At 40.5% G+C, this 67049-nt stretch overlaps 2 protein-coding genes across 2 annotated transcripts; one reads left to right on the plus strand and one right to left on the minus strand.

Annotated features, from left to right (window-relative positions):
• Positions 1-710: 710 nt before the first annotated feature.
• LOC138756614 (sodium-coupled monocarboxylate transporter 1-like) lies at positions 711-55837 on the minus strand. The gene is made up of 17 exons (XM_069923026.1): positions 55728-55837; positions 55216-55355; positions 52449-52514; positions 46480-46531; positions 39876-39943; positions 36325-36479; positions 33729-33869; positions 33250-33379; positions 31315-31403; positions 29751-29872; positions 16085-16155; positions 15878-15964; positions 11330-11535; positions 8917-9020; positions 7191-7291; positions 5468-5536; positions 711-792 (listed from the first exon to the last, which is right to left on the minus strand). Coding segments are annotated over exons 1-17 (1638 nt in total). The 5' UTR covers positions 55729-55837; the 3' UTR covers positions 711-756.
• On the plus strand, positions 27200-27969 carry LOC138756613 (large ribosomal subunit protein uL6). The gene has a single exon (XM_069923025.1). It carries the CDS (start codon positions 27220-27222, stop codon positions 27796-27798), a length of 579 nt encoding a protein of 192 aa, XP_069779126.1. The 5' UTR covers positions 27200-27219; the 3' UTR covers positions 27799-27969.
• Positions 55838-67049: the final 11212 nt, after the last annotated feature.

Raw genomic sequence — 67049 nt, forward strand, 5'->3', positions numbered from 1 at the left:
AACTTAAAGCGAGGAGCCTAAAGAGACTGGCACAAAACTGGCTGAAGGGGTACCAAACATTGGAACCTGGATCCGAGGGGGTGCCAAAGGCGCTGAAGGGTTCCTGGCCGTGTTGGAGGTTCAGATCTGGAGCTCAGGTTCCAAATGGTTTGGACTGGACTCTGTTTGGCTGCGGTGGCTGTAGAAGTGCTGGAGACGAATCTATGGCCACTTGGTGACTTGGCGGGGGGGGGGGGGGGGGCACGACTCTCTTTTGCCTCTCTTTATGGAACTTTCTTTTGCTTCTCTTTCTCTGACTGTAAGAGGCGCTTCAAGAAATTTCTGCCGATTCAGCCGGCAAGAGCAATTTCATGTATGACAATGTTTTATTACAATGATAGTAAATTGAATCTTAAATTAATGTTCTTTTATGCTTATAATAATGACAATGCAATAGATAATAATGGCAATTGGCAACATCTCATGAGATAACAAATACAGAAATTATACCAGAAATAGTTAGTTTTGGACTTGAAGGCATGTAGAATACGGTTGCAGGTTTTTTGATAAAGTTATTAACCATTACAGAGTAAGTTTGACAACATTTTAAATCTGACACTCATTTTTGACAAATTCAGTGAATTATTTATTTCCTTTCCAAATCACTGTGTACATTTCTAGCATTACCTTAAAAATTAAACTTCATAATTTGCACCTTGTTGTGTTTGCAGTAAGTTCTTTAGCCATCAGTCAACATTCAAGACTTTGTTTCAATATTTATTCAGATATCAGAGGGCAGAAAGGCTTTTGTTTCTGTGAACAAATTGCAATAAATGAACATTACTAAATGTGTAATTTCTTAACAAGCCATTAATATGATTTTAATGTGAGAAATGAAAGATTACAATGGAAAAAAATTATAGTACTGAATTGATTGCACTAAATGCTGGACCACTAAGCAAACTACTAACACACTAAATGTAGTCCCTCCAGAGAGAACTAGAGGTTGGGTGCTGGTTCCATCTCTTTCAGCAAGGCCTTGTGCATTGACAAGAGGATTACATAATGTCAACAGTATAATTTCACACAAAATATTTGAAAAAAGACTAGGATAACCACATCATAGGACTGTCAAAGTTGTAAAGTCGGTTTAACGATTCGGAGTCTTTGAAGCATAAAATAAAATATTTAAAACATTTAAAAATAGAAATAAGAAAATGCACAAGTTGGAGAGATGAAAAATATTCAACTATTCAAAAAGTACATTTTTAAAAATTCTTTTGCTACATTTTGATAATCGAGTTTACCACCTTTTATGGGTAGAAATGGAACTGAATTTTACTAAGAATACTTCCATGTTTGCAGTTCTAGGGTCCATTTTATCCTCACTTTATATAAACGAACTGATAATCTGATAATTAAATACAGTTTGAGAATACGGGCACAATCTGGAAGGTTTTTTGGATTTCAGTGTTTTTCTATTGCTAGCCCTATTATATTTAATTACCTCATTCAACCTCCTTTGCAAGACACCACCTTAAATGACTGATACAGATTGGATATTAAATTTTTCAAAGAGCTTTTATTCATAATAATTTTGCTTCTTTTGAACAATTGATATTATAAAATTGTAATAATTTGCTTGATTTAAGAATAGCCTCATTAGTTAAAATCAAGAATGGCTGGGAGCAGGATTTGAATCTTTCATTCTCTAATGAGCTCTGGGTCTCCACTTGTAATTTGATTAATATTACCTCCCTTTGTGCACAGCACTGTTGCAATTTAAAGTGGTGCACAGAGTACACGTCTAAAGTTAAACTGTCTCGGTTTTATTCAGATACAAATCCTCTATGTGACAAATGTAAAGTTGGTGATGCCTCTTTTGGTCTTGCCCTAGTTTAGAAAAATGCTGGAAAAAGGGGAAAGTTCAAATTTATCATCAGTTACACACATGACATCACATAAAACCTTGAGACTCTTTTTCCTGTGAGCCAGGTAGAATTTCTACTTACTGTAATAGTACCTGTAAACTGTACTCAGGAAGAGAGAAATGCACACAAAAGATAGAAAGGTAAACAAACTGCAAATACAGGAAAAAAAAATCAACGAAATATAATGTGCAAAGTAAGAGTTGTTACAGGTTATATTATATACTATATACAATGTTTTTAAAAGAGATAGATTGTGGGGGGGTTTGTGTAGGTCACTTCACAAACAGATACTTACACTTCAAATCTCATTTAAAATGTAAGAGCTTTGCTAAAGCCAGACATTCAGCACCAGTGGCTTTGCAAAAGACAATGGAACTGCTTTGGAAGGAACTTCAGAAATAGGTACAAATGGAACAAAGTCCGGGCTCAGATGCTGATAAAGATCTTTCAAGGATTAGATTTGGAGCCCTGGGAGGGGTTCTGGTTCTTACAAGCAGAGAGAGGAAAAAACAGACAGATGATTTCTCTTTTGGTAGAGAGAGAAAGAGAGAGAGAGAGAGAGAGAGAGAGAGAGAGAAAGAGAGAGAGAGAAAGAGTGAGAGAAAGAGAGAAGTCAGTTCTGCAGTAGCTTTTGAGGCTGTAACATGGCGAGCTGACAGGCTTGTTGAAAATCCCATTTTGAAGGCGGATTATAAATTCTAAGTTCATCCTATTGAAAACCCTTGTAGTTCTTACAAGAGGAGAGGTTGGCTAGGGTGTTTTTCCTGAAATAAGGGAAACAAGAGGAACTATTAAGGTGACCTGGAAGAAGAGGTTATCATTTGGAAAACCCATGATGGGGAAAGTTTCTTCGGCAAGACACTGAAGTTGCTGATCAGAGGAAATCAGTATGTGTGTGTCCAACGAGCAACAAATATCTATCTGAAACCAACAGGACCCTTCCTGACCTGTAACCATTTACCTTTAAGCACCAGAGCCTGGTGAAAATTCATAAATGTTAAATTCTGTGCATAGTAGCAGAATTGCCTGATACCAGTGAACTTGGAGAAGTGAGATGTGAATGATTGGACTATTAAAGCAAAGAACCTTTCTGAACATATACACATTACATACACGTGCACATAGAATTAGAAGGGGGTTAAGTTAATAGTAATAAGTTAAAGTTTGATCCTGTTTTTATGTTTAAAGAAAATTAAAACCAACTTTTGTTTAAATAGCCAGTTGTCTATTGCTGCTGGGTTTTGGGTCCTCTGGGCTCATAACAAAGTCCTTAAAGGAGTCTCTGACTTTGTTGCTGAGGAGTCCGATGGTGGAGGAGTAGTAGTTTCTGAACCTGGAGGTACAAGTCTTATGGCACCGATACCTCCTTCCTGATGGTAGCAGTGAGAACAGAGTACATCCTGGGTGATATGGATCCTTGATGATTATCGCTGCTCTTTGACAGCAGCGTTCTATGTAGAAAGATTTAACTTACATTAAAAATTCTAAATTAACATATATAAAGTTCTCTTTGAGTATTGTGTTCAGTTCTGGTCTCCAAATTATAGGAAGGATATAGATAAGGTGGAGAGGGTGCAGAGAAGATTTACAAGGATGTTGCCTGGCTTAAAATACCTAGAGTACAGAGAAAGATTGAAGAGGTTAGGACTTTATTCCTTGGAACATTGATGGTTGAGAGGGGATTTGATAGAGTTATTTAAAATTATGAAGGGAATAGATAGACTAGATGCAAGTAGACTCTTCCCCCTGAGAGCAGGTGAGGTTGAAACAAGAGGACACAAGTTGAGGGTAAGGGGACAAAATTTTAGGAGAAACATTAGAGGATGTTTCTTCACTCAGAGAGTGGAATAATCTTCTAGAGGAAATAGTTGAGGCAGAATCAATTCTTTCATTTAAGAGGAGGCTGAATATATACATGGATAAGAGGGGTTTAGAGGGTTATGGCTGAAGAATAGGCAGGGGAAGCTAGAGGAGTTGTTTGAGTAAACTGGTGTGGACTTGTAGGACCGAGATGGGCTGTTTCCATGCCATAAACTGTTATATGGTTACAAAAAATACTACTGTTACAAACACATACCATCAGACCCGAAATCAAAGCAATTGGTAAGATCAGAAATTATTAAAATCAGCATCAAAACCAGTGGAATGTAAAGTGCTCAATAGAAAGTTGTGATGGTATTTTTCAATGAACTAAACTTCACAGGAGCATAAACAGGTTCCTGCTCGGTCTGTCACAGTGGGAAGTGCAGGAGAAATGAAATAGGAAATGAACGCTCCGTTCTCGCTGCTACAATCAGGAAAGAGGTATCGGTGCCACAAGAATCGTATCACCAAGTTCAGGAACAACTGCTCCCCCTCCACCATCAGACTCCTCAACCACAAACTCAATCAGGGACTCATTTCAGAACTCTTACTTTACATATCATTTATTGGCGAATTTATCTATTTCTGTTTTGCACTCTGTTTACATTTCTTTCTTTTTTACAATTTTCTCTCTTTAAATTTAAATTAATTTTTAATTTTTTTTGAAATGTCAACATACAGCACATAACAGGCCCTTCTGGCCCATGAGCCCGTGGCATCCAATTATACCCAATTATCCTACAACCCCCATTTTTGAATGGTGGGAGGAAACCTGGGCACCCAGAGGAAACCTATGCAGACACAGGGAGAATTAACACATTCCTTACAGTCAGCTCCGGATTCGAACCCCTGTCACTGGTATGGTTACAGCGTTGGGCTAACCGCTAGGCTACTTTTTTAATGAGTACAGTTTTTTTTGCACGACTGATAAATTTTTCCTGGCCCGTTGTGATAGTACAGATTCTATCACCAATGTGTATATGTACATATGTACAGATGGTAGTGTAGGATGACTGTGATTGGCTGAGAGCATAGCCACACCTACTGGCAGGTCTTAAAGGATTGCTCCTAGCCAGACCAGGTCATTCTGGACTGGTCAACCTACTTGTGATATGCTCCAGTCTTTTAGTTAATAAAAGCCTTGGTTTGGATCAACAAGTCTTTGGTTCTTTCGACGCGCATTACACCCGTGGGAAAAAGAAACTCAGGGTTCCATGTAATGTTATGTGTGTACTCTATCAATAAATCTGAATTTTGGAAGCCACAGTGAGTTTAGGTTTCATTCGTAGACAGAAAAAACCTAGGAATCCAATAATTAAACATTGTTTTTTTCATGATGTATCTGAAACTGCATCACTTTGCACCACTTTGGGGATTTGCCTAGAAAATTTGATCCCCATATTTATATCTCTAAATATTAACAAATATTATATTGAGATGGGCCTATGGTGAAGAATTAGGGTTAATTCTTGACCTGCTTTTGAGTTGACCGAGTTAATAAATTTATTGATACAAAGTAACAAATCCCCTCATCAGAGTTTGCTCATCGAGAATCCCTTTTCCACTGGCATCTTGTCCCAGAAATTAACAGGGAATTAACACTCAGAGTATACAGGCACTTATTTATTGTCTGATCACTGTAGAAACAGAATTACAACTATTGGAATTCAGTACAAAATGTTCCATCACTTTACCTGTGAACCAGAAGAATGATGATCAGGACTGAAGATTTTTTCAGGAGTGGTTTCCAACAGTTCTGTGGACTGTGAAAAGAGAATTCAACAAGTGTCATTTAACCTTACTTTTATCTCTTCAACAATTTTGATCTGGGATACAGAACAATGACCTATTATGAAACAAAATTTGGATTGCTGAAGAACTAATTTTAGAATTCTCAAATAGAGTGAACAAAAAGAAAAATTACAAAAGAAAAGGAAAAAAATGAATGAGATCTGAAAGCAGACAGGAAATGAACAAAGTATTCCAAATAAAATGGTAAAACTAAAGTGATACATTGAACTATCTGAGGAATAACTTGGCTGAGAGCAAAATCAGGAATTAAATATTCATAATTTTAGAAGGAAACAAGTTAATATTGCAATATTCATTGAACATTCAGTTAATGGATTGGAAATTAGAATTACAATAAGGTTTTTGCGGAACAAATAGTGAATTGAAATGAATGTAGAATGGATGTTCAATTATTTGATGTAGAATTGGAGAAGATGAATGGTATCTAGAAGATTACTGGAGCAAAAAGAGGAATTAATTTAAGTAACAGAAATCTTTTGAGATTATCAGCATATTCAAAATGAAGAACATGAGCAGTGGTGTCTCAGGTGGACTACTGTTTTTCCATTGTGACAATAAGAACATTTGTAGATCACCATTATGGAAGCCTAGAAACTGGATTAGAAAATAACGTGGCTATTTTTAATGTGTAAAGCATGGATGAAAAAGCTCTTTTTTCCGCTGGTTTTGAAGTCCTGGTGCACTTTCTTGTGGGTGAGAGGTTAGAATTTTCTGCTGAGATTGGTTCTGATGCTGGAGTTAACTCTCCATCAAGTTTTGTTCAGTGTGCTTTTCTGACACAGTGACAGAAAGTGGGTCAGCTTGTTGTAGCTTATGACATTTGTCAGTCACGAACACCCTACAGACACCTGGTGACTCTATTCCTCTGACTGAAAGGGACGCCTGGTCTGATCGAAGGTTGAGATCCAAGCAAACTAAGCGGTCCCCACTTTTACTTCTGTTGGTTTTCACGTACTACATTCAGTTGACAGGCAGCACTAACAAAGATATCACTTCTATGCGATAGACAGTATGATCAGTAGTAGTAGTAATGTGGCTCAATCATGTCATAGGTCCAAATGACAGACAAAACATATTTTGTCTGCTTTTCTGTACTCCCCATTTTTCCATTCTTCTCTTTACACCAGCCTTTTTAATGTAGGTACTTTGCCTGATTTTTATTCGTAGGACTCAGGCCCGAAACATCTGTAATATATCTTTACTTCCCAAGGACCCTGTGAGACCCATTGAGTTTCTCTCGCATTTCTGTGTTTTTACTACAATCACAGTATCTGCAGACTTCTGTGTTTTACTCTAAGATTCTATTGAACGAAGATCACAACTTAAAGCTGCAAAAATCTAGACTCCCTCTAAGAACATGACCAAATGAGGTCAGTTAATGTACATTGTTGGATTTACTCTGTTTCTAAAATGGTAGCTTTAGGCTTAAAACTCGGGATTTCTAATTGACAGACCACTGTTGACCAAAATCTGTCAGGATGTGTTTCCATTTAGAGATCTGCACAAAGTTTCACAGTGTAATTGTATTAATACATTTATCTAGCCAAGGTAATCAATTCAAGTCTCATGATCCATGAGAGTTTCACTGAATTATAGCTATCTTACCGCCTCAGGCAACGGAGCAGCTGGTTTCTTTTTGAATAGGATTCTGTGAATAATATGAATTATTGGGGCAATGAGAGTTGGATCCACATCCTTTGTGCCTCCTGTTTTGGAAAGAACAGGGTTATTATGACAGCAATACAATGGCCAGATTATGTCAAGATTGAATTCTTTAACTTTTGGATAAAATGCTATTTTGAAATTGTTCATTGTTAAACACTGAGATTTTATAGACCTCTGCACAAAAACTTGGTCCAAACCAAGTGTCAGAACTTTGGATCTGGAGCTCGGGCTACTAATAGATTAAACAGAAGTCTGTGTGGCTGCAGAAGTGCTGGAGATGAATCCACGGACATGTGGAAGTTAGCCCACGTCTCTAAAATGAAATCAGACTGCAAAAGAACACACAGCAAAAAGATCTCTTCAAAGCATGCAGGTTTTATTATAAATGTTCAATTCGTATATGGGAAGTGATGATATGGGAGATGTCTCAAGCAGACATCTCCCTGAAGTCTCAGCTCTCATTTCAAAAATACAGATGGTTGCTTCTATATTTATACAATTTCAAATGAGTAAGGGGCAGAACGACCTTCACTCTTAACTTTACAATATTCTATATATGAGAAAATGGTTTCCCAGCCCTGGCACCTGGCTTTTTAGTGTTTACTTTTCATAAGACCAAAATAGAATAATGTTATGTTAACTTTATCTTTGCTTTTCATTGTATCTGTCCTTGCAGAGTCTGCACAATTGGTGCCTCGTCTCAAAGCCGCTTGCAAGGTCATATTTGCAGCTGTCGGTTTTCAGCCATCTGATGTCACACTAAAGATTTGTCAGCCATCTTGTGTCAAAAGCAAAAGCTTTTGCATCGAGATACAAGTCAAAAACATTGAAGTACAAGTGAGGTATAAATCATTCTTCTACAGACACTCAGTGACTTTGAAGGGATTCTCTTTCGCTCTTACTGTAAGGGGCACCGGACGACACTAATAGCAATTCTTTGTCTGCCTTACAGCAGGCAGAAGGCAATTTCTATGTCGTTACATGATGATAAAAGAATCTTGAATTATACAATAAATCCACATTTAACTGGTAACAGACCAATGTCAATGTACCCCCCTGTTTCGGAGTCAAACTGCAATGTAACTGGTGTAGTGAAGATCCATAGGATTCTTCATTGCTCTAAATGAGAGCTTGATCCACATTTTTGTACCTCTTGTGTTAGGAATAACTCCTGGAAAATTCTTCCAGTCTCCTGGAAGAGGAACCGTCAAAACCCCAAACAGTTTAACAAAAGATTTAATGTGGTGCACCAGTAGCAAAGTGTTGTTATGAGATAGACAAGTGGAGTAAATAATGAAATTTAATGTAAACACTGAACAAGGCCAATTCTAATGTACAGGACTAACTCTGGAGCTTCAATGAGAGAGCTGAAGGCTTCTTGATTGTGTTGAAGGGTCAGATCTGGAGCTTGAGTTACCAATAATTTGGACTGAAGTCTGTGTAGCTGTAGGAGGCTGCAAGGAAGAAGCGAATCCATGGGCAACTCATTGACTCTGGGGGGACTCTCTCTTGCTTCTCTATCTCCAACTGTAAGGGTCACCAGACAAGTTCTGCTGATAACAAATCTTTGTCTGGCTTACCGCAGACTAAAATCAATTTCTTGTAATATTATACCTGCTTTATTACGTGACAATAAAGGAATCTTGAATCATTTTACTTTACGTACCAGTAACTGCACTAATCACCAAGGCTGTTATAACTGTAAGCAGACAGCCAACTGGAGTGTAGTATCCATAGGACAAAAAGCAGACATTTTCTACCATGCTCTCTCTAAAACAGATCAAAAACATTTACGGTCATATATTTTGCAATGTATATTGATTTTATTACATTATTATGAGTTTATAATGCATTAGATTAGTGGTAACCAAGTGCTGGAGGTGAAGTTGGAGTCAGTTAAAACAAACATACTAATTTGTCCTTCCACAGGACTTGCCAACCTGATTTTGGTTTCCTTCGCAAGAAAGTGGTGTTAAAGTAAATAGTGACAAATTTAGTGACTTTGGCTGATTGACTGGAATGCTCCAGAACCATTAAAAATAGATCCCCAAGGATGGTGTGACTTTCCACTGTTTGTCTCTCAGAACTAACACCTCCCACCTCCGGACTTCCTCAAGGACATAATAATCAATGATCAGCCACTCTACAGAGAAGAGGTGGAAAATTTCGTGAAATGGTGCGAGAGTAACAAGCTGAGTCACAACGTGAAAAAGACGAAGGATATGATTATGGACTTCAGAAGGACCAGAAATGACCGCCCTCCACTACACATCAACAACTCCGTAGAAGAGAGAGTGGAGAGCACCAAGTTCCTTGGAGTTCACTTAGCTAGTGGCCCATCATAGAAACAGAAAACTTACAGCACAATACAGTCCTACAAATTTGTGCTGAACATGCACCTACCTTAGAAATTACTAACTTTCCCATAGACCTCTATTTTCCTAAGCTTCATGTACCTATACAGAAGACTCTTAAAAGGACCCTAACGTATCCACCTCCACCATCATTGTCAAAAAAAATTGACCCTGACATCTCCTCTGTACCTACTTCCCAGCACTTTAAACCAGTGTCCTCTTGTGGAAACCATTTCAGCCCCAGGAAAAAGCCTCTGACTATTTACACAATCAATCCCTCTCATCATCTTAAACACCTCTCATCCTCCTCTGCTCCAAAGAGAAAAAGCCAAATTCATTCAACCTGTTTTCATAAGGCCTGCTCCCTAAACCAGGAAACATCCTTGTAAATCTCCTCTGCACCCTTTCTAATGGCTTCCACATCCTTCCAGTAGTGAAGTGTCCAGAATTGTGCACAGTGCTCCAAGTGGGGTCTGACCAGGGTCCTAGAGCTGCAACATTCTCTCTCAGCTCTTAAATTCAATTCCATGATTAATGAAGGCCAATACACCATATGCCTTCTGAACCACAGAATCAACCCGCACAGCTGCTTTAAGTGCCCTATGGACTCAGTCCCCAAGATCCATCTGATCCTCCACACTGCCAATAGTCTTACCATTCATAATACATTCTACCATCATATTTGACCTACCAAAATGAACTACTTCACACTTATCTGGGTTGAACTGCATCTGCCACTTCTCAGTCCAGTTTTTCATCCTATCAATGTTCCTCTGTAACCTCTGACATTCCACACTATCCACAACACCCTCAACCTTTGTATCATCAGGAAACTTACTATCCTCATCCAGGACATTTATTTTTTTTAAGTCACAAAGAGTAAGGACCCCAGAACAGGTCTGTGAGGCACTGATCTCCATGCAGATTATGACCCATCAACAACCACTCTTTGCCTTCTATAGACAAGCCAGTTCCAGATCCACAAGGCAATATTCCCCTTAGGTCCCATGTCTCCTTAATTTCTCAATAAGCCTCAATTGCATGGGGTACTTATCAAATGCCTTGCTGAAATCCACATTCACTCAACATCTCCTCACGTGTCAGGAAGACGCAACAGTGACTGCACTTCCTAAGAAGACTGAAGCGGGCAGGGCTGGCGGCCGCCATTACGTCACCCTTCTACAGGAACTCTTTCGAGAGCGTTCTGGCCGGCTGCACCACAGTGTGAAGAAATGATCAGAGGTCAATCCACAGGACCATAAGAGTGGCAGGGAAGATCACTGGAGTCTCTGTCTCCCACACTGACATGATCTCCTGGGATCGTTGTCTGAAGAGGATATGCAAAATCATGGAGGACCCCTTCCACCCTGCACACAGCATCTTTCAGCTGCTCCTGTCGGGGAAGAGATGCAGGAGGATCGGAGCCAGGACCACCAGGCCGAGAAAGAGCATCTTGAGACCATGTCTTTTGGTTTCAAACGTTCCATATTAGGTGAAGTTTCTGCAGTCTATCATGTTAAGCACCTAAGAATTTTATATATCCCTGGAAAAATATAAAGGAAGGCAATAAAGATGAAGTGGTGTTGCAAGGCACTAGTCCTGAGGAATGTAACATTCATTAATTTGGTTTTGCATTTATTATTTTATGTAGAATGTGTTTCACTTTATCATGCATTCACAACAGGAAAAATTTTTTAAAAACTGATTCTGCGTTGACTGACTTACATTTTATCTGGTGTTGGGGACCTCACAATGGTTGTAATTAAAGATGTTCCATTGATGCGGCTTGAGGTTGTGACATTTGATGAAAGGCAGCCCACAGTTGATGTCTTGAGCCTCCTTGTGAATTTATCCACAGCTGGATACACTTGTGAACAGACTAACATAAAGACTGAAAAGCTAAAACCAGCAAGTATACCCACAAATGCTCCCTAGGAAAATCAAAAGAATGAAGACTATTTCAGGGCATTTTATACCGAAGTATGGATTCACCAGTTACCTTATTAAGTCAAAAGTGGTGGAGAAACTTGGCAGATCACGCAGCATCTATAGCAGTGGTTCCCAATCTTTTTCTTCCAACTCACATACCACTTTAAGTATTCCCTATGCCATAGGTGCTTTGTGATTAGTAAGGGATTGCTTAAAGTGGGATGTGGGTAGAAAGAAATAAATTTGAAAACCACTGTGTTAATCGTGCCTAATTGACTTGTTATGTGCATGGTTTCATAACTCCAAAGGAAATGGACCAATGACAATTTTTCTCTAGCAAAATATTTTGGTAACAATTGGGTCTAGAGCAGTGGTTCTCAACCTTCCCTTTCCACTCACAAACCATCTTAAGCAATCCCTTAATAATCACAGAGCACCAATGACATAGAGAATACTTAAAGTGGTATGCAAGTTGGAAGAAAAAGGTTGGGAACCACTGATCTATAGGAAGCAAAGGGACATAGCCAACGTATCGGGTCTGAGCCATTCTAGCAAAAAAGAGGCAGGCGGCTGAATAAAAAGGTGAGGGAGGAGGGGCAGTGGGAGGAACACAAGCCAACAGGTGGGTGAGAGAGTAGAAGAGGAAAAAAAAGCTGGTGTGATGGGGAGGGGAGTCAGGAAGGTACAACAGCGACTGCACTTCCTGAGAAGACTGAAGCAGGCAAGGCTACCGTTCACTATCCTGTCAAACATCTAAGGAGGTCTAGTGAGTGCATCCTGGCTGGCTGCATGGCAGTGTGGATGGTCGCTGCAGAGAAATGGAATGGAGGTCACAGGCCATAAGAACAGCAGAGAGGGATCACTCCCTCTCTCCCCCACCACCCTCCGCTATCAATGTGATCTACCAGGATCACCATTTAAAGAGGGCTCGCAAAATAATCGAAGACCCTTACCACCCTGCACACAGAATTTTCCAGCTACTCCCATCAGAAAATAGATACAGGAACCTGCACCTCCAGGCTGAGAAACAGATTCTTCCCCCAGGCAATGAGACTGCTGAACGACTGAATGAACTATTCATACAAACCCTCCAAGACTCTACTATTTACTTAACAATATCCATTTATTTTTATATATGGATATACAAACTGCATATGTGTTATTTGTCTGTATGTGTGCTATGACTGGATGTTTTTGAACCAAGGATTGGAGAACACTATTTCATCAGGTTAGACTTCTACAATCGGATAATAGTAAATTTGAACTTGACTCACCATCTCAGTCCTAAATGGCTTACATTTATTCTCAATATGTCACCGAGGTAAACCATTGTTATGCTATGACTGGCTGCTGTCAGCTGGACACTCCTCCCGAGACCAATCCTACCCATAGCCCTTTGCATGCTCCCCATCCCACTCTGCCTTGATCAGTTAATGAGGTTGACGTCTGTTCCAGTTAATAAAATCCTATGTTTTACTACTTCAGTTTGTGATTATTGATGGTGCATCAATGACTCCTTCCCCTTTGTTTCTTCCCCTCCGCCATTTGACTTCTGAACGGACAATGAACCACAGAAACTTCCTCACTTTCTCTTCTTTTGCATTTTTAAACAATGTAATTTATTTGCACCTGTAATTCTGCCACAAAACCACAAATTTCATGACATGTTCACGACAATAAATTCCAATTCTGATTCCAGATCTGAAAATTTTCAGTCAGGAGCCAACATTCTCCTGCACCCAATCCATCAAAGCCTTGTAACAATTCCATAAATTTCAATGAGATCCCCTCATATTCTTCTAAACTCTAGAGATTAATTTTTTTAATTTAATTTTTAAAAAAATTCAATTAAACATACAGCACAGTAACAGGCTATTTCAGCCCACAGCCCATGCTGCCCGATTTACACCCAAATGACCTACAACCCCTGGTATGTTTTGAACAGTGGGAGGAAATCGAAGCCCACAGGGAGAATGTACAAATTCCTTACAGACAGCATGGGATTCGAACCCTGGTCCCAACCGCTGGCACTGTAGCAGTGTTCCACTAATTGCAATGGCAATCGTACCAATCTTCTCAATCTTTTCTCCAATGGCAAACATGTATTCCCTGAATCTTTGCCCATCAAGGGCAAGAATAGCTCCATTTTTCAGTTAAGAGGACCATAATTGCACAGGTCCAATCTCAGAAAAGCCTCTATAATTACAATGTCAGCATTACCCTGGAATGAAGGCCATTTCCCTTCCCTATGGCTTTCTGCTCACCTCAGGTTTTACATGCCTTACGCTGGGGTAATGGGGAGGGGGTTTTCCTGAGCAGTAGTGGCTCCATGTTTACCTACAGTGACTGATGTTAGAACATCTAGGACCTCCCTTTGAACGTCAACATTATCCAATTTCTCACGCTTAATAAATACGGCTGGTTTGTTCAGCAATATTGACAAGAACATTTTTCCATGTTATGTTCCATCTGCCACCTACTTGCCCACCAATTCACTTATCACCATATTCTTGGAGCCTCCCTTCTCCTCACAATCACTCAAGTCTTAGGTACTTTGTTTCAAGAAAAGGGAGTTTGGAACAATAACACTGGGCCACAAAAATTTTGCATACTGAACACTTTTGGGTGTATTTTAAGGATTTTGGGCTGCTGATCATGAAAATCACCTTTAAAATATCTCATCACATACCGTGCTTTAGATATAACCCATTTTGTGATTTCCTGTTGTATTTTAAGTCTACTAGCAAAGCAAGCTGTTTTGGTCATTCCAAGCATGCCTGGGTGTGCTCAAAGTTCAGGTGCTATGTAAATATTGTCTTAGGCCTGGACATACTTGGGATAGATGCAGACAGGCTATAAAAGCAGTTCACATGTACAGATGCTGTGCATGACATTGATTATAGATTCAACTCATGTTGATGTGTATGTTCTTCAGGCAATAGGATAATGAGTGCACTTAACAATAGCATTCATTGTCTTCAGGAAGATTCAATACAGCAGAGATGTCTCGTCAATGTTGCAACAGCTGCGATACATTCTGTTACATTTATGGTGAGTAGATGCTTAAGGCTCAATGTGACTGCACTTATTATGCAAGCCTAGAAGCTCTACTTCGGTTATAAAATTGGTGACCAAGACAAACCCTGGGCTCCTGACAACATGTGCAGTCAATCTGAGAGCTTGGCTCAGAGGTACATTATGCAACTGACATGCTAGATTCAATAAAAGTTAAATTAATGTTTCTCCAACTTCCTACATGATATAGCAAATCTGAAATTATCTTTGTGTCCAGCTTGAAGTTGTCTATCATAATTCCCATTTTTTTTTAGTAAGCAAACCTTTAGAAAAATATTATTGTCCAATGTAATTATTGAGTAGAGGTGGGAGAGTTGCAACTGCCTCACTCATTTAGAGAGAGGATGGACATTGGAATTTAAAGTTTCACCTGTGCATGAAGGTGAAAGTCCAAAGCAGGTGCCAAGGAAGCAGAAAGCAAATGTTCCAAATGTGTCCTCATTTCAGGTTTTACAACAGACCAAAGCTGGAGTGAAGAGCCACCATCCTCAGCCAAAACAGCTTCATTAGCCATTTTAGGTTGGTGGACTCAGTCACCTTGAAAATTCAAATGCATTGTAATCCAAGTGCTCTAAAAGCACCTTTGTTTGGAACAGATCACAGCCAGTCCAATGGGAGAACCATCACCTTCTGCAGTGAAAATCACCTTTGATGACATTTCAGTGCACCCGGGATGCCACATTTAATAAAGATTTTAAAATATTTAAATTAAATTTCATTTTTAATTTCATTCCATTAACAATGCTGTATAGTAGGTTTTTTAAATTATAAATGGAAGATTTCAAAATGTTAGGTTTATGAAATCCACCAGACCCTAGAAGTGGCAGAGAGGTGGAGAGTCCCTCCCTCCACACCCCCTCTAACCCCGCAATTCGACATAATTGTTGTCTGAAGAGGGCATGCAAAATCATTGAGGATCCCTTCCATCCTGCACCTTTCTGCTGCTCCCGTCGGGGAAATAGATCCAGGAGTATCAGAAGCAGCACAAAGGGGTAAGAAACAGCTTCTTCCCAAGGGCAGAACAACCAAAGGAACTGCTCACACTGACTACCTGAGACTCAAATATTCATGAATCAATATTTCATTCTATAGATGAAATACTTGTCCCATATAGGTATTGTTTTCTGCATGTGTGTATATCTGGTGGTGTGCCTGCATGTTTTACATTGAGGACCAGAGAAAGTTGTTTTGTACATATGCAATCAGATGCCAATTGACTTGACTCAACTTAATCCTGAATATAATTTTAATTTTCATATAAGATCTTACCTTACTGTTACACTTTGGAAACAATGCTGCTAAAGTGAAGACTCCCAGTACAGGTCCAAGAATTAACCCATCAACACTTCTGGAAAGCTGAGTGGAAATAGGAAAGAGACATTCTTATTTCAACAAGAATAATATTACTTCCAAGAATAGTTTTTTAAAAATTAAATTACATTTTTTTTGTTATTTTCAACATAATGATCTTTTTACCTGCATGACATTTTCTTCGAAGAGGGATGTTAAACCTGCCAGCCCCATTATCATCAATCCAAACATCACAGCTAAACAAAACACTAAAGTTAGCAGAGAAGTTCTATCTGCAGAAATCAAAGTCAAGCAAGATACAAAACTAGCTGGCACACTCAGTTCTTCTGAGTTCCCAGAAAGCAGAATCCCCCTGGATGCACCTTGACCTGGTTCTGATGACAGGCCAGTGAGATATGTCAGAGTGGTATAAAAAGTTTGGGCACCCTGGTCAAAATTTCTGTTACTATGAATAGCTAAGTGAGTAAAAGATGATACATTTCTTTAATATTTTAAGCAAGATTACTTTTTTAAATTTCCATCTTTTACAGTTTCAAAATAACAAAAAAGCAAAAGAGCCTGAAGCAAAAGTTTGGGCACCCTGCATGGTCAGTACTTAGTAATACTACCACCTTTGGCAAGTATCACAGCTTGTAAACACTTTCTGTAGCTTGCTAAGAGTCTTTCAATTCTTGTTTGGGGTATTTTCGCCCATTCTTCCTTCCAAAAGGTTTCGAGTCTGTGAGATTCTTGGGCCGTCTTGCATGCATTGCTCTTTTGCGGTCTAGCCCTAAATTTTCGACGATGTTAAAGTTGGGGGTCTGTGAGGGCCATGGCAAAACCTTCAGCTTGAGCCTCTTGAGGTCGTCCATTGTGGATTCTGAGGTGTGTTTAGGATCATTATCTTGTTTTAGAAGCCATCCTCTATTTATCTTCAGCTTTCATTTTTATTTACAGTATGATAGTTGCTTCCAGAATTTGCTGGTATTTAATTGAATTAATCTTCCCTCTCCCAGTGAAATGTTCTCCGTCCCACTGACTGCAACATAAGCCCAAAGCATTATCGATCCACCCCCAATGCTAAACAGTTGGAGAGGTGTTCTTTTCATGAAATTCTGCACCTTTTCCCCCCCCTCAAAACATACATTCACTTATTGTGGCCAAAAGATTCTATTTTAACTTCATCAGACCACAGTACTTAATTTTCTGATGCTCAATTTTGTGGTAGGATGCAGGGTTTTTTTCTGATGACTCTTCCATGAAGGTCATATTTGTGCAGGTGTCGCTACCCAGTAGTCCCACCACTCAGAGTCTGCTAAATCTTCCTGAAGGTCTTTTGCAGTCAAATGGGGGGGTTTTGATTTGCCTCTCTAGTAATCCTACGAGCAGTTTTCTCAGTAAGTTTTCCTGGTCTTCCAGACTTCAACTTGACCTCCACCATTCCTGCTAATTGACATTTCTTAATTACACTAAGGAAATAGCCACCTGAAAACGCGTTGCTATCTTCTTATAGCCTTCTCCTGCTTTGTGGGCTTTACAAAGTGATAGGGGCAGCAGCTTCGAGGGGCCCAAGGCTCCTGATTGTTGGGACAAGGTCTGAGGAATCAGGGTATTTATAAAGCTTTGAAATTTGCATCACCTCTCCTTTCCTAACAATGACTGACAAGCTAACAAACTCATTAAGGTCTGAGACCTTGGTAAAGTTATCTGAGAGGTCAAATCCCTTGGGATGCCCAAACTTTTGCATGGTGCTCCTTTCCTTTTTTTTACTCTAAAATTGTGCAAAACAAAAATAATATACTCAATTTGCTTAAAATGTTGAAAAGAATGTGTCATCTTTAACTTTATGACTTTTAAAGATCGGTTCATCTTCTACTCACTTAACTCTTTACAGTTACAGTTACAGAAATTTTGACCAGGGGTGCCCAAACTTTTGCATACCTCTGTACATACAGCAGATATTCAGAATCTCAAACCCACTGTTCCATTGAATGTGGTCAGAGCTGATCAGATTGTCATTTCAAGTCTGCATTACCAACTCTCCTTGGGAGTCTTTTAGCCCTTGCTTATCATCACCTTATCTTCCATCTGGGCACCCTCCAACCGGATGGCATTAACATCGACCTCCAGTTTCCATTAAGAAACCACCACCGAGGAGTCACGTGATGGAGTAGTGGCCGGTAGGGGAACTCCAGCCCTCTCCAGAAAAGTTAAAAAAAGATAGAGAAAAAGCAAAGGCACAAACTTAAAAACCAAAACAAAGTGAAAGTAAAAGTGTGAAGAAAATGGCAGCGAAGAAAGAAAAACCAAAAACAACGAGAAGAAAAGAAGCAGGAAAGACATCGGAAGAAGAAGGTGAAGGCCTTACCTGTCCGAAGAGACCCGCTGCGGAGAGAGAGGCCCGCTCCCACAGGTCAGTGGAGGTCCCGGGGCTCGGGACTATAAAAATGGCTCGCAGAGCCGAGTAAAAGTGCGCAACCGCGCATGAAAAGAAACACACTGACGGGAGGGGGGAACAGCTGCAGAGTCGATCTCCACAGCTGAGAGAGACACCTGCAGCACAGCAGCAGGTGCAGAACACAGACAATAATGACAACAAGAAAGAAGAGGGTAAAAAGAAAACAAGGAAACAACAGATGGTCAATCCAGAGGAAGAAGAAGAGAACAGAAAGAAGTGGAAGAAGAAGAGAAAGGCAAGACAATGGATGTATCTTTTTTTAAAGAATATATGGAATCAGTGAAAGAATGGCAATTACAAGAATTTGATGAGATAAAAAGAAGAATTAAGAATGCAGAAGAAAAAATTAATAAAATGGAAGTGGCCATATCAGAATTGGCAAAAAGAGTGGAAAATATGGAAAAACGAGAAACATTTGTAGATATGGAAGTAAAAGACTTAAAAGAGAAATTAGAAGAATCTAATAAAAAAGCTAAAGAGGCACATGAGCTGTTAGCTCAGAAGATAGATATAATAGAAAACTATAATAGAAGAAATAATATAAAGATAGTGGGCCTTAAGGAAGATGAAGAAGGCAAGAATATGAGAGAATTTATAAAAGATTGGATCCCCAGGGTCCTGGGAAGACCAGAATTACAGGAAGAAATGGAAATAGAGAGGGCACATAGAACTTTAGCCCCGAAACCACAACCGCAGCAAAAACCAAGATCCATTTTAGTAAAATTCTTAAGATATACAACAAGAGAAAATATATTGGAGAAAGCAATGAAGAAAGTAAGAGAGGACAAAAAGCCACTGGAATATAAAGGTCAAAAATTTTTTTTGTATCCAGACATAAGTTTTGAACTCCTGAAGAAGAGGAAGGAGTTCAATACAGTGAAAACGATCTTATGGAAAAAAGGATATAAGTTTATGTTGAGGTACCCAGCGGTACTTAAAATAATTATTCCAGGGCAACAAAACAGACTATTCTCAGATCCAGAGGAAGCAAGGAAATTTGCAGAACAACTACAAAACAAGCAGAGAGATGAAGACATGTAATAAGAGTAAAAATGACCACGATCTATATGTATGTGTGTAAAGGGGTATATGTGTGTATATATATAGTGTGCATACATGAATGTATCTGTATTTAGAGGAAAATATATAGAGTATAGACAAGAATTAATAAGGGAGGGAAATGGAATAGAGGGAATAAGGAGGGAATTAAAAGAGTGACCTTTGTTACATATGAAAAGTGAAATCTTTTCTGGGGGGGGCTGGGTAGGGAGGAGTTACGGTCACTGCAAAATCAGCTGACGTTTGTGAGTGAATTCGCAAATCCAAATGGAGAGGGGAGATGTGGTTGTCCGACAAGGGATAAAGGACAACTCAGGAGGGGGAGGGGAGAATGGGGTTAAAGAAGTTTTAAATAGGAGAATAGGGAAAATGTTTGATGTTTTAGAAATGTTGTCTTATAAAGTGTTCAAAACAAGAAAGCAGAAATGGATAAGAAGGAAAGGTAATGATGGAGAAACGGAAAGGGAAGATAAACAAAGTATAAAATGGCTACGCTGAATTATATAACTTTAAATATTAACGGAATACATAACAAAATTAAAAGGAAGAAACTGCTAAATTTACTGAAAAAAGAAAAAATTGATATAGCATTTGTGCAAGAAACACATTTAACTGAATTGGAGCACAAGAAATTAAAGAGAGATTGGGTAGGACACGTAACAGCAGCGTCGTATAATTCAAAAGCAAGAGGAGTAGCTATATTAATTAGAAAAATGTGCCAATTAAAATAGAAGAGGAAATAATAGATCCAGCAGGGAGATATGTAATGATAAAATGTCAGATATATTCGGAGTTTTGGAATCTACTCAATGTATATTCACCTAACGAAGAAGATCAAAAGTTTATGCAAGATATTTTTTTGAAGATAGCAGATACGCAAGGGAACATATTAATAGGAGGGGATTTCAACCTGAATTTGGATTCAAATATGGACAAAACTGGGAAAAAAATTAACAGAAAGAACAAAGTAACCAAATTTATAATTAAATCGATGGAAGAAATGCAACTTTTGGATATATGGAGGAAACAACACCCAAAGGAAAAGGAATATTCATATTGCTCGGCTAGACATAAAACATACTCAAGAATAGACCTATTTTTGTTATCAGCTCGTATGCAAGATAGAGTAAGAAAAACAGAAAATAAAGCTAGAATATTATCGGACCATTCACCCTTAATATTGACAATAAAGTTAGAGGACATCCCTCCAAGAATGTATAGATGGAGATTAAACTCCATGTTACTCAAAAGGCAGGATTTTAGAGAATTAATTGAAAGACAAATTAAAATGTATTTTGAAATAAATACGGAATCAGTGAAAGATAAGTTTATACTATGGGATGCAATGAAAGCGTTCATTAGAGGGCAAATAATAAGTTATGTAACCAAGATGAAGAAGGACTATAATCAGGAAACAGAGCAGTTGGAAAGGGAAATAGTAAATATAGGAAAAGAATTAGCAATGAAGGAAGATACAACTAAAAGAAGCGAATTGGCAGATAAAAAAATAAAATATGAAACACTACAAACATATAAGGTGGAGAAGAATATAATGAAGACAAAACAGAAATATTATGAACTAGGGGAAAAAACGCACAAAATTCTAGCATGGCAGCTTAAGACAGAACAAGCTAAGAAAATGGTATTGGCATCAAGGAATAAAGACAAACAAATCACATATAATCCAAAGGAGATCAAGGAAAACTTTAGAGAATTCTATGAACAATTATACCAAACTGAAAACGAAGGGAAAGAAGGGAAAATAGATGAATTTCTAACTAAAATTGAACTACCAAAACTACAAATAGAGGAACAAAATAAATTAACAGAACCATTTGGAATAGTAGGAATACAAGAGATAATAAAAAAAATTACCAAATAATAAAACACCAGGAGAGGATGGATTCCAAATAGAATTCTATAAAACATTTAAAGATTTATTAATAGCTCCCCTCCTGGAAGTAATCAACCAGATTGATAAAACACAAAGCTTACCAGATTCATGTAAAAGAGCAATAATTACAGTAATACTAAAGCAAGGGAAAGATCCACTCGCACCAGCATCATTTAGACCAATATCTTCACTTAACACAGATTATAAGATAATAGCTAAACTATTAGCAAACAGATTAGCAGAGTATGTACCGAAAATGGTAAATCTAGACCAAACTGGATTTATTAAAAAAAGACGCACAACAGACAATATTTGTAAATTTATTAACTTAATTCATGCAGTAGAAGGGAGTAAAGCGCCAACAGTAGCAGTTGCTTTAGACGCAGAGAAGGCCTTTGACAGAGTCTTTTCTTTTCTTCTTTTTCTTTGGCTTGGCTTCGCGGACGAAGATTTATGGAGGGGGTAAAAAAGTCCACGTCAGCTGCCGGCTCGTTTGTGGCTGACCAGTCCGATGCGGGACAGGCAGACACGATTGCAGCGGTTGCAAGGGAAAATTGGTTGGTTGGGGTTGGGTGTTGGGTTTTTCCTACTTTGCCTTTTGTCAGTGAGGTGGGCTCTGCGGTCTTCTTCAAAGGAGGCTGCTGCCCGCCAAACTGTGAGGCGCCAAGATGCACGGTTTGAGGCGTTATCAGCCCACTGGCGGTGGTCAATGTGGCAGGCACCAAGAGATTTCTTTAGGCAGTCCTTGTACCTTTTCTTTGGTGCACCTCTGTCACGGTGGCCAGTGGAGAGCTCGCCATATAATACGATCTTGGGAAGGCGATGGTCCTCCATTCTGGAGACGTGACCCATCCAGCGCAGCTGGATCTTCAGCAGCGTGGACTCGATGCTGTCGACCTCTGCCATCTCGAGTACCTCGACGTTAGGGGTGTGAGCGCTCCAATGGATGTTGAGGATGGAGCGGAGACAACGCTGGTGGAAGCGTTCTAGGAGCCGTAGGTGGTGCCGGTAGATGACCCATGATTCGGAGCCGAACAGGAGTGTGGGTATGACAACGGCTCTGTATACGCTTATCTTTGTGAGGTTTTTCAGTTGGTTGTTTTTCCAGACTCTTTTGTGTAGTCTTCCAAAGGCGCTATTTGCCTTGGCGAGTCTGTTGTCTATCTCATTGTCGATCCTTGCATCTGATGAAATGGTGCAGCCGAGATAGGTAAACTGGTTGACCGTTTTGAGTTTTGTGTGCCCGATGGAGATGTGGGGGGGCTGGTAGTCATGGTGGGGAGCTGGCTGATGGAGGACCTCAGTTTTCTTCAGGCTGACTTCCAGGCCAAACATTTTGGCAGTTTCCGCAAAGCAGGACGTCAAGCGCTGAAGAGCTGGCTCTGAATGGGCAACTAAAGCGGCATCATCTGCAAAGAGTAGTTCACGGACAAGTTTCTCTTGTGTCTTGGTGTGAGCTTGCAGGCGCCTCAGATTGAAGAGACTGCCATCCGTGCGGTACCGGATGTAAACAGCGTCTTCATTGTTGACAGAGTAGAATGGAATTATTTATTCAAAGTATTGCAAAAATTCAGTTTACCAAAGAAGTATATTAATTGGATTAAAGCATTATATAAGGGACCATTGGCGAAAGTGACAGTAAATGGATATATATCAAAGCAATTTAACTTAAGCAGGTCAACACGGCAGGGATGCCCACTATCACCCTTATTGTTCGCGTTAGCTATAGAACCACTAGCAGAATTGATAAGAACAGAAAATAATATAAAAGGGATAAAAATAAAAGACAAGGAATATAAAATCAGTTTATTTGCGGATGATGTTATAGTATACTTAACAGAACCAGAACTATCAATAAAAGAATTATATAAGAAATTGAAGGAATATGGAGAAGTGTCATGTTACAAGATTAACGTAAATAAAAGTGAAGCAATGCCTATGAATAATGCGGATTTCTCAAAATTTAAGAAGGAATCACCATTCAGATGGCAAATGCAAGCAATAAGATACCTAGGTATACAAATAAATAAAAATCTCGGCCAACTATATAAACTCAATTATTATCCACTAATGAAAAAATTACAGGACAATTTAGAGCATTGGAAAGATTTACCACTAACACTAATAGGAAGGATAAACTGTATTAAAATGAACATTTTTCCAAGGATATTATACCTATTTCAGGCATTGCCAATACACTTGACAGAGAAATTCTTCAAGGAGTTAAAGAAAATAATAAGGAAATTTTTATGGAAAGGGGGGAAACCGAGGATAGCACTAGATAAATTAACAGAATGGTATAAACAAGGAGGCTTACAACTGCCAAACTTTAAAAATTATTATAGAGCCGCACAATTAAGATACCTATCAGATTTTTATCAAACAAGGGAAAGGCCAGATTGGACTAGATTAGAATTAGATAAAATAGGGGAAAAGATACCTGAACACATATTATATAAATGGGATGAAAAATTGGTACAACATAGAAGTTCTCCAGTATTACATCATCTACTCAATATTTGGAAGAAGATTCATGTCGAAAGAAATAAAACAAATTATCTAGTACCAAAACTAATATTGACGCAAAATAAGTTACTCCCTTTTACAATAGATAACCTTTCCTTTAGAGAATGGGAGAAAAAAGGGATCAAAAGAATAGAAAATTGTTTTTCAGGAAATAGATTATTATCCTTTGAACAAATGAAAGATAAATACAATATAACTCAAGATACAGTGCTGGCATATTACCAATTGAGATCCTACTTGAAGGACAAATTAGGAAGCAGTCTGAGTTTACCAGGGGGAAGTAACTTTGAATATGTGATTACAGATACAATGATAATCAAAAGATTTATAACAAATATGTACATTAAACTGCAAGAAAAGGAGAATGAGGAAACAAATGGTAAAACTAAACAAAAATGGGAACAAGATTTAAATATAAAGATAAAAAAGGAAACATGGGAGAAGTTATGCTCTGAAACGATGAGAAATACAATAAATACGAGGTTACGTATGATACAATATAACTGGATACACAGGCTATACATTACACCTCAAAAGTTAAATAAATGGGACCCAACAGTATCTGATAGATGTTTTCGATGTAAAAAAGAAATGGGAACAACAATTCATGCAATCTGGACATGTGAGAAAGTAGAAAAATTTTGGGAAGATCTAAACCAAATATTAAATAAAATTACAGAAAACAATATACCAAAGAATCCAGAGATCTTCCTCCTAAGTAACATAAAAAACAAAGAATTTGGAATTGATTTGGAGGATGCACAAAAAAAGATTTATTAAGATAGCTCTAGCCATAGCAAAAAAATGTATTATGTCAACCTGGAAATTGGAAGATAATTTGAAAATACAACAATGGTATATAGAAATGAATAAATGTATTCCATTAGAAAAAATAACATATAGTTTAAGAAATAATATTGAAATATTTGAACAAATATGGGAGCCTTACATGAAACATAATAGCGAACACCTACCGGGGACATTCACTACCTAAATTAACGAAAGGAGAAGGAAATGAAAAGAATTGACTCAGTGGAATTTCTTGTTTATTTTTATTGAATGACAACATTGTTTGACTGGTTTAATGTATCCTAGATTTTGCACTTTAAATGGACGGGGGGGGGAGGTAGGGAGGGTGGGATGGGAGGAGGGAGGGGGGGGAGAAAATGGCACTGTATATATTTGAAAAGGAAAAAGTATGTATCATGGTTAATGTGGTTTATGGTGTGAAAAATAAAAAATTTAAAAAAAAAGAAACCACCACCCTAGTTCTATCTCTCTCTTTTTCCTTTTCCCTCTTCTTTCAGAGCCAAAATCAATTCTCAGCTTTCCTCTTATTATATCCAATTAACACCTTTTGGTTGAAGTAAAAAGCCAAAATGCTGGAGAAGCTCAACAGGTCAAACAGTGTCTTATATGTAGCAAAGGGAAAAATACAGAACCGACGTTTCGGGCTTGAGCCCTTCATCAAGGAATGAGAGAATGCTGGCACACAAACAAAAAGGTTGTGGGGGGGGGGGGAGTGGCAAAGGCAGGAGGTGATAGGTGGAAAAAGGAGGGAGGGGACAGCAGCAATGAGGGGAAGGAGGTAGAAACTGGGATTAAGGAAAAAATGTATATCCTTGGCAACATCCTACATCAGGCAGGTAAGGGAGAGAATGTGGGGGGGCTGGTAGTCATGGTGGGGAGCTGGCTGATGGAGGACCTCAGTTTTCTTCAGGCTGACTTCCAGGCCAAACATTTTGGCAGTTTCCGCAAAGCAGGACATCAAGCGCTGAAGAGCTGGCTCTGAATGGGCAACTAAAGCGGCATCGTCTGCAAAGAGTAGTTCACGGACAAGTTTCTCTTGTGTCTTGGTGTGAGCGTGCAGGCGCCTCAGATTGAAGAGACTGCCATCCGTGTGGTACCGGATGTAAACAGCGTCTTCATTGTTGGGGTCTTTCATGGTCCTCCATCAGCCAGCTCCCCACCATGACTACCAGCCCCCCCACATCTCCATCGGGCACACAAAACTCAAAACGGTCAACCAGTTTACCTATCTCGGCTGCACCATTTCATCAGATGCAAGGATCGACAATGAGATAGACAACAGACTCGCCAAGGCAAATAGCGCCTTTGGAAGACTACACAAAAGAGTCTGGAAAAACAACCAACTGAAAAACCTCACAAAGATAAGCGTATACAGAGCCGTTGTCATACCCACACTCCTGTTCGGCTCCGAATCATGGGTCCTCTACCGGCATCACCTACGGCTCCTAGAACGCTTCCACCAGCGTTGTCTCCGCTCCATCCTCAACATCCATTGGAGCGCTTTCATCCCTAACGTCGAAGTACTCGAGATGGCAGAGGTCGACAGCATCGAGTCCACGCTGCTGAAGATCCAGCTGCGCTGGGTGGGTCACGTCTCCAGAATGGAGGACCATCGCCTTCCCAAGATCGTGTTATATGGCGAGCTCTCCACTGGCCACCGTGACAGAGGTGCACCAAAGAAGAGGTACAAGGACTGCCTAAAGAAATCTCTTGGTGTCTGCCACATTGACCACCGCCAGTGGGCTGATATCGCCTCAAACCGTGCATCTTGGCGCCTCACAGTTTGGCGGGCAGCAACCTCCTTTGAAGAAGACCGCAGAGCCCACCTCACTGACAAAAGGCAAAGGAGGAAAAACCCAACACCCAACCCCAACCAACCAATTTTCCCCTGCAACCGCTGCAACCGTGTCTGCCTGTCCCGCATCGGACTTGTCAGCCACAAACGAGCCTGCAGCTGACGTGGATATTTACCCCTCCTTAAATCTTCGTCCACGAAGCCAAGCCAAAGAAAGAAATGAGAGATAGGATATGCCAAAATTATCTTGAAACTATGTCAAGTTTACATTCAGTATACATACATTTGTTACAAGAAAAAAATGCGCATAGCATAAGAATTTTGCACCCACCGGTTACTAAAAATTAGAGGGAACATTGCTCATGTCCCTCAGATAGAAAATAAACATCACCTCATCACTGTTTTAAATGGAGACCCCTTCATTTTAATCAGTGGCCTTTGGTTTCAGATTTTCCCACAATTGTCTTCATCCTTTCTATCCACATCTCTCCGAATGGTCGCATGTTTTCAACATTTTGGATTTTATTTCAGCTTTTCAATGGGTTTACAGGCAGTCCCTGGGCGGCAAATATCAAACTTACTAACAACTCATACTTTTGAGCGGTTTGTCGGCTTGAGGAAGGAGAATGCCATCCGCCATTTTAACTCGGATAATGGTTATTTACCTTTGTATCCATGCCTCCAAAGTGCAAATCCGATGCAAGAAAAGCTCTGTACAAACCTCCTTGATCCCTACTTCAAGAAACGTGACTAACTGCTTTCCTCCATTTTCGGCGAGAATGAAGACCATTCTCAGCAACCAGATTGTTGATATCCCTGACAGTGTTGATGTGACTTTAAAAGGCCGTACTGTCATTGTAAAGGGGCCCCGAGGAACATTACGAAGGCAATTTAATCACATCAACTTGGAGCTCAGCCTTCTTGGCATCAAGAAGAAGAAGCTTCGAGTTGACAAATGGTGGGGTAACAGGAAGGAGCTAGCAACAGTCCGGACAATCTGCAGTCATGTTGAGAACATGATCAAGGGTGTCACTGTAGGTTTTCGTTACAAGATGAGGTCTGTGTATGCTCATTTCCCTATCAATGTGGTTGTTCAAGATGCAGGATCTCTTGTAGAGATCCGTAACTTCTTGGGAGAGAAGTATATTCGTAGAGTCCGTATGAAGCCAGGTGTTTCATGTATTGTTTCTCAGACCCAGAAAGATGAACTTGTTCTTGAGGGAAACGATATTGAACTAGTATCAAATTCTGCTGCCCTGATCCAACAGACAACAACAGTCAAAAACAAGGATATTCGAAAATTCTTGGATGGTATTTACGTCTCTGAGAAGGGTGCAGTTGTTGAGACTACAGCTTAGACATAAAGGATTAAAGCTGCTCTCATTCAGCAAGCAACCACAGTGAAGAAGAAGGATATTCGTAAATTCCTGGATGGCATCTATGTGAGCGACAAGGGGACAGTTGTACCACAGACTGGAGAGTAATATTTGATGATGGATATGTTGGGGAAAAAAATGATTATAAAAAAATGATTATAGCAGTTCAATTAAATTTTAATGACTAAAAAAAAAAAAAAAAAAAAAAAAACGTGACTAACTGACGCTAAATAAGAACCATATGGACCTGTTGCGACTTACCTAAAAATTCAACTTAAAGATAGACATAACCCAGGGACTGCCCGTATTTTGTAACCAAGGGCTAAGCAAAGAGATAGAATTAATAATTGAAGAACAACCAAATCTTGAGAGCAATTGAGTCCATTGGACAAGAGGCATTAGGAATAACTGAAAAGATCTTTTGAGTTTTGACTGGCACTTTGAGGTTGCTAACAGCCATGCCATCCTATCTCTGTCCACCAGCACTTCTCCCATTCTGGCCCACTTGGTCTGAGGTAGAAACTGGGATTAAGGAAGAAATGTATATCCTTTGCAACATCCTACATCAGGTAAAGTTTCTATTGGGTCATAGGGGGAAAGAATTGCACTGTCCAACCAGCTGAGAGCACCGGAGAGAAGCATACTTTGGTCAGAGACCAAAGAATGATTGGAGAAGGAGTGCTATGGCTTCTTCTAACTCACCATATATATAATAGTTGAGTCTTTTCGAACAATTTTTCGGGTCAATATGCTGATACTACTTTTGATGGTTGTAAGTACCTGTATTTCTCAAGGTGACAGGGGCTCGGATGGGCGGGTGGCTGGGGCCTAGGAGAGAGTCTGCGGCTGGGCCATTGGGAGCTCTAGTGTTTGGGTGATCAGGACGAAGGTTCTCAGTCAGGGTGTTCGGAGCTCGGATGGGCAGGCAGCTATAGTGATGGTCCGCTGTTGGGGCATCAGGAGCTCAGATGGGCGGGCAGTCGGGTGCAGGTTCACAGTTGGGGCATCAGGAGCTCAGATAGGTGGGCGGCCGGGGTAAGGCCCTATAGTCAGGGCATCGGAAGCTTGGATGGGCAGGCCATCAGAGCCAAAAATAGAGGGGGGAGAATTGACTTTTACACGGGCCTTACAGAAAACACACAATTTTGGGGCCAAAAAAGGAGGGATCGACTTTTACATGGGATCGACTATTACATGAGTATTTATGGTAGTTTCTGCCATGCTGAGATCCCATGCAAACAACAAGTATGGTGTGCCTGCATGTGCTCGTGCATATCATAAGTGAGAGGGGAGGTGGGAAAGAGAAAAAGAGAATCTTGAAAATCAGAACCACTGATGCTGCAGCATTCATACTCCTCGGTCATCTATATGTAAGGAACCAGATTGGACATAAAGACTTATGATGATATGGCTCGGGAACTGAAAAATATAAACAACAGATACATTTATCCTTTTTTTAAAAAACTAAAAACTTGGTTTGCTGGTCATAAAAAAAAAATGTGTTGGGCCCTAACAGTCCCTAATATCTAAAACTATTCAGAGTTTGGTCTTCACACATCTGCAGACTGAAACTTACAACTTGAAGCAGCTCTGCCAATACTTCCTTTTAAATGATTCTAATTTAAAATGTTTAAATTTTATTTACAACACAGTAGAAACCGATTCCGGCCGTTTAAAACTGCCACCAATTACACACAAATTCACCTACAATCCCGTACATTTTAGAGTGTGGGAAGAAACTGGAGCACCTGGGGAAAACCCAGAGGGCACAGAGGGCATGCACAAACTCCTTCCAGAAAGCGCCAGATTCGAACTCAGGTAAATGGTGCTGTAACATCAAACCAAGGTAAAAAATACATTTACGGACAAATAATATCACCATTTTGTTTTACCACTTCAAACTTTGGTAGGATTTTCAGAAACTGAAAGATAACCTAAAAGCTTTGAGAACAGCGTTTGCTTGTACGCAGAAATATGCTTCCAAGATTTGCAGTTCGGTTTGATAATATCTTCCACAAAGATTGCAGAAATGGCATTAATGCCCGAAGATATTGTGCTGTGGACAAGAAAAATGAAGCAGTTTAATAAGATTCATTATGCACACATTCACATCAATATTGGTTAGATTGGGCTGCTTTATTATTTCAATCACTTTTAATCTGACATCAGAATAAATATGTTTTGATTCTCTCCAAATTGCCACCATGATTTGGGAAGATTTAACGTACATCCTTTTCACTCTGTAAACATGTGCATCCAAGAATAACTTAGCAAAGTCAATTCCGATTTGTCTCAGCTATTCAGAAGTGTTTGATTCTTCTGGTATGCATAAGAAGGAGGGGTCTAATGAATGATAGTTTTCAAAGAATCTTGATCTAGGTAGCAGACATGCTTCTTAATTTCATGAGTACCAATACCAGATAGCTTACTTTGAAAATATACAATCATTTCAACTTACGGTATGTACTCATGTAATGGTTGAGTTTGGAGGACCAATTTTTCAGGTCATAATTCGGGAGTGGGTATGACTTTTGACCGCGATAAGTACCTGTATTGTTCAAGGCATCAAGAGCTCAGATGGGTGATCAGCCGGAACCCAGGTGAGAGTCTGTGACCAGGGCATCAGGAGCTCTGTGTTCAGACGGCCAGGGTAGGATCTGCAGTCAGGACATTGTGAGCTCGGTAGGACAGGCAGCTGGGGCCTAGGAGAGGGTCTAACCAGGGTGTCGAGAACTCTGGTGGGCAGGCGGCCAAGGGATCACAATCAGGCTGTCGGTAGCTCAGATGGGTGGGTGATCAGGGCCAAAAATAAGGGGGGGGAGTCAACGTTTACATAGGATCGATGATTACATGAGTATATAATGCACAACCCCATTAATTATTTTTGCCATTTTCTTGTACTGAGGGATATGATACATCACCCAATTAACCTCCTATTTCATCTTTGGTCATGAGGACAAGGTACAATCTCTTCAGAGAGCACCATTGTTGGGTCCCTGGAATTGAGGTCTTAGCATCATCTGCTATGCCCCTCACCTGAATTCCCAAGACTTACTTTAATGTTTTTTTCCTCTCAATTTCCATTCAGAGCTAAAAACCCACTCCATTTTCTGGTGATCCAGAAAAGATTTTGCATTTCCTCCTATCAAAAGCATCATAAGTTATGGGGCCGAGTGGGAAAATGAATGAGTTCATTATTAAATGGCAGCCAGACTCGATGGGTTGAATAACCTCTGAGTTATGGTCTGATCACCCTAATATTGGTAATTTCCAGCAGTTATGCTGGAAATAAGGCATAAACCGACAAAGGCTGATTTTTCTTTTCACGTAATTTAAAAAAAAAACATTTTTGTAACAACCACATAAAAACAGGCTGGTATATTTTACTCTCTATCCATAGTTTCCATAAGTTTGAATCACAGGAGCACCAAGATTAAATTTATAAATTATTATTCTATTATAATTTTAATTCTAACATTGAATATAACAATTACTTACCTCAGAGTGCCACTAAAAGCACTAGCAATAAAAAGCCCCGGAACTCCAGGCACTTGAGATAAGATATCCAAAACTAGCAACGGTGCCATCTTTGGAATGATTTCAACATAAAAAGAAAAATGTCAACAGGAAGCAATTTGTGATACCTGCTGTGCTGAGTTACATATTTCCTAAAATTTGTCAGGTTTCATAAGCTGAATCAAGAACAATGAACACAATATCAAATAAGGGCTCAGGCTGGAAACATCGGTAAAGCATCTTTACCTCCTATGGACGCTGTGTTCCTCCAGCATTTCTGCATTTTTCCTATAATCACAGCGTTTGCAGACTTTCATGTTTCTCACAATATCAAGGATGTTCATTTTAAAAGGTATTTAAGCAAATTGGAGAGTTATATCCTTTCTCCACATAGACAATACTTTGCACATACGTTCCCTGTATTCAATTCAAAACCTCTATATTACCAACATCTTATCCACCTTAAACATTATCATCATATTGATATTTTTAGCTTCTTATGTACACAGATTGGATTCTATCATTTGTCCAGACGAGGCATTACTGACCGATATTCCGGAATTACCATACATACTTGTGTAAAAGTCAATCCCATGTAAAAGCCAACCCCATGTTTTTGGCCAAAGAAATCTGGAATTTTCCATACATTATGTGCAAAAGTCAACCCTCGTCTCTCACCTCGGCCCCAGCTGCCTGCAGTTCGGAATTCCTGATGCCTTGAACACAAATATTCGCCATCAGAGATCCTGAAGCCTCATATGCGGACTCACACCTTGGCCCTGGCCGTTTGCCCATCAGAGCTCCCAGCACCTCGAACGTGGACTCTCACGGCCCTGGAGCCCACCCATTGGAACACCTGATGCTTCAGATGATGCAGATACTTACCACGATCCCAACCTTCCCTGTGGTAGGACATGTGTTTTAATGTGCAGACTCTATAATTACTTTAATTAATTTTGTTTTTGTTCTTTATTCATTTGGAGATTTTTTTTCAATTTAAATTTAGACATACAGCACGGTAACAGGCCATTTTGACTCATGAGCCCGTGCCGCCCAATTACACCCAATTGACCTATAACCCCGGCACATTTTGGAAGGTGGGAGAAAACCAAAACCCTCAGGGAAAACCCACTCAAACATGGGGAGAACGTACAAACTCCTGAGAGACAGCATGTGATACCAACGCTGCTCCCAATCACTGGTGCTGTTAACAGCATTGCGCTGGATGCCATGGTCTACAAAATTCAACTTTTACATGATACTGGCAGTGGAAATCACACTCATTCTGCTTCCAAACAGATACTATTGCAAACTAAAGTATGTTCTCAAAACCACCTTGAAAATGTTTAATATCTTCACACATGCATGGAAACCCATGACTCTTGGCTCCTTCAGTTTGAAGGCCCTCTGGATGGCACTGAGTCCATTCATCAGAAGTACAAGGAATCCCAGCATAAGCAGACATGAATGTACCACCTCCCAAACTGCCCAGGATCCAGTCAGGCTATTGTGGGAGAGTTTCAGTTTGGCCCCATCTTAAAATGAATAAAGACACAAAAGCCTCTCTGGAGTGATGTTATTTTCCATAGGGAAAATACATGACAGTCCAGGAGCCTGAAGATAAGCACTCAGCGACTCAAGGACTTCTTCCCCGTTGCCATCAGATCACTGAATGATTCATAAATCACAGATACTGCCTTATCTTGACTTTTCATGCCCTATTTTTATTTATCTTGTAAGGTGGTTTATATTAATGTTTTCACTTTGATGCTACCACAAAACAATGAATGTCATGGCTTGTTCATAACAATAAATTCTGATTCTGATTCTGAAGGAGGAAGCAGCCTAACCCTCAAGACAGTCCGAATTTTCAAAGACTTCTGGAAATTGTGATTGTTAAAAGGTGTGTTTACTTGCCTGGTTAGCATTGGTGATTCTGTTTTCCCCCAATGGGTCACAGTTTTCATAAACAGCGTACATGACCAAACCACACATACATGCTGTTATTGTGACGACAAGCATCCCGACCCAGTTCAAGAAAATAGCCCTGCAGTCAACACAAAGTTGCAAAGTACATTGAGAATGTAAGGGGTCAGTATGGTTCATAGTGTGAAAAATAACAAATTTTTTAAAAAAGAGAATGTAAGTGGTTGAATTTCTATCACCATTTTCATGTACTCTGACACCGTGAACCTCCCCAACCTATTCCCCAGCACTTTTTGGTGCTTGATATTTCCCATACCCACCCTAGACTTGAGAAAGGGACCTGACCCGAAACATTGACTGTGTATTTCTCTTCATGGATGTTGCCTGACCCACCGAGTCTTGCCAGCTTCTCATTGTTTCAATCAAGATTCCCGCATCTGCAATTCCTGTGTTCCTCTGGTTTAACTTACTTTTGTGCCTCTTTTTCACTTCTGCAAGCGAGGTATCTTTGAATCTGTGCTTGATTACAGCTGTATATTGCCGTCCATGCAAATGTGCCTCCCACCACTGTTGTCCAAAATGTATGTCTTCTCCTTGGGTCAGGATCAAAGCTGAAAGAAATATCGTTGCTCAAGTAAATGCAATACAATAAAACCCCTGGTATCCGGCACCTATGGGGATTGGTAGATGCCAGATAAATGAATTTTCCAGTTGCTTGAGATTGTGTGTGGCATGGGTTGGCGAACTAATGATGAGGTGCACTAAACTTCTGTATTTTTTTTTGCCTATCTATTTTCTTTGATTTTTTTTTGCCGGTTGCTTGAAGCCTGCTGGTTGCTTAAATTCCAGATAACAGGGGTTTTACTGTATTTCTATTTCAATTGAACATGAGTCTTTAAAACAACTGTTAGCATTATTTTTGAACACAATGCTGATCCATGCAAAGGAGCTTGGATGATTATTACTTATTACTAAATGTAAAGCACTTGAAATACATATGGAGCAGCATGGTTAGGGGAGAGGGTGTCATGGTTAGTGTAGTGGTTAATGCAGCACATTTACCACGCCAGCGAATCCCACGCTGCTTTTAAGAAGTTTGTATGCTCTCCCCATGTCTGCATAGGTTTTCTCTGGGGGCTCCAGTTTCCTCAACCTAGGGTTGTAGGTTAATTGGGTGTAATTAGGCAGCAAGGGGGCATGGGCCAAAAGGGCCTGTTACCCTGCTGTCTAAATTTAAATTTAAAGTTAAATAAACTAAGTTTTGAAATGTCCCAATTACAAAGCAGAGCCTTGAAGATTTTTATAATCTTCATTCTTAGTAAGAATCTATTCCCTTATGGAAATAAGATATAACCTGCTTTGTCAGAACTACAGTGGCCTGATAAAGTGGGGGCACTGCCATTGTAGTGTTGTTCAGAAATATTGTATCCAGTATTTTGACTATCTTTACCTCTAATGGTCACTGCAAGTCCTGCTGAGTTTAGCATTCCTTGCATACCTTTTGGGCTCAGGCCTGAAACGTTGGTAATATATCTTTACCTCTAATGGTCACTGCAAGACCTGCTGAGTTTCTCCAGCATTTCCATGTTTTTAATAGAATCACAGCGTATGCAGACTTTCATGCATCACATTACTAAAGTTTAGTAATTTCACTTTCAAGTACTCTGTTAGAAACAGAAGTACCTTCACAGAAATTGCTTGAGACAAAAATTGAGAACAAAGATCATTTATTATACAACAATGCAAAGTTGGGTGCTTCCCCTTACCCTGGGAATACACACATACACTGGGGCTCACCCAACTTTTATACAGTTTATTTCAGTATAGAAGTACCCTCCCCCTTACATTCTTCTGCCTCCTGGATGAGTTTGGCATTAGGCAATCCTGTCTGCTTACGTGCTGTTTCTGAGAACTTGGAGGACCAGGGGGTATCCTGTCGGTGTCCCATCATGTCATTGTCCTTATTCACACCTTCCTGACTCTCAGGGCTGACTAACTTCTTACATGCAGAACTTGCTAATTCTGTCTAAGGCTAGAAGACCCTTATCTTATTCAGACTAACTTTACTTCCTACATTCTATTATCTATTATCTATCCTTATCTTATTCATACTGGTGAACTTGCTAATTCTGTCTAAGGCTAGAAGACCCTTATCTTATTCAGACTAACTTTACTTCCTACATTCTATTATCTATTATCTATCCTTATCTTATTCATACTGGTGAACTTGCTGATTCTGTCTAAAAGGCTAGAAGACCCTTATCTTATTCAGACTAACTTTACTTCCTACATTCTAATATCTATTCTTATCCTATTCATACTGGCTTTATTCATTACACATATATCTATTCTAGTTTCCTCTTCTTCATATTTTTATATCAGTTTTACTCATCTCTCACAATCCTCACTTTTCTTTTAGATCAGTGTTACTCATCTCTCACAACTCTTTCACTGATAAGGCATTGGAAGGAGCTTGGGCCTTGTGCAGCATGGGGAAGTTAGAAGTTCATCATCAGTACTAAACTGGATATGAATGGATATGAGCTTTGGTATGAGATAAAGCTTTGTATATAAACAGAACCGATCGCGAGGAGAGGACTACTAGTTATGGAAATTCTTACCCTTATTAACTCCACAGCTAACAATACATTTTTTCTAAGCTTCCATATACAGTAAGTCCCCAGATTAAGAATGTTCGACTTATGGGCAACTCGTACTTATGAATGGATTATGCGCGGCTTCAGCGGTTCGTCGGATCGAGGAAGGAGAATGCCATCCGCTATTTTAAGTCAAATCACGTTGCTGTTAACACTGTGTTGAGTGTTATCTTTGTATTTGGCTTCAATTTTTCTCTTATTTACCCTTGTAACTATGCCTCCAGAGCTTAAATCTGGTGCAAGTGTTGGTAATGCATCAAAGAAAAATAAGTTCCAACTTACCTAAAAATTCAACTTAAAGACAAACTTAGGTACGGATCTTGTGCATAACCCGAGGACAGCTGCAGTGTTGGCCTATCTTTAAAATGACTTTATCTCTAAACAAATAACACCAGTTTAATGTACTTACTCAAATAAATTAATGCGTCCACCTTGCTCTGCAATTCTCCAAACCTTTCCAAATCCTCCAACACGCATTAATCCTTGAATCATCAGTGCAAGAAGGCCTGCCACCATGATGCAGATTTGGAAAACATCTGTCCACACCACAGCTTTTATCCCACCCTAAGAAGATGAAGCAAACCACGTTCTTTACATTTTTATAGAGGCATCTGAGCAAGGAACAATGCTTTAAACATATTGAATGCCCTGAGTCCAACTGAGCTGTCTAAGTATACATGTGTGGTTATTTTGTAGTATATCTTCCTATTTAGTAATAAGGTAAATTAAAGGATGAGTCATAAAGAGGGAAATACAAACAAGTCAGGGGTACTGAAGATGAACAAAGATAAAATAAGGGCAACATTAATAAAACAGGTAGAACAGATTAGAACTTAGGGACATAGCCTCAGGAGTTGTCATATCTAACAAATCTTATAAAAGTTTTTGAGAAGATTACCGGGAATGTTGATGAAGGAAAGGCAGTGGATGTTGACTACATGGACTTTAGTAAGGCCTTTGATAAGGTCCCACATGGGTGATTGATTGGGAAGGTTCAGTCACTTGGAATCCAGGATGGGTTATTAAATTGGATTAGACAAAAGCTTTGTGGGAGAAACAAGAGAATGGTAGTAGAACATTGTCTCTCTGGCTGAAGGCCTGTGACTACCGTGTGCCTCAGGATTGGTGGTGGGTGCACTGTTGTTTGTCATCTATATCAATGATCCGGAATGATAAGGTGGTAAATTGGATCAGCAATTTTGCACATGACATCAAGATTGGAGGTGTAGTGGATAGGGAGGAAAGTTTTCAAAGCTTAAAGTGAGATCTGAACATGGTGGAACAATGGGCTTTAAAATAGCAGATGGAATTTAATGTGGACAAGTATGCAGTGCTATATTTTGGAAGGACAAACCAAGGTAGCACATACACAATAAATGGTAGAGAACTGCAGAGTGCAACAGAACAGAAGGATCTGTGAATACAGATACATAATTCCTAGGAAATGGTGTCACAGATAGATAGGTTTGTAAAGAGAGCTTTTGGCACATTGGCCTTCATAGAATATAGGAGCTGGGATGTTATGGTAAAGTTGTATAAGACATTGATGTGACCAAATATGGAGTATTGTGTGCGGCTTTGATCACCTACTTACAGGAAAGATATCAATAAGGTTGAAAGAATGCAGAGAAGATTTACAAGGATGTTGCTGAGACTTAAGGAGCTGAGTTAAAGGGAAAGGGTTAATAAGTTGGGACTTTATTTCCTGGAGCATCAGAGAATGAGGGGGGGATTTGATACACAGAATTAATAGGGGTACAGATAGGGTAAATGCAAACAGGCTTTTTCCACTGAAGTTGGTGAGACAAGAACCAGGAGGCATGGGTTAAGGGTGAAAGGGGAAAGGTTTAAGGAGAATAGTGAGGGATCTTCTCTGAGAGGGTAGTGAGAGTGTGGAACAAACTGTCAGCAGAGGTTCAACATTTAAGAGTAAATGGGTACATGAATCAGATAGACTGGGAGATCACTTTGTTGAGTACCTTGGCTCTGTCCACCGCAACACCGTGGATCTCTCAGTGGCCACCCTCATCAATTCTCCATCCCATTCCCTTGCCAACATGTCTGACCATGGTCTCATGTACTGCCAGACTGAGACCACCTGTAAATTGGAGGAACAACACCTCATCTTCTGACTGGGCACCTCCAACTGGATGGCATTAATATAGACTTCTCTGGTTTTCGTTGAACCCCCTCCCTCACACCCTTCTTCCCCCATTGTCTCTCCATTCTCCATCTCTTTTCGCACAGAACATGATAAATTCTATCTAGTCCCTTATCATATCCAATTAACACCTTTTGTTGGTCTGGATTCCTCCCCCGTTGTTTGAATTCTGAGACTTTCTGATACATCCTGCTCCTGCCTTTTCTGATTTTTCCTTGAACAAGAACTCAGACAGGCATCTCCTATAGATGCAGAATAGACTGGCTGAGTTCCTCCAGCATTTCGATGTTTTTACTACAATCACAGTATTGATAGCCTATTATATTTCTCACATGGATAGGAGGGTTAGGGAGGGCAATGGTCCGAGTGCAGGTCCATGGGACAAGGCTGGGAAAATGTTTGGCATGGGCAGATGGGCTGAATGGTTTGCTTCTATGCTGCAATGTTCTGTGGTTCTAATAGAGGCACAGGGGACATTAAATGCAGGAATCCAGACAAAAACTGATAGCAACTGTGGAGGAAAAGAGATGGTTGATGGTTTGGGTTGAGACCCTGCATCAGGGCTGAGAGTGTAAAGAGGAGATGACCAGCAAAACAAGCAGATACTGGGAATTGAGGACCTGTGCCCTTCATGCAGTGGCCATTTTGAGCTCCTGATCAATAACCATTTTAACTCCCCTCGCCATTCACATTTCAACCTGTCTGTGCTCAGCCTTCACTGCCAGGATGAGGCTAAATACAAACTAGAGAAACAGAATCTCGTATTCTGCCTGGGCAGTCTACAACCCAGCAGCATGAGGTTTGAATTCTCAAGTAACTTGTATCCTGTTGATTTTTTTCTTTCTCCTTCTGATCCACCCAGGTGCTCTCTCCCCACCTATCGCCTTACTTCCCAATCCCCACCTCCAAACCCTGTTATCCATCTTCTTTCCCATCCCCCACCTGGCTCCATCTGCTACCACCCACAAATGCAACCCACTGGATCCCCCTTCCCTCTATTAGCCCATCCACCCCTTATTTGTTCACTTATTACCTCCCAGCCTCTATCACTAGCTCCACCTGGATCCATCTACCCAACAACCTCTCTCTTGCCTCAGCTATCCCTTTCATCTCTTTATACTGGCTATACTCAGTCTTGATGCAGGGTCTCAACATTAAACATGAACTATCCCTTGTTTATTTGCATAAAAACTGGGGTTTAAGATGTTGGCCTTGTTAATCTCTCCATATTATATTCCATTTTCACTGTTCCCATAGATATTTTCCTCAATGAACAATGGTCCAAGTTTAAAAGCATAACATTTTTCTAACCCAGTGGTTCTCAACCTTTTTCTTTCCCCCCACATACCACCTTAAGCAATCCCTGGTATGTGAGTGGAAAGTAAAAGGTTGAGAACCACTGCTCTAACCTAATGTGGCCACACACCTGAAATATTCTGAAGAAGCCCTTGTGTCTAATGGTGACCAAAACATGGTCATTATTTAAGAAACTATAAATAACAGTTATTTACAGTTAGCGTAGCGCTCAGCACATACTGTTACAGTGCCAGTGAAAGGGCTTCAAATCCAGCACCATCCTCCCCGTGTCTGTGTGGGTTTCCACCAGGGGCTCCAGTTTTGTCCCACCAGGGATTATAGATTAATTGGGTGGCTTAGGCTCGTGGATCAGAAGGACCTGTCACTGTTCTGTATGTCTAAATTTAATTTCTGTTCCTTAACTGTATAGATGGTAAATATAAATGTTATCCATTGAATACCAAAGAATAGTATATTTAAACATTCATATTGAGTTTCCTTACTAGTGCTGTATACAGTGTACACACAAATCCTGTCGTCATGATGGAAACCCATAGGTTTATCCCAGTAACTGAAATTAAAAAAAGATTAAGAAGGGTTAAAATTATGCACCAAGCTAAATGACTTACTTTCTGATAAGATGAGTTAACTGAGAGATAATGGATGCCATTTGCTGGAGGTTACTGATGAAACTGCAGTCCCACTCACTTGGGCACACATGGAGGACAAGTCGATTGCCCCTTCCCACCCAGGAGGTACTGGCCAAAGCATAGTGAGGTCTCAGTGGCAAGTTAGCAAACTGTCGATGTCCTGCCTCTGGGAAGCTCTGAGTTTTTGGTAGGGTGCAAAACCTGGGGTGAAGCATTGCCTCCTATCAAAACCTGAGGACATTTTGCAATTTTGAAGATGTTTGAAATTAAATTCACAAAACTAGGTTTTAAAAATAATCAAGGCACATAACATTTAGCCAGCCATGTGTGGTGCTAGTCCTTGATCCATTGGGACAACTATGGCGTCATCAGCAAATTTGTAGGTAGCATGTGAATTATGCCTCATCATGGGTGTAGAGTGAGTAGAGCAGTGCATATTTTAAAAAATATTTTATTTATAATTTTTCAAACTCAAACAGTGTCAACAATCCATAATAATCCATTATTTTAAAAAAACACATTACAAGTCATCTTCATTTTATATAAAATTAACCAATATCTAGGAATCAAAGGGGGGGCTGTCCCCAAAAGCACCACTGACTCCAAATAGATTAATACCATTGATGGTAGGTAACAAGATCCTGGATACCTGGCATCATAATGGCATCAAGTGTGTAGAGGACTGTTACAAGCAGGGACAGCTAATGTCATTTGAACATGGTTATATTGTTTATATTGAGACCATGAATTGAAGGGGGAAAACACTGAAGTTCACCTTGTCATTGTATTTCTTACTCCAAGCAGTAGGACCTAAACCGGGCCTTCATAAATCAAAGCAGAGGTTGGAGTTGGACCTAGGAATAACAATGAGCGGTGCTGCTCCGCCTTATGTTGGACCAGCATGACTGCAATCATTAATGCGAGGTAAAGGCTGGTACAATACAACTTTCTACACCAGCTGTACCTGGAGGCGCAAAAATTGAACAGATCTAAACCAGAATTATTAGACCAATGCTTTAAATGAGGCATTGAGACAGGAACTTTTGTGCATACAACCGAGACATGTACCAAGGTGAGACCCCTCTGGGTGGAACTAGGCCAAGTTTTAGAAAAAAACTATAGGTAAAGAATTCCCACAGGACCCAGAGATGTTCCTGTTGGGAAACATAATGGATATAAGACTTACAATGAACCTGTCTAAATTTCAAAACTAATTCATAATGATCACATTGGCAGTGGCCAGGAAGTACATAGCAGCTACCTGGAAATCTAATTCCTGCCTGAGCATTTACTCACGACAACACAGAAATGCAAAGCTGTGTTCCCCTCGAGAAAATTATTTACAACTTAAGAAAAAAGTGTAACACTTTTTTGAAAATTTAGCAACCATACTTAAATTCCATAGGTGCATGATTATAGTGTGGACCATTGCGCCTCACCGCCCTACCTTCCCTGTCTAACCTCAATCGGTGGGGGGCTCCATCCCATCCCAACCAGGAAAAGTCAACTTAAAAAAACAGCATGAACACTGGTTGTCGTGTTGTAACAAACCCATAAATCCCTGATATATACCTTATACCTTTGTTGTGAGAGTCTTGAATGTTGTGTGTTACTGTGGTTAGTTAAGTAAGTGTTAAATGTGGGGGTTGGGGAGGGAGGGAGATAACAAGAGCTTGAACTCTGCAGAAAACTATATAAAATGGATAATTGTAAATTGATAATGTTGATAACTATTTGAGTTTAAGTTTGGAAAATCATAAATTAAGTATTCAAATAAAAAACACACCACATTCTCCAATTATATACAAGCTTCACCGTTGAGTCCAATTATTCCCCTTTTCACAATTAATACGTCCAAAGACAAAATTAAATAGACAGTCGCCCTAAAGAAGGAAAAGGCAGTAATAAATTACCCCTCGTCTCTTGTTCTTGTAACATTTATCTGTATCCCTTTATTTCCCTGACAGGTAAAGACACCAAAAAGTTTTTAAAAAAACAATTACACTTAAAAAATTCTTACGATAAAGTAAAAGCAAACTCAAAGAAAAAAATCGTACTGATAGGATTCATCGGAACCCCACCTCCGGCTCCTGGGTCTTTGAATTTTCATGTCTCAACCTAATTAAGATGGATTTCCCCCTCCCCGCCAAAGGAGAAGGCAGGTGGGAGCAGACAGAGTGATGAAGCACAAGGAACCATACGATACCTTTGTACCTATATAATACAGATACGGTTGCCAAATTTTAAGGAAAGTATCACATTTCCTCCATAAGTAATAGGTAATTTTCTCCAAGGGAACACAGCTCTGTGTTTCCGCATTCCAGCAAGCAATGCCTAGATGAGAGTCTGACTTCCAAGTAACCGCTATACATTTCCTGGCCACCGCCAAAGCAATCAAAACAAATTGGATTTGAAGTTTGGACAGCTTCATCATAAGTCTTATGTCCATGATGTTTCCCAACATGAATGGCTCTGGGTCCTGTGTGAACTCTTTACCTTAGATATTCTCCAGGACTTGGCCTAGCTCTCCCCAACCTTGGAGCATGGCCAGGTTGTGTGCACAAAGGTTCCCATCTCTATGCTGCACCTAAAATATTGATTTGAAATTCCTGGCTTTGGTTTGTTCAATTTATGCAGCTTACAGTACAACTGGCATAGAAAATTATACTGGACCAGCCTGCATCAAGTATTAATAATTGTGGTCATGCTGTCACAACACAGATCTGACCAGCACCGTTCATCAATTGTTTCACCTAAGCCTGACTCACACCTCTGCCTAGATTTATGAAGGCCTGGCTTTGGGCTTTTCGCTTGGAGAAAGAAATACAACAAACTTGCGCGTGCTCCCCTTTTGAATTAGGGCCTCCGTGCCACTGCACACCAGCAAGACCATAGCTGGATGTAATTTGAACCTTAAAAAAGACTTTAACTGAAGATAGCAAAAGAATGTCCTGTTTGACAAATCATATTTATTTTTAAGCTGTTCAAATGACACAAGATGCCCCTGCTCATAACAGGCCTTGATATACCTGATCAAGACAACCCCACTTTAAGTCCAATGCATTGATTAATCTTATTCCACACATAAAGAGTACGTTTTAATAAGGGGGTATCTTTGTCGCCAGCTAACAATTTAGAGTCCCATTAATAAATAGAGTCTTCTGCTAACTTCTCACCTATCATGTGCAGACCAATTTGTGCCCAGGATGGTATATCTCCTCCCTCAGTGAAGCAATATACCTCGACTTTGCTGTCCAATAATATTTTTTAAAGTCTGGCCCCCTCCTATTCCAAATGAACCTACTTACCAGTGAATTAATATTATGAAAGAATCTCCAGAGTAATACCATGGGCAAAGTCTGAAAGAGCTACTGAAGCCTTAGCAACACATTCATCTTGATACAATTGACCCTTGCCAACCAATCTATTTAGGTCCTCCTCAATTTTTTTGAGCAAGTGGGTATAATTTAGTTCATATAAATTTGGCTTTCTTTAAATTCACTATAATCCCCTTTTGTAAATGGCATAATTTCACTCTTGTCTCAATTGATCTTGTATCCATAGACTTTCCTATTATCCTCCAGAGTAGAGTGGAGCCTAGCCAGCGAAGTAGCTGGGTCTGTCAAATATATCAGCTCATCAGCAAATAGGTTGTCTGTGTTCTTCCCGGCCCACTCTAAACCCCTTGATGTCTGGATCCTGTCGTGTGGCTTCAGCCAATGGTTCTACAGCCAAAAGGAATAGACAGTGGACACCTCTGCCTACTAGATCTTGATAGTGGGAAGGCTGGAAATATTTGCCTATTAGTCACAACTTTAGCCTTTGGCGCATGGTACAACTACTTGATCCATTTTATAAAAGTTGACCCAAATCCTAATTTCTCCAGTACCTTAAACATTCTAACCTATTAAACACCTTCTCAGCATCCAAGGCCATGGCTACTCTTGGGTCATCCCTTTGACTGTACCAAATATCTGATTATATAATCCACAGCCTGTCTTTTTTGCACAAAGCCCACTTAGTCTACATTTGTTAGCTTCAGCAAGTGCTTTGCCAATCTATTTGCCAGGGCCTTCGCAAGTACCTTATAGTCCATATTCAGCAATTAAATCGATCTATAAGAGAACTGTTTCAATGGGTCCCTATTTCTTTAAGAATCATTGCCATTGAAAAAGATTCTGGGAATGTGTGGGTTTCAACCCCCTGATCCATCACTTCCATAAAGATGGGCATCAGGAGAGCTTTGAATTCCCTATAAAACTCAGGGGAGAACCCATCCTCCCCAGAGACTTGCCAGCTTGCAACAGGCTCAATGCTTTTCCTATTTCTTCTTCTGTGAAGGGAGCATTCAATCCCTCCTGATCTAAGCACATATCCTTGAGGTGCACCTGTGTTGATCGTCAGTGAGGAGGAGATGTCGTTTCCAATGTGCAAATTACATAAAAATAGCCAGAGCAATAGAAAGGTGTTTTGCCGAAAAAAGTTGTTCTGAAAGCAGTTGATAAGGGAGAGCTGAAGAAGGAAAGAGCAGCAACAAGATTATTTTGGAACCCAGTGAGGCCTTAGTTGGGGCAGTGGCCAGGGGTGTGACATTATTTTTATCTGTGGTTGGGGGGAGATTCACTCAATAGGAAGCCATAGTCAGTACAAATTGGAAACAATATCTCCTCCTCACTGATAATCAACACAGGCATACCTCAAGAATGTGTGCTTAGCCCACTGTCTACTCACTCTATACCTACGACTAGGCACAATTCCAATGCTATCTACAAATTTGCCTATAACACAATGGTTATCGGCAGAATCACATACGACAATAAGGAAACATATACGAGATCCATCAGCTAGTTGAGTGGTGACACAACAACCTTGGACTCAATGTTAGTAGAACCAAGATGATGAAAGGAGGAAATCAGAACATGAACCAGTCCTCATTGAGGGCACTCCCCATAATTAAAATGATGAAAAATATACTGTATCTAGTCATGAATAAATACCATGGAACATTTTCTTATTATTCTTCGCTTGCAAAATGCTTTTTTGGATTGGCACGGATACGTATTGGTTAGCACAATGCTATTACAACACCATGAGGTCAGGCCACTCGTCGGGGTGCTACTGGTACCCTGTAACCCAGTATACATGGTTGAATGTTTGGCGACTAAACCAGCTCCCCCACCAGGCTTGCCTGGTGCGGAGGGTGGCTAGACACCCTACAGGATGAAAAACAAGACCTATAAAGGGCAGATGAACCCTCTTGTAGGGTCAACGGCCATCTAGCAAACAAGTGCCATGAAGCGCGGAAAAGGCCTCCCTTGCATCGAAGCTTGGTCTGACCATTCACTGCAGCAGAATATCCCCCCCACCCCTGGCCGTCTTGGACCTCACCCTGCCGCTGGAACCAGAGGGGATGTCGAGAGGGTGGATCTGGACCTGTACAACCACCTACTCACCTAAATCCATTCAAGCACATGCTGTTCCTTTCTGAGAACTGGGGTATCCTCATATCAAACCCCACAAACTGACTGAAAGGAACCATCATCATCCTATGGGATGGAGAGCCAGGAAAAGAGGAGCTATTACAACACCAGAGACCTGAGTTCAAATCCACCACTGTCTGTAAGGAGTTTGTACATTCTCTCCATGTCAGCGTGGGTTGCCTCCAGGTGCTCCAGTTTCCTCCCATCTTTCAAAACATACTGGGGGTTGTAGATTAATTGAGGTATTTGGGCAACATGGGCTCATGGGTTGGATGGGCCTGTTACCATGCTGTATGTCTAAATTTTAAAAAAAAGATATATAGGACAAGTTAGATTTCCACAGGTCAGGCTATCCCTAACCTGGGGACCCTCTTGCACTCACTACGAAATTAAGGGACTTCTGAGAAATGCCGCGATACACAGAGAACAACCCAACTGCATGACATTTGTGTTTCTTTGACCAACTCCATCACTTCATTTGCATGTCTGAATATACACCCATACATGTCATACCTTGCTTTCCGTTTTTTTTTTGAAATTAGTTAAGAGAGGATTGAAAGATTAATGAGACAAAAGAAAGCAAATTCCTCGGACCTCTGTGGCACGGCGCTGAAACAGGTGGCTAATGCCAGTCAATGCTTGGTCCACTGGACAGATGACCAGAATACTGTGAAGTATGCAGGACTCCACCCTCAAGCTTCGCACTGAGCGTTGATGGTATTCTGTTCAATTCGCCCAATACAGTTAGTATCTCAGAACAATTCTGACCCTTTTGACCACAACAAAAGTTTAAACAACATTCGCAGCATCACTCCAGTACTTTGTTCCTGTGCAGTCTCCGGGGAGCACTAAATGAGACAGAACTGCTGTGTAACTTATAGTAAAGTATATGATTGACATTTAGTGAGAAAAATAATTCCTCATTATAACAATATTGAACAGTACCTGATTTCAACCAGCAAAATTGATCCACTCACCTTCATTGAGTGCTAATGCTGGTGCATAGGTGGCTATACCAAGGTAAATGCACTGAAAAACAGTTCAAACCTTTTTAAAACAAATGGTCCACAACATTCTTATAATTGCAAAATCTGCAACAAATATCTTTTTATATACTATAATCAAAAGCAATCTGTCATTGAGGAAAATGATATATAGGTATGTCAGAAAATGTTAAACAGAGTTGGTTCCTACACAATTTGTCCCAACTGGAGAAACTGCAATTACAGCCTATGTTGTGCATGGTGCAAATCATGTTCAAATACATGTTTATTTATCATCTGATTGTACCAGTGCAACCCAACGAAATAATGTTTTCTGGTCCACAGTGCAAACACACATGCAAACAGTGGTGGATTAACTAATGTTATGAGCCCAGAGGACCCCAAAACCCAGCAGCAATAGAAATTCACCAAGACCAATGGTTGCTTAATCAAAAGATGCTTTTAGTTATTTTTAAACGTGAAAACAGGATCAAACTAACTTAACCCGAATTCTAAGCAGACATGTATGTAATGTGTGTATAAGTTCAGAAAAGCACTTTAATTCACAGTTCTGTGTACCTGCGGGAAGATCACTGGAGGACAGACCACACCTAGCCTGCTTGTCAATCAGCCGACCTGAGTGGATCAAGCCCCACCCAGTCGGCTCCCAATCATCCGCCGGGATATAAGCCACACTCAGCCCCTCGAGGTCAGTCTCCCGATCCATTTCTCTGCAGTTACCATACAACACTATGATGTAGCCAGCCAGGATGCTCTTGATAGAGCTGCTATGGCAAGTTGACAGATGGTGGCTGGTAGCCTTGCCCGCTTCAGTCTTCTAAGGAATTGCAATTGCCGTGGCACCTTTCTGACAAGTAAGGGGATGTTGAGTATCCACGACGGATCACTTCTAAAGTAGGCTCCACTTAATGAATTTCTGTATAACAGAGTTTTGCTAATTAACATCATGATTACTACATACATTACATGGATGGAGTGGTTTACTGATTAAGTAACCTAACAATTTATCCAGGGACCTGGCTTAACAACTTTGGAAAATGTGGAATTTAAATTGAGTGACAATCTGGAATTTATGGTGGTGGTGGTGGGGTGGGAATTACTGGTCTACAACCAGGTAACATTAAAAAAAAAGACAGATTGTCTTTACCTGATATTTAATTTTTTTTTTAATTTACAACATGGTAGAAGCCAATTTAAATCCAAGCTTCCCAATTACACCCAAATTAACCCTATATGTTTTTTGGAGGCTGGGAGGAAGCCAGAGACTTGGAAGAAACTCCTGTAGACATGGGGAGAAGGTACAAACTCCTTACAGACAGTGGTGGATTCTAACCTGGGTTGCAGGTGCTGTAACAGTGTGGCGCTGACCACTACACTAACCGCACTGACCACTACACTAACTGCGCTGACCACTACACTAACCGCGCTGACCACTACACTAACCGCGCTGACCACTACACTAACCGCGCTGACCACTACACTAACCGCGCTGACCACTACACTAACTGTACCTATCTAACCTACATGTGACTCCAGACACAACCTGTGTCAGATTCTCCTACCTGGCTCTTTAAATTCAATTTGCAAGGCCGTGTCCCTCATTTAACCATGTTGTCAGTAGCAATGCAAACCTTGATTTCACTAATCTATATTTACATCAACACCTGTTGAAGTTCGGTTCCATTCTCTTCGGTATCCATTCACTACTGTTCCTCCCCCTGAGTGTAATTCAGCCCCTTGCAATCTGGCTGTATTTCTCAGAAGACCATTTACCCCTACCATTTTCCAACACAGAAAAATGGTTCTGGAGCAAGTTGCACCCTGCCGTCTGCCTTCCTTCTTCAGGAGAGCAGTCGCTCATTCCCACTCTAACTGCATGACCTTAAACTGTGGAGTAACAACCTCTTTATTTTTTTCAAACTTTATTTAAAGATATAAAAAACAACATACAGTCCAATAATCATCAAAAGATTTTACAAAGATATATATATATATAAAAAACAAAAAAATAATACTTAAAAAAACCCAAAAAAAATAAAGTAAAATAAAAAAACCCCAAACCCACCCTCCCACCTCTTCAGCCAGCTCCCTTAAGGGGAGCCAAAAATATAAATTATATATAAAAAAAATTGTAAATGTTAAGAACAGTTCAAACTATTTCTCACACTCCTGGCCCTCCCGACTCGTGCTGCCGGTCTTCCCCCCTCTCCCGTCTGTCTCACGCTGCCAGTCTCTCCTTCTCGCCCGCCCGACTCACGCTGCTGGTTTCTCCCCCTCACCCGCCCAACTCACGCCTTTAATAGCCTGCTATTGTATTTTAGTCATAAAAAGTATGATAATAATAAGACTAATTTTGTAAGGTGAAAATCTGATTAAAATATCTCTCTTTTTTTTGGTTTACCTTTTTTACATATTTGTGTCTTTGTGATTATTGAAACTAATACAAATTAACAGTTTAAAAACTGCTTGCATAAATAAATATTATTGCATTTAATATGCATTTCTTAAAATTTATATAAAATTTTTGTTACAAAATGTGTATGTAACAATGTTCTTGTCCTGCGGCTCTATCGTTTGTGGCTCTTACATTAAGCAAGTTTGGCCACCCCTGGTATAGCACCAAGAGAATCCCAACAGTAAGAGAGAGGTGGAGAAGGAAGGGCTTGATTAAGATGGAGAGATTACAGAAAAGAATTTTAAATTAAATTTTTATTTTTATTTTATACACACACAGAACAGTAAACAGGGGTCCTTCCAGCCCACAAGCCCGTGCCACCTAAATACCTCAATTAACCTATAACCCTGTACATTTTGAAGGGTGGAAAGAAACCAGAGCTCCCAAAGGAAACTTAAGCAGCCATGAGGAGAACATATAAACTCCTTACAGACAGCACCAGATGTAATCACCGGGTCGCTGCCATTATGCTAAGGATCACCAATATATCGCATGCCTTGTTTATCGAGGGGCCTGTAAAACTGCACACTCATCTTAGTTATAAAGTTAACCATATGGACAAAAAGTTCCCTGCCTGGACTTTGTAGGTGGGGTTGAACAAATGACTTTGGAGATGAGTAGGTTAAAGCATTTTCTCTTGTTTAGCAAAATCATGCCTACATAATTTTCTCCTAAATCCACATTCCCTAATCTCATCAAGCCTGAAGAATGTACTAAATTCCATCCTGAATTTATTCAATAACTGAGTATCAGTTTCTGTCTGCAGTCGAAAGTTCAACAGATTAATACATTTTTCAATTCACTTCCAGATGACTAGCCTCCTCTCCTCATTCCATGTCCTCTAATGCTACATTCTCCAACCAGGACTTCCTGCCTGTCAAGCCCTACGTATATTATGGGCTTCAATTAAACAAGTCAGCAATTCCAGAGCACAGTCCTCAATAGTTGATGTTCCATCCACAGTCGTGGTTTAGGTTTAGGTTTATTGAATAACTGAGTTTTAGAAGGCGGGGCCGGGGAGAAGCATGCTAACCTCTAAACAGTATTTCATATGATAACAATAGACAATAGGAGCTGGAGTAGGCCCTTCGGCCCGTCGAGCCAGCACCGCCATTTTACAGATCATGGCTGATCACTACTATCAGTACCCCTTTCCAGCCTTATCCCCATAACCCTTAACTCCTTTGCCCACTAGAGTCTTATCTAACTCTCTTTTGAACATAATCAGCGAATCTGCCTCTACCACCCTCTGTGGCAGAGCATTCCACAGATTCACACTTCTCTGGGTAAAAAATGTTTTCTCATCTCCGTCCTAAAGGGCCTACCCTGTATTCTTAAACTATGCCCTCTAGTCCTCGTCTCCCCCATCATTGGGAACAAGTAATCAGACTTCACCTTGTCTATCCCCCTGATGATTTTGTATACCTCAATCATGTCCCCCCCTCATCCTTCTAAACTCCATCGGATACAAGTCCAGTTTTTCTAGCCTTTCAGCATATGTCAACCCCGCCATCCCTGGAACTAACCTTGTAAATCTGCGCTGCACACCCTCTATAGCTAGTATGTCCTTCCTCAAAATTGGAGACCAGAACTGGACGCAATACTCCAGGTGGGGTCTCACCAGGGCCCTGTACAACTGCAGAAGGGCGTCTCTGTTCCTATACTCCAATCCCCTCTTTATGAAAGCCAACATGCCATTTGCCTTCTTCACAGCTTTCTGAACCTGCATGTTAGCCTTCAGTGACCGGTGAACAAGTACACCCAGATCCATTTGCACCTCCCCACTCCCCAGCTTGTCTCCATTTAAATAATACTCAGCTTTCCTATGATTGACAATGTCAGTCACTCCCAGTGCCTCTTCTATGTTGGCTAGCTCAGTTCAGTTTGATCCCACCTTTATCCAGCATTGACAAATCATTTCTAATGATGGCTTTGTCCCATCACCTGTAGAGACCCTCAAAGTGGAAACCCAACCTCGCATTATCACGATGAAATCATTAGAACTGTTTGATTTTCACTGTAGACGATAACGGAGGCAGAGTTAAAATTGAGATGATAAATTGTACTTCCCTTTTGTCTCCACTGAGTCCTCTACAACTTTTATGTTGCAATATTCTCCCTCTGAAATCTAGCTCTGGCTTAGCTGTGCAAGTTAAATTGGGGAAACAAACACCAGTATTTTCAGCTCCTTTAATTGCCCATAATGATCCCTCACCCCCTTCTTAACTGAATCAGACAGTACACATACGCTCTATTGAGAATGTCCTGGCTGTCTGAATCACAGTGAAATGGTTGCTGCAGAGAAATGGATCAGAGGTCAATCCACAGGACCGTAAGAGGGGCAGAGAGGATCACTGGCGTCTCCCTCTCCCTACCCCTCCCCGTCAACAGAATCAGCCGGGATTGTTGTCTGAAAAGGGTGTGCAAAATCATTGAGGATCCCTTCCACCTTGCACACAGCATCTTTCAACTATTCCCATCGGAGAAGAGATACAGGAGGATCAGAGCCAGCACCACCAGGCTGAGGATCAGCTTCTTCCCACGGGCCGTGAGAACGGCTCACACTGACCATCTGAGATTCTAACATTTACAAAGCATTATTTATTTATTTATTTGTATATATGAATGATTATCCTGCATATGTATTGTTTGTCTGTATGTGTGTTATATCTGGTTGTGTGTCTGTGTGCTTTGCACCGAGAACTTGAGAACACTATTTAATTGGCTTGTAATTGTACAATCAGATGACAATAAACTTGACTTAACATTCCATTCTAACCTTACATTATTTCCATCAAAAAGACAATTTAAATTCATCTCTATAGTATCATAAATGTAATTTTTACATTAATGTTCATTAATCCTTGTATTGAGAGTAATTGGGTAGCACAGGTCTTCATTGCAGAAATCAGCTTCTTATCATGTCGTAAATAAAATTCTAAACATTTTTTAAAAATTTAAAATGTAAAATTTTCAAAGTTAGTTTATCCATCTCTCTCTTAATGTTGGCATTCTCATGATAATGCTTAAGATTTTGACTCACTGCATTTGAAGGATCAGCAGTGAGGAGGTCCATATTGGTCAAGCTGTGCATCAGCGGGTGATTTCGAGGGAGGCCTGCTGGGGTCCAGAGCACTCCTGTTCTCTCCTTAGTGCAATCTGTATTAAATCTTGTGTCTGGGAGAATATAGGATCTATTCCTTGTATTTTAGTAGGAGCCTGGGGAGTATGACAGAAATTGGAAGGAGTTTTGGAATGTCAGATGTGGGATGTAGCCATGGATACAGATATCCTGGAGGCAGGAATGTTTTGTATTAGTGGGAAGCTAAATTAAGTGATTAAAACACTGTAGAAATTAATTTTGTTTTCATTCTGCTTTTTCAAAAATAATTGTCAACACAAATAAATGGTTCATCAAGTGGAAATGCAGGCAATACTCATTTTTGTGCCAGATCTAAGGCATTTTAAAGACTAGTTCTGAACTTACCATGTACATCAAGAAAGAAGAAATGATTTGATACTTCACAGCTGAACCAAATCTTCTGTTGATATACTGAAAGAACAAAATGAAAGGTTTACTGCTAATTTAATACTTTGCTATGTTGACAGTTTATCTGAAAACAACTGCAATATAAATCTACAATTATCAAATGACAGATTGTGACCAAGGGGTGGAATGTAATGGAGGATTAAAACCATGTACCCAGATGCTTTTTGCTTATGTGGAACTGACGACACTGGGTCCACACGCAGGTCACCTTACTTTCAGAACTAGCAGATGTAATTAAACTCAGCCATGGGGACTTATCTGAAGATACACTTTGAAATGGAATTCCACTGTGAGGCCCAGGGAAAGCAGTTGTCAAATGCAACACTCTGAAATTGACGAATTGGTCACAACCTGTCTTGCTCGAGAAGTTTTAATAAGTCTTTGTATCTACGAGATAAACCAGGAAGTTATAACATCCTGGTTCCATAATAATTAATCTTCTAAATTGTAGAATGTAATGTTCAGTTTTGATTTTGACTGACAAATATTAGAAGGAGTAGGCGCATGATTAATTGTTTTTGGGGTATATAAGCCTGTGGTCCTGCTGCTGAAGTTTAAATTCTCTGAGGGGTGGGAACACCCCTTGTCAAGAAGGAAGAACAGCCAGAGTCCAAGCAACGTCCCGGTCGGGGGAGGTGGAGAAGCTGCTACCAGCGCCCTGACAACCTACTACAAGTGTGCAGTCGTTGCCTCGCTTCGGCAGTTGGGACCAGTCCAAGCGTTGATAAGTATAGTTGGGAAGGGCTTGCATATTGTAGTGTGAAATCAGCTTTTGAATTAGTAATAAACATTTGTATAAACTGAACTGCTCTCGGTGTGTGTGTCTATTTTCTTTCGGTAGCTCAAACACTGTGACCAATCTAAAATGAACAAAATGAGAGGTATAAGTTTACCCAAGACAACAGCTGAACCAAATCTTCTGTTGATATACTGAAAGAACAAAATGAAAGGTTTACTGCTAATTTAATACTTTGCTATGTTGACAGTTTATCTGAAAACAACTGCAATATAAATCTACAATTATCAATTGCTTCATTTTCAAATTCATTACTAGATCATGTGCAATGAAGAGATGGAGTCATATAAAGTGTCCCTAAAGGGGGTAACCTTTTCCCAGCAGTATGAGTATTGATGCCCTCCGTGTGTGTCAGCACCACCCGCCCTGCACAATACAATGTCGAAATCAGAGTCAGGCAGCAAACCCACCAATTGCTCATCTAGGACCTAATCTCCCACTGAACTTATCCTCAAGTCTGGGGAAGGAGCACCAAGATTCAGGATTCAAGGTTCAAGATTCAAGATTCAATTTATTGTCATGAAATAAATACACAAAATTGCTTTTGTCTCCTGTAAGGCGGTCAGATTCGCCATCGGCAGAAATTGCCTGAAGCGCCTCTTGCAGTCGGAGAAAGAGAAGCAAAAGAGAGTCCTCCCAGAGTCATCCAGTGTCTGTGGATTTTCCTCCAGCACTCCCACAGAGTCCAGTCCAAACCATCGGCAATCCGAGCTCCAGATCCAAACCTTCAAGACTGTTAGGAACCCTTCAGTGTCCTTGGCACGCCCTCACATCGCGCTTCCAACACCTGGTACCCCTTCAGCCAGTTTTGAGCCACTCCCTAGCAGTCCGCAGCCTTGACACTCAACCGCAGACACCAGCAGCCCACAGCTTCCGTGGGTTCCTCACCTAGAGTCACCACCAGCCTGCCACCTGTGTGAGTCCCTCAGCCTCTGAGCCCCTCATTGGTACACTACAGTGGTCACTGTCCAGTAGGGTCATCTCCTCTGCTTTTCCTCTATGGGGAGGGGGATGTTTCTCCCCATTTCTGGTGCCCTGTGCCAGTCCGCTGTTCCCCTGGAGTCTGTAACCCCGCAGGAGCAAGATTTTAAAATAAAAAATATGTTGGCTCTTTTAACAGGCTGTTTAAAGCCTGTAGGGAGCCTTTGACATTAGGAGCAGGAAGATAGATGTTGTAGAGCAGCGCTGTGTCTCCGCTCCCCGCTCCTCTGGGTCTGCACCAGCAGCAGAGCTGCTATTACAGCAGCATTATTTAGATCTACTGTAGAGACTTTTGGGCCAGTTCTTTCAGGTCAAATTTGGGGGCGGGGAGGTTGACTTTTACACGGGTCATACTTTTGACCACGGTAAGTTCCTGCATCATTCAAGGCGCCGGGAGCTCGGATTGCCAGACCAGGGTGGTAAGTCCACATTCGGGATTTTGGTGGCCCGGAAATCAGGCTTTTGATGGCCAGGGAAGGGTCAGGTATCAGGCGCTCAGATGGGTCGTGGCTGGGGCCTAGGAGAGAGTCTGGTTGGGGCATCGAGAATTCTGGTGGGAGGGAAGCTGGGGCAAGAAACAATGGTTAGGGCTTTGGGAGCTCTGGACAGTGGGTGTTCAGGTGTCGGGAGCTCAGATGGCAGGAGGTTAGGTCAGGAGCTTGGATGGGTAGGTGGTCAAGGCGAGAGTTTGCAATCATGGTATCAGGAGCTCAGAAGGGCGGGCAGTCAGGAACTTGGATGGGTGAAACAAAATAAACAATGAAGTAAATAAAAGATAAAAGACAGATGATAAATAAAGGCATTAGAATAGCAATAATAACAAATAAAGACCGTTTACTATGCAAATTCCACTGTAACAAAGCTGAAAAAAGAAAGAAAATGAATGGTAAGAAAGAAATGAGAGGAAAAGTGAACTAAATCCATTACCTCATATGAGCTGATTATGTTTAATCGATAGAAGAGGGGGATGTAGATCAGACCAGTATATATTATTGTAAATAAGCAGGAGATTGTGAACAACACAACCATTATCCCAAAGAGGTATACTTCCACAGGGCCTCCAATCACTGCAAAACAATCAGGAATGTTCAATGAGCTATCCAATACAAATCAACTGACACCATTTAACAAAGCATTTCCCAAGTTTAAAAATAAAACTACAGTAAAACCCCTGGTATCCAGCCCCTATGGGGATTGATAGATGCACAATAAGTGAATTTTCCGGTTGCTTGAGATTGTATGTTGAGTGGATTGGCGGACTAACCACTAGAGGGCGCAAATTTTAAATGTCCTTATTTTTTTACCTATTTCTGCAATTTTTTTTTGCCTGTTGCTTGATTTCCAGACAACGGGGATTTTACTGTAGTATGATAATGAAGACATAATTATACTGGCGCACACTGCTTTGGCAGTATCACCAAACAAAAGTAGCCGCTTACTAGTTACCAACTGGGGCAGGCGTATCTCCTTGTTCCTGCTTCATATATTTAAAATAGCAATACAAAACAACAGTGGTATCAAGGAACATGATGAAGGCATGGACAATATAAATCGTAGACCACAAGGAAACAACAATTACCCTTTTGTTTTTTGCATTCTTTCATGGAATGTGGATTCTTCTCACAATTCTGACATTCATTGGCCAACCAGAGTGGCCCCTGAACTGTAGACAGTTTGAGGTCAAACCACTAAAGGATCTGGAGTGTCATGGGTAAAGGTTGATTAGATTTTCAGCTCACCACCACATGCAGAATTTGGGATTGTATCCAATTGTGTAATTCACTTACATTTCATTTGCAGGAGTACTTACCTGAAAGAAAGTTTGCTTTCTCTTTGACACAATATTTTACATCTTTCCTCTTTTCTACTTCATTGTTTTGTGGGTCACTTTTGGTACTTTCCTTTTGTTATGTACCAGACAGCAGCAATAGAAATTAGCCCAGACGGTATTATATTTAAAATAATATTTCTAATTATTAATGAATACTTTATCTAATTTAACTGACTTATCTAAACAGCTACACTTATCTAACTTAACCCCCCCAGTTATGTGCGAATATACTTGTGTGTGTGGAATACCCCAAGCCACTACAGCTCAAGGCACAATTTTCGGAAACCAGTTCAAAGTTCAGTTTCATTAATTCAGTGTTGACCCATAGGCTTGAAATGGATGCGACACACAGACTTTCCATGAAATTAGCAGTGGGTGAAAAATACTGGGGGAGACAAAATGTTTATAACTCACGAAACCCTTGTTGAGATGATTCCAGCGAAATGTCCATTTTAGACGAGTGTCCCAACCAAAACTCCCCTCTTCTTTGGCATAAGGGACACGAAGCAAGTGATGCTCACAAATCTTCCAGATCCCTTTTTGTGGGTCAGCTGAACTCAAGTGACTCTCACTCTGGTCACTATCCAAGCACATTATTTCTTCTGCAAGTAGAACCCTTTCCATGGGTCAGTTGAACTCAAGAGACCTTCACTCTTTTGATTACTTGAGTTCAACTGACCCACGGAAAGGATATTTATCATTCCTCTATAACAAACAGGAAGAAATCAGACAGATTGTCTATAATCACTTATGAAGCCAATCCAGCACAGAATTTCTTCTTCAGAGACTGTTTTCTCCTGTATTATCTTCTTAAAAATGGCCCCCAAGCAAAGCTGTGTACTGCTTCTTCCATATGCTGGTCACATGGTCTTTGCACCTGAGATTTCCAGGGCTTCTCTCCTCACTCTGCAAATATATCCAATTTAGGAACATGCTGTTCAAAGCCTGCTGCCAGTTCACAGTCACTTTCCAGAGCCTGCAAGCTTTTGCTAAATCTGTTCTCTTCAAGTGCCAGTCCCACACAATAAAATGAACTGAAAAATGGGAGCATAGAACACTTTTTACAGGTAAAACACCACTATGCACATGGTAACTCTCTCCCTATGAAAGTCTTTTTTTCAGGATAAATATGATTGATCAGCTGGAAAGATGGGTAAAGTAGTAGTAGATGGCATTTAATCCAGACAAGTGTGAGGTAATGATAGGTCTAATTCATATGCAGGGGTTACCAAAACACTGCTCATGAGCCACATGCGCACTTTGACATATAATGTGTGGCTCACGGAAATAGTTTGGCTGAGGCAGGAATTGTATTAACCCGTGCTCACGATGGTAGTTTTATTGGGCCTAGCTTGGGATCACATGATTGTTGCAGCTCTCAAACATCTGAAGTTTATTGTGTGGACATCCCTGGTATAGAGTAACTGGCAGTATCTTAGGAGTATTGTTCCACGGAGATATCTTGGGGTAGAAATTCTTAGCTCCCTGTTACAGATGACGCAGACAGATAGTGCAGAGAGAAAGGTAGATTATGAAGGGTGGGATGCTTGCCTTCATAGACCAAGGCATTGAGTATAAGAGTTGGGATGTCATATTGCTAAGGTAAAATGCATTGGTTGGAGCACCCTTGGAATATTGTGTTCTAATTCTGGTCGCCACAACAGGAAGGATATGGTAGCCAGTTAGCATAGGGGAGTGGGCAGTTAGAACAACACTGTTATAGTGCCAGTGACCTGGTTTTGAATCTGGCGCTGTCTCGAAGGAGTTTGTATGTTCTCTCCGTGTCTGCGTGGGTTTCCTCCGGATACTCCTGTTTCCTCCCACCCTTCATAATCTATGAAGATTGTCGGTCAATCAGGTGTAATTGGATGGAACGTCTCATGTTACCACGCTGTACGTCTAAATTAAATTAAATTAAAATTTGATAGAATGTAGAAGAGATTCACCAGGATGTTTCTTGGCCAGGAGGGATATAATTACAGGGAGAGGTTGGAGAGTCTGGGCTTTTTCTTCATTGGAATAGGTAGATAACATTATGGTGGTTTATACAATAACCAGGGAAGAGACAGGATGGATAATCAAGAGCAGACGAGTCTAGATTTAAAGAGCATAGGTTTAAAGCAAGACAGCAGAAATCGAAAGGAACCTGAGGGGTAGGTTTTTCCCACACAAAGGGTTCTGGTTACTTGGAAAGTATTGCCAGAAGTGATGGCCTCAGGAAAAATGATGACGTTCAGAATGCATTAGCCTATGAAACACATGGATGGACTAAGAGACGATTCAAAGGACGTTCACAAGGATGATTCAGGAATGAAAGGGTTGTCATATGAGGAGTGTTCGGTGGCTCTTAGCCTGTACTCATTGGAATTTAGGAGAATGAGAGGGGGGATCTCATTGAAACATATTTATTGTTGAAAAGTGTAGCAGAGCACTGTATATTTCAAGTCGAGAAAAACTAAAATAATTTCTCATAGGGGGGGGGGTTGACTTATATGCCAGATATAGCATAAAACCATTAAAATGAGGCTGAAAGGGGAGGGGGGGGGTTAACCTATCTGCTGGTTGGCATATATGCCAAAATATGCAGTAGATATAGAAAGGTTGTTTCTCATGGTGGGAAAAGTCTTGTACAAGAGTGCGCAATTTCAGGATTGAAGGGTGTCCACTCAGAACAGATATTTGGAGAAATTTCTTCAGCCAGAGGGTAATAAATCTGTGGGAATTGTTGCCACAGATGCTTGTCGTGGCCAGGTCATAGAGTGTATTTAAGGCAGAGATTGATAATTTCTTGATTAGCCAGGTTATGGAGAGAAGGCTAGGCAGTGGGGCTGAGTGGGAAAATAGATCAGCTGAATTGGAAAATAGATGGCAGGGCAGACTCGATGGGCTGAAAAGCCTATTTATGCTCTTATATCTTATGGTCTTAATGCAGGCAAAAGATATCAATGTAGATAGGCAACACAGACCCATGGACATAATAAGGGCCTGTCTATGTGCTACATTTTGTGATAGTTCTTCATCAGACATGCTGAAACTTTTCAGCATTTTCAGTTTTTATTAAATATCTTAATTGCATGCAACTAAATATAACAGGGAAAGCATATATAAATGTGAAAATTAGTACCATCAGCTGCCAGAGCATAGAGATTGATATTGAGGAAAGAATAAGTAATAAGGCAAAAGTTCTGATTTTGACAGCTTCAATTAAATTAGCATTATAAATTCTCCTTTTTATATGTACCCTAACCATTAAGACCATAATTTGTAGATCTCATTTGCACACGGGATAAAATTTGGATAACGTCGATAAATGAGAAATGTTAGTACACTTCTATCTTCTGTTAATATATAGTTTTCCGAGGTACTGCTTCCAATTTCCAGCCCATTAACTGTGAACTGAAGGAACTTGGAGTCCACATTCCAATGTTCTTTTGCAAATACTATTCATTGTTCATCCATCTGCTAGAGTTGAACATAGTGTATTATTTATACACCACTATTTTTAAACATTGTTTTTCTGAAAAACATTGATGGGAGCTTATTATTTAGGAAGGCTGAACATAATTAAATCAGGTCAATGTGATTTTATCAAACATAAGTCAATTTTGAAAATTTGCTGAAATTCTTTTTTTAGGATGAAGCAGGAAGAGTTAATAAAGAGGAGTATGTAGATTAGGAAAGAAAAAAGTAAAACAAAAAGTCTACAGACATGGTTGAAGGAAAAACACAACGCTGGAGAAACCCAGCAGATCAGACAGCGTGCTTTAAATAGCAAAGATACATAACCAACATTGTATCACGTATGTAATATAAAGTACACTGTTTGACCTGCTGAGTTTCTCCAGCTTTGAGTTGTATTTAAATTTCTAAAGGACATTTGGCAAGGTGCCACATAAGAATATGGTCTATAAATTAGAAACCGATACTATTGGAGGCTGTGTATTAGAATGGATTAAAATGTGGCCTTCATTAAAAAAAACACAGATTAAAGGGATCTTTTTCAGACTGGAAGAAAGTAACTGGATGATATTACAAATCGAGGTGGTGATTCTGTAACGGGATATAGATGGAGAGAATGGGCAAAAGTCTTTCAAATGGAATTTAAGATGGGAAGTGCGAGTTTATATACTCTGGTAAGAGAAGTTAAAAGGTAGAATGTAATCTAACTGAAGAGAGAATGAAATCAAATGAAATACAGAAGATAATTGAATCGCCTTCAATCAAACATGAAGCTAATAGATAGGTTGAATAAGTATTTGAGAAGCCAAACAGCATTTTGGCTTTAATTGCAAAGGGGTTGGAGATTAAAAATAGTTTGTTATTTTTTGCCATTGTACATAGAGTTGGTGAGTATCTTCCTGAAATGTAGAGTACACTTTTGATCCCCTAAACTTCACAATATACTAACCATCAATGCAGTCCAAAGGCAAATAGCCAGCTAATCCCTGGGATAAGGGGTGCTCCACCAAGAGAGAGCAAATAATTTGGGTCTGCATTCCTTGGACCATCAACAATGTTCAAATAAGGTCATACATACAAGTGTAAATGTTATTTTACATAATCAGATATTATTTATTATTATGTAATAAAACAGAAATGTCACGTTACACAAAATTGCCTTTAGTCTGCCATAAGATTTGCCATTAGCATGAGCATTGCCTGGCTCCCTTTACATCCAGAGAAAGAGAAGCAAAAGAGAGTTCCCTCAGAGATACTGAGTGTCCATGAATCCGCTTCCAGTGCTCCGGCAGCCTCTGCAGCTGCACAGACTCCAGTTCACTTCAAACCATTGGGAAGCTGAACCCAGATTAAAACCTCTGACACGATAGAGTCCAGGCATTTAAAACTGAGGTACATGGAAATTCCTCTTGCAGAGGGCGCTGCATTGTGGAATTCTCTGGCAAGTGGTGGAAGTTGGATCATTGTAAGTGTCTAAAGTGGAGGTGGATAAATATTTGATGGATTGAGGAATGTAGTAAATTGGATCAGCAAGTTTGCAAATGACACAAAGATTAGAGATGCAGTGGTCAGCGAAGAAGGCTCTCGACGCTTGCAGAGGGATCTGCACCAACTGGAAAAATGGGCTGGAAATTGACAGATGGAATTTAATGGAGACAAGTGTGAGGTGTTGCATTTTGGAAGGACAAACTAAGGTAGGACGCACACGATAAACGGTGGGGCACTGAGGAGTGCGGTAGAACAGAGAGATCTGGGAATATGGATACGTATTTCCCTGAAAGAGGCATCACTGGTAGGTAGGGTCATAATGACAGCTTTTGGTGCAATAAATGTATTGAGGATAAGAATGGAATGTTATGGTAAGGCCAAATTTGGAGTATTGTGTGTGGTTTTGGTCACCTCACTACAGGAAAGATATCAATAAAATTGAAAGAGTGCAGAGAAGATTCACTATGATGTTGCCTGGACTTCAGGAACTGAGCTAGAGAGAATGATTAAATGTGTTAGGACTTTATTCCCTGGAGTGCAGAAGAATGAAGGGAGCTTTGATATACAAATGCAAGTAGGCATTTTTCCACTGAGGTTAGGTGAGATACAAGAGAGATGACACGGGTTAAGGGTGAAAGGGGGAAGTTTAGGGGGAAGATTAGGGGGATTTTCTTCACACACACAGAGGTGGGATTATGGAACGAGCTGTCATCTGAAGTAGTTTAACATGTAAGAAAAATTTGGGACAGGTACTTGATTGGGAGGGGTCTGGAGGGATATGGACTGGGAGCAGGTCAATGGGACTAGGCCAGAATAATAGTTCAACACAGATTAGAGGGGCTGAAGATCATTTTTTTGTGGGCTGCAATGTTCTATAGTTCTAACAGACAGATTGGAGAAATGGCACAAAAGAGGAGTTGAGGAAAGCGTCGTTCATTTGTGATCATATTAAACAGGAGGGCAGGCTCTAAGGGCTTGATGGCCTACTCTTGCTTCTATGTTCTTGTATGCAATAGGAAATAAAGTATCATGTGGCACAGTTCAATTTCAGATTCAGATTTCAGATTTATTGTCAGAGTACATACATGACATCACATACAACCCTGAGATTCCTTTTCCATGCAGGCATGGCAGAATTACCCCTAATTTCTAGTGCAAAAATAAATTGTACACAGTGTAAACATATAAACAAATAAAAGAACTGTAAATAGATAATTAATGTAAACCACCTGACTGTGCAATACAGAGAGAACAAAGAAAATCAATCAATAAAATGCACAAGAGTAAATGAGTCTCTGATTGACTTTGTCGTTGAGGATTCTGATGGTAGAGGGGGAGCAGCCATTCCTGAACATGGTGATGCAAGACTTGTGGCACTTGTACCTCCTTCCTGACGGCAGCAATGAGAACAAAACCCTTAGAGCCTACCCCCCTGCTTAATATGATCACAACTGAATGATGCTTTCCTCAACTCCTCTTTTGTGCCATTTCTCCAATCTGTCTGTTAGAACTATAGAACATTGCAGCCCACAAAAAAATGGCACTTGTCCCTCCTTCCTGACGGCAGCAATGAGAACAAAGCGTCTGCTGGGAGGTGTGGGTTCTTGATGTTTGCTGCTGCCCTCTGACGGCAGCGTTCCCTGTAGATGTGCTCAGTAGTGGGGAGGGTTTTGCCTGTGATGTCCTGGGCTGTGTCCACTACCTTTTGCAGGACTTTCCACTCAGGGGTACTGGTGTCCCCGCATCAGGCCGTGATGCCACAGGTCAGCCCACCACACCTCTGTTGAAAGAAATTTGCCAGGGTTTCTGGTGTCCTACCAAACCTCCACAAACTCCTGAGAAAGTAGTGGTGCTAACGATGCCACTATTAATTTCTAGACCAAGGATTGTGTTATATAGATTGGTTTCATCTTGGTAAATAACAGAGCAATTTAGTAACACTGATTACTTCATGCAATAAAATTCACTTACCTGTAATAGCAGACAAAAAACTAGCAGCCAATGAAAGAGCAATAGGATAACAAGATATTTGTCTGTGGGAAGATAAAACAGCCATTGGTTTTCCTGTTAAATTCCATTTCCTCACCTGTTGTCTTCCTGAAAGAATCCAGCTCGCTCTGCACGCGCATTCTCCGCCACCTCCTCTGTGGATTCCACTTCTTATTACCTAAGCTGACCCTCGAGCAACAAGGTGAGCAACGTGTGGAGAGATATTTAAAACGCGCACCTTCTGGGCATTTGATAAAAAGGTCCCCAAATGACAATTCTGACCAGGAATATCGCAGCCAATATCTATCCCTGAAACGATACCGCTAAACGCTGGTCACAACGTTGTTCTTCGTGCGACTTGCTGTGTCCGAGTTGGCTGCTGGTTTTCCAGCAGTTGATGCAAGACATTTTGGAACAAACGGAATGATAAAAGTTATGATGGAATCTTATCTTCCTGGACTAATCTTTCTCTCTGATAACTTTCTCTGATCCCCTTTTCCAGACCTGGATCTGCATTGAAGTTGGCAACTCAGCATCAATCCAATCCAAACAATGAGGTATCAGTACAATACATTAAATTACTTATTTATTATTTCTCATGTCAAATGTTTGTTAGTCATATTTTATACCACCCCATAGGATTCGAAATGGCCTGTTTTTTGCTGACTTAACCAACTGTACACTTACCGATTTCCTACCAAGAACTCTTCCGTAGTTGCTTTCTCTTTTCCTCTACTTTTAAAGGCAAAATAAAGCCCAATTAGAGTTGATGTAACGAGCATAGTTGCAAATACAACATAATCCCAAGCTTGCAGAACCCTTTTGTCAGACATAGCTGCTTCTCCTTCTGAGTAAAACCACAGCAGCAGTGATCAGAGTAAGATCAGGTTAAAAGTCCAAGACTTTATAAGCAACCATATGACCTGTAGGTCAGTTTCTCGTGTGCACAGCAGAAATGTGGCACAGCAATTTAATTGTGTGGACGTTGAAGGATCTGCTTGAGACACTGAAATGGCATCAAAGGAGTTTTGACAAGACGCGTCACTGGAATAAACAGTGGGTCAGGAATCTGGAATCTTGGGCAGTCAAAGAGCAGGTGGTGGCAGCATGGATGGAGAGAAATGGATAGTCAGCATTTACAAGACTAAAACCAGTTTCCATGGACGGTACCTGTCTGTGCATATTCCTCTAGCTCAAGGGTCCCCAAAATTTTTAGTCCATCGACCCCTTCATTGAATCCTTGATCCTTCATAGACCCCCCCCCCCCACCAAGGCATTCACAAAAATGAATGAATGAATAAATAAGTAGATGAATACAAAGATACTTAGACCCACTGGCATTTACAAAAATAAACATAAATGGATTTTTGCATACTTGAAAATAAAGCTAAGGATTTACAACAAGTAAATGATAATAATAACAGTAAAAAAATACATTGCTTCTGGCTGGGAAGATGCCAGATGGAGCTGGGTCCAAGTCTTCAGCATCGGCTCCAGCCAGTGTCAGTGATGGTGACTCCATTCTCAACATCATGTGAGGTGCCGTCCATAACGAAGAAGTTACTCAGGCTCCTGGTAGGAGCGGTGATCTTGGGCTCCACAATTCTTTTGACCCCAAAAGTTAAATTGACCCTCCCTCCATTGTTAATGACCCCCTTTTGATCCTCTGGCATTTTCAGACCCCTTGGATAGTCCCATCGTCTCCCGGGGTCGATATTTACCACTTTGTAGACTGCTACTCCAGCTACTCTTTGTTTGCTGAAAATGCCAGCACCTGGCAGATCCAAGATGGTGGCAGAGGGACAGTAGGTGGAACTTGGAGCTCCCCAGTGAAGAGAAAATAAAAGAAAAAGGAAAATTCTCCCAGAAAAAAAGACCTAGAAAGGAAGAAGAAATCACCAAATCAAGAAAGAGAGGAAAAAATGAGCAGAAAGCAAGACAGTGAATCCAGAAAAGATGGAAAAGTTGGAGCATAGAAGAAGCTCAACCTCACGGTCGCTGGGGCAGAGGGGCTAATCTCGGGCCTACACTGAATTCGGTAGCAGCAGCGAAGCATCAGACCCCCCTGCAGGAAGAGAGCTCTCCCAGAAGGGTGAGTGAAGGCAGCCTAGGTAAGGCTGATTTATGAGGGGACCAAGACTGACATGGCAGGAATGCCATCGGGTACACTACACGAGAAGGCAGGACCCGCAGATGGAAGGAGTGACCTGCGCCTGCAGGGAGATCAGCGGGGGTAGTGGTGGCGACTGCAGGAAAGGAGCCTTGGACCACCCAGAAGGAAAAGGACTCACCTGGAGGGGTGAACAAAAACTCTGGCAAGGCTGATTCACCCAAGGGCCAGGAAGAAGCCACAGTTGGTGGGGCATGAGCGATGTCACGTGCACAAAGCAATGAGCCTAAAGGGCAGCGGGAACGACGTGATCGGAGAGGTGTCGGGAGAGACAGGAGGCTGGGAGACATAGGCAGCCTTCGCCCAATCATTTTGGAATATGAGGAGGATGATTTAGACAGGGAGGAAGAAAGTGATCAGAGGCAACAGTCAGTGGGAAAAGAAAGGCAGGAAAGGAAGAAGGCAGGATGCCCTCAACAAGGGACATTATGGAAGCCATCAGGCAAATTTTAAAAAACATTAAAAATGTGTGATGGGCCAAATTATGGTAAAAGAAGGACTGGATAATCTAAATGAGAGAGTAACAATTACAGAAGATAGGATTGAAAGAGTGGAGGAGAGATTGGAAAAGAGTGAAAGTGAGAAGACATGGGAGAAGATGGACTCCCTCGAAAATTTTAGCAGAAAGAATAATATTACGATAATGGAGGGTGAAGAAGGAAGAGATCCGGAGGAATTCTTCAGAAAATGGATCCCAGAAGTGCTGGGATGGGATATAATTAAGAGAGAATTAGAAATTGAGAGGGCCTACTGGTCTTTCTCTCCACCTCCCCCCACCCTCCAGATCAACGACCCCACTCCGTCCTGGTCAAATTTCTTTGCTGTCAGGACAGAGAGAATTTTTGCAGGCAGCGACAATGAGAGCGAAGGAAAGGGGATGCCCGGAGGAATATGGAGGGAGGAAGGTCCTCTTCTATCTGGACATTAGTGCTGTGCTGCTAAGGCATAGAAAGGAATTCGACCTTCATCCAGCAACTTTGAAAATAATAAGACCTGGAGGAGAGAAGAAATTCTTTACAGACACTAAGGAGGCAACATGCTACATAAAAACCCTGCCATCTTCACTGAACTAAATATCAACGGGGGGGGGGGGAGGCATGAAAGGGAGAATTAATGGAATAATTGGTTGTAAATATTGTAAATGATAAGAATTTAGATGGGAATGTTTTATCATTTTAAAAGATGAATATTAAAGTTAAAAGAAAAATTAATATGGGAAGCTCTAAGTACGGGGGCAAGAATAGGCACACTCCAAAATAATGGAGGAGTTGGCGCCAGTATCTTGGATGTTGTGCCGGGAGGGGAAGGGGAGGGCAAGGAGGATGAAAAAAATTATTTGGAGGAATTTTTTTTTTTCTTTTTCTGATTTGTTGGTTTTAGTTTTATTTAGACCATGGCCGTCTGCGTTAGAGATCTGTGGAAAATAAGCTGGACAGAGGATGTATCATGGAATAAGAAGGAAGGGGAGGAAAATAATGGAGAGCCTCTAGGGTAACAAATAAAACAATTAAATTTGTGAGTTTCAACGTAAATGGGATGATTAGGATGATAAAGAGAAAAAGAATTTTGGCACACCTAAAAAAAATGCAAGCAGATACAATATTTCTACAGGAGACCCACCTCACAAATCAAGAACATATAAAGTTTAAAAAGGGGTGGGTGGGCCAGGTGGTGATGCCCTCCTTTAATTGTTTTCAAAGGGGATTGTGTATAAGAATAAAGAGGTGTTGATGAGACTCTATGAGGCACTGGTGAGTCCTCATTTGGTGTATTGTGTGCAGTTTTTGGCCCCATACCTTAAAAAGGATATAGCAAGGTTGGAGA

Source organism: Narcine bancroftii, chromosome 3 (genome assembly GCF_036971445.1).
Source record: "Narcine bancroftii isolate sNarBan1 chromosome 3, sNarBan1.hap1, whole genome shotgun sequence".
NCBI lineage: Eukaryota > Metazoa > Chordata > Chondrichthyes > Torpediniformes > Narcinidae > Narcine > Narcine bancroftii.

Excerpts from the sequence above, each read along its gene's own strand:
- LOC138756613 (XM_069923025.1), top strand. The coding sequence starts at position 27,220 with ATGAAGACCATTCTCAGCAACCAGATTGTTGATATCCCTGACAGTGTT.
- LOC138756614 (XM_069923026.1), bottom strand. Across the intron at positions 9,021-11,329 it reads TCCCCAACACCAGATAAAAT|AGAGAGCATGGTAGAAAATG; the intron begins GTAAGTCAGTCA and ends GATCTGTTTTAG. Across the intron at positions 7,292-8,916 it reads GGTGATTAGTGCAGTTACTG|GAGGCACAAAGGATGTGGAT; the intron begins GTACGTAAAGTA and ends TTTCCAAAACAG.